Here is a 72,089-nt window from a genome sequence, read left to right as displayed (position 1 = left end):
TGGTCTCCATCGTTAGAGTTATTCTCTCATGCTTTTGATTTGATTTCTCTACTATCTCTTGTATTCTAGAGAGAGAGAGAAAGAGCTAAAATTAAGGAGTAGGTGAGAAGAGCATAGAGGGAGAGAGGGAGAGAGAGAAGAGGACAAATGGAGACTAAAGAAGGTGGCTAAAAGGTGAAGTAATTGAGTAGTGTATACAAGGAGAGATTCGCATTTTTGATATATATATATATATGAAAGTAAAGTATTTACGCAGTAAATTGAAATTATATATATATAGTGGATTCGAACATTTTAGGGGGATTGTGTAGTAAACGTTTCAGATTGTATCAGCACTGGATTAGGATGTAATGCTTGCAAATCTTTTATACTGTCCTTGTTAAATGCTACTTATGACAGATAACCGATTATTTAATTTATATAATAACTATCATCTCCTCATATAGTCTCATATATTATCACAATGTTGTCCCTATCATATTTATTACCTTTTTGTATACTATATTCTTACTCTTGGCACATATACTTAGTAGCATTCCTATTTTATTTTCAGGTCAACTAATATAGATTTTTGCATGATTAGTACTAACTTAATCTAATATTTTCATCTTAACATTTCTTTTTTATTCAATATATAAGTATGGTATATTAATTCTAACAATAATTGATGGTCATTTAGGCAAAGTAGGGAAACAAATGAATAGAAAGACCCCACAATTAAAGTGAAGCTACCTGATCAATAGTGTGGTGATAACAAATGGCTCAAAAGATTTCAATTGTCTGAATGAGTAATGTTAAGGCTTGCAGACACTTCACCTAACACTAACTAGGAGAAAAAAAAGAATAAAGATTTATTTCTAAGCTAAAGATCTTAAGGTAATTAGTCTCGCTAAGAGATAGAAAAAGCTTAGCGTTTTGTATGGTGATGTGTTGCTTGTGATTGCCCACAAGGTATCTAAGCACATGGTGCAGGAGGACTTCCACGGGAGTCTTTTGGTTGGGATATTAATCACAATGAAGAGAGCACACAGAATCAAGAAAGAGGTAACAAATTTATATGATATGTTTTAGGCTCTGACATTTGCTAAGAGTATTATAAAAATTATCCTAAGTCTCATTATTAGGCTAGGGTTAGCAACCGTCGTTATAAGTGAACTCGTTTCTAGTTAGGTTTAGTGTGCAAGCTCGGTTACTTTTCAATAAATAGAAAATTTTAAATTGAGTAAAACCACGCACCTAGAAGTAAACTTGTAGTTTATCTTTCTTCTATTAGGTTTTACGTTAACTAATTGTTTTATATAGTTTGGTAGTGAGGGTGGTGAGTGAATTATGAATTCTTTTGGTCATTGTTATTATTTAATTATTCACCATTAAAACAAACATTAGGTACTAGGAATTGGGATTGAGACCGCGGAACACATGAGATTTTTAATAATACCTAATTAAATGCCTCATTAGACATTAAACATGTTGACTTTCTTCGGATTAGAAGATTTAAACATCTCTCAAATACATTAATCATATATAGGAATACCAGATTAAAACTAGGTACTCTATTAGACTTATAACTTTGAGAAAAAGAAAGTGAACTATTTTGAATCCTAAGTCTTTTTTTAAAACATATTGCTAATTGTATAAAAATTTACAATGTAAGTTCTTAATAATTGATGATAAAATAAACGTCATTTACTAGCCACATAGAAACCAAAGATTTTCCAAATCTCTTACCTTTGTAGAAGCAAAAAGAATATATTTATTTTTCACACTTTGATAACTCATCCAAAAATTAATTAAATCTTTTTCCAAGCCATGAACATGCTAAATATTAATCAGTTGGGTTCTCTCAAACTCTTTTATGCATCCTGCATGATGCCGTCTTTTGTCATTCTTTATAGTAGAAATTATTTAGTGGTACACATATGAAAAGAACAACTTGGATTGAATATCCATTAACTCGGATATATATTGAAAATTCTAATAAATTTTAGGAGATCAAATCTATCACACCTTTGCTTAATATAATGAAAAGAAATGATCTTAGACGCATGGATTTTTATGTTAAAAAATCTCAAAAGCTTAGTAAAATATATTACGGATATTATGTTAATTGTTACGTTTCAGTAACTCTTGAGGTTGAACTTACATTTCAGTACGTAATTTTTAAAATAAAATCCTTTGAGATCTAAATTGGATTGAATATGTAAAAAAATAACTTGTTCAGCTCGTTCCATATCAGAGAACTCGCTGAAGTTGTGATATGATCTCCAAAATTTTCAAATAATAATCAAAGATATACACTTGAGTTAGGTTAAAACCCTCTTAAATACCTCTGTCAAATAAAGTTCAAAAAATCCCTCAAACTTATCCATGAAAGAAGCTGAACCATTAAGTGCATTAGAACCTCGAACCTTAAAGTCATATTTTTCTTAATTTTCATTCTAAAAGTGGTTAGAACCGATCTTCATTTCTCTCGAATTTCTTTATAAATCATCATAAGATTTGTGATAGCTTTTAGAATTGTTTACATATTTCAAATATATTGCTAATTGTATAAAAAAAATTTGCAATCTCTAGTTTTGACAATTAGTGACAAATAATAAACTTCACCTATAATACAATGTCTAACCACATTCATTATAACTTCGTAAGAGAATATATCACAAGTGATATGTGCTTCAAATAATCTTGTAAGACCCACAAACAAATATACCTAGTGAAAAGCAGGTATGGTAAAGAAATAAAATATACATACCTTGCTACTCATGTCAAAAGCACACATAGCTGTATCAACATACATACATCAAAAGTGACCAAACACATGCACATCAATAATAATGAACACTAAGTACAATGAACACAGATACTAAATAAAGAGATAGCGTAGTTAACGAGTTCTAGATGTTCACAATGGCCAATAAAAACTAGGGACTAAACTCCCAAACTCTGATAGGCTTTTGGTAATTTGCCTGACAAGGCTAGTGCTAGTTTTATGTTAAGAAGCATTTTGTAGAATAACTTGTAGTCATATTAAATATAGGAAAGTTAAAACTAAGTTGTACTTTGAATACAGGTAATAATTCTGGGTTCCTCATTCTTGATCTAACTATCATCCTCTCTCAAGAGAGGTCGAGGTGCCTCGTCCAGAGAGCTTTGTGATAGCCTATGTGCTATCTTCTATCAAAAAGAAACAAAATCTCTCCCAAATCATTTCCCCCTTTGTTATTGTAGATTGTCATGGAAGGTTAAAAACTCATATTTCTCCTCACTCCCATAATCCTTAGTTTTGAATACTGTATTTAATTGGAAATTAAATAGTATACATGGTCCCCCTCACCATGCATGTCTCTGCCGATGAGTGCGCACCAGAGAGCTGTTGGGATCAAGGCCCCCAGTTATTAAAAATTGCTTGTGTAATTTGAATAAAATAGTTTCTGAGTGTATTCCTCACCCCCACAATTTGGCTTGTAGAGAGAGTTTTGTGATAGTTTATTCTCTATCTTCTAAGTCTCTCCCAAATAACTTTCCCTCTGATATCATAAATTTAAATCCATGTGATCAAAAATATATTACAAGCCAGATCTGGAGCGATCTAGATGTAAAAAAAATTATAAGAATTTTTGTAGTTGTAGTCTCACAAGTTACGGATCTAGTGGTTTTAGTTTGCTATAAATCAGATGTCAAGATGAAAAGATAAACATAAAATAGTACACATAGGTCAAAAAGGGATTAGATAGGTAAATACTCCTAGAAAGATAATAGGAATCGGGTTAAATCGAATCGCATTATAAGGACATTGGGCTCGATGGATCGAGTCTATTTATCTTTTATTAATTCATATATATCTCTTATGTAAGCAGCAAGTTTTATTAAGTCATACAAACTACTAAGACACGTTCAATTAAGTTACGTAAGTTATTAACACAAGTTTAATTAAGTCATGTAAGTTTCTAAGACAAGTCTTAGTTTAAGTTATATAAGTCTTTAGGGCTAAATCCGAGTATAACTCATTGCACCCGACTTCTATATATAGAGAAGCTAGGCTTCTTTGTTTAATCATTGAAGTATTCAATAAAGAATTAAGAATTATGTTTTAGTCTTATACTATCCTAGGAGTAAGAGTGAGTAAATCCGAGTTGATTATTTTCCTAGGAGTAGATTTAAGTTAGAAATTCTAATTTCACATCTAATTCATAGTCACCGTCACCTTCATGAGCCACCCTACCTTACGGTCGTCCACCACCACTCTTGGCCATCCGTCACCCTCCAACGACCACCGCAATATCAGATATTTACTATTCTGCCCCATTTTGACCTTGCTCTAATTTTAAAAATATTTTAGGTATAAAATGGAAAACATATCTAAAGTCTGTCGGTTAATCAAATTTGAATTTCCTACTACAAAATTTACTTTTCAATACTAAAAATGTACTTATTTGGAAATAAAGGAGTATATGAAAGTATTCTTTATTTGGACGTGGGGCCGAAAACAGTTTAAATTTAGGTGCTATGGAGTGAGTGTTAAGATCGAACCAACAAGATCAAAAACCCCATCCTTCCCAAATCCCTTCAAATTTATCATTTACATTTACATTTTAATTTTCTTTGACATTTTTATCAAATGAAACCATTCTTCTGTATGATTTGAACCAAGAAGTAAGCTAAAAAAGTAGATCTCCTACTTAATTCAGCTATTAAATAAGATGAATGACTACATTGCCTTTAAGGTATTACTTTAGGCGAGGCACAACCACATCAGTAGTGACCCTAAGCCCGGCCTAGCCTTCGACCGAGTTCGCTTGCGAATCGGGTTTGGGTTCAAAGGGTGAGCAAAGTGATGAGGTTCTGACACTACGGTGAGTGGGAAAACCTTTAGAGGGGGCGTCAGCAGCTATTCTTACCCTAGACGGCGAAATCGAAGAGGCATTCACTCTGCGAGATAGACTCCAACGAAGTGGGATCTACGATTCGGGAGAAAAGGGGAGTGTAGCTATCCTCTATACAAAGGTAATTTATTAGGGGTTGGCAAGAAAATCAAGAACAAGTCAGCTAAGGCGTTTCTGTCTAGGGTTCCACCATCTAAAGAGAAGGATCGACGATGGTGGTTGTTTTCGGTATGGTTAAGATCACTAAGCGGTGAGTTGTCAAGATAGTATCTTGTGCTATAAGTGTGGTAATGCGAGATGGGTATCTGATGGTGATGCTTAGAGCATCAAAAGAGATGAGACAAAATGAGTTTTAACTGAAGCTAAGCATGGTGGCGATGATTAAGCATGGCTGAATTTTGGTAAATAATTTTGAATTTGTGATGGATGCCATGCGGTCCTCGGGCTATGTGTGGCGAGCTCAGACAATCTTGGGAGAGGAGTATTTAGTGGACTTCCCTTCCACACAACTCATAATGGGGGTAAACCACCTGGGTGATATCGACCATGGAGTAGCCATCATCAACTTTGCGCCATTAGAGAAGGTTTTAAGGATGATGTCTAGAAGAGTGTCTAAATTTGCATAACTAGTATTCTGTTACAATACTAAAATTATATTCATTTCCTGAAGATTATTTAATCATTTAGTTTCTTAACAATGGCGGACAAAAGACTACCAAAAAGATAAATAATGAAATGTGCTTAGGTGAGGGTGGTGATCAAAGACATTAGTGATATCCTAGTGACAATAATGATCTTGATAGAAGATATGATTTTTAAGGTAGCTTGTGAGGGGTACATGCAAGTGGGAAGAGGAAAAATGTATATCACTGAGTTCGTAGAGGCTCTTTGCATGGCTCAACTATGAGCAGTAATAAGAGTTGGGTTAGCTGGGGAGAAGTGACTGAACCTATCTTAACAAATGTTCAGCTAGGATAGAAAGTGGAAAATAAGGTGGGACACAAAGTGTTCAACAAAATGTGGCAAATGAATAGGCCAGTGTACTAGTAAAAATGAAAAATCTATGGATAAAGGAAAACAAATTGATAGTGATGCTGTCAAAGCTGAGACTATCTTAGTGAATTCACTGAAGGTAAATAAAAATACTAATAACCCACAAATAATGACTATGATGAGAAAGGAGGATAACCCTGTAGTGATCATATTGATTGAAAATGAGACATGAAAGAAGATGGAGGTTGGGGCCTTATTACACTAAGAGGAAGAGCATTTTGAAGAAGATGGTCAATCTGATTAGTTAATGGCCAAAGAGGGGCAAGATTGGTAGATGGCAGTCTACTCTAAAGAAGATATTTTTGATATAGAACCAATACAAGTTATTAAGGCATAAGGATTGAGAAATTACACAAACAAGAAATTGAGCAAATTCCTTCAAGAGCCTATAAGGAGGAGGAGCATCCAAAATATATTAAAATTGGGTGAGCAAGAAAAGAACATTCAAGAGTGGATTATAGAAGTAGGCAAGAGAGAGACTCTGGAACAACCTAGCAAAAGAAGGATTAACTCAGGTAATGATCCTTTTACATGGTGTTTTTCTTTTTCCAAATTCTCTTCTAGTGTATTACTAAGTATTGCCCATACATATAGAATTAATTTGAGAGAAATTGTGGCTGAACAAGAGGAGAATCTACGGATTCTCATAGCCTTTGGGAGGAAAAAAAAAGTAGAAAAATATTGAAAAGCTATTAAAGAAAAGAATGTGGCCAAACTAAAGGAATTAAGTATGAGTACTAAATGAAGAGATTATTCTCGAGTATCAAAAGGCTAAGGCACAGTGAGAAAAAAAAAAAAAAGGATTCAAGAGATGATTTTGCAAAAGCAGTTGAGTTTCATCTTAATGCAAGAAAAACTAAAAAAGAATTTATGCATGACAAAATGTTGCGGGCTCTTGAAAATGGAAGAATAAAATGCTGGTCTTATATTCCATCTTCAGGGAGCTCCAGAGCCTTTTGATTGGTGTGAATGAGAATAATTTGAAAATTATAAACTAGAAGTTAAATCAGCATTTTGTGGCAATACATTTAAAGAGTAAAAAAAAGCAAACATTATTAGGTATTGACAAATGTTTATAGTCCTCAAACTTGAGATGAAAAAAAAAAGGTACTTTAGAGGAGATGAGGCAAATGAAATAGTGGCATAATATTGATTGGGTAATTGGTGATGACTTCAATGCCACAAGGTATTCATTTGATAGAAGAGGAGAGAGTGAAGGAATTAAGGAGAGAAGCAATTTCAATAAGGTGATAAATGACTTGGAGTTGATTGAGATCAAACATGCAAGGATTGACAGTTCAATTTTTGTGAACACTAACTAATAGTGTAGATTTCCCATGACAAAAGTAACTACCTTGCTTAGAATTTATTCTAATATTTGCCATTGTTGGTGGAATAGGATTAAAAGATGTGAAAAAGAAAACTTTTAAACTAGAGTATTTCTAGTTCTCCAAAGAGGATTTTGATGGTATGGTGAGGAAGTGGTGGAATTCTCCTATGAAAGGAATTTCAACAATGAATGTTTGGACAACAAAAATAATAAAGGTAGACAAGGACTGAGAGGGTAGAGTAAGAATAATAAAAAGATGGATCGAATTCGAAAGAAAACTTGGCTTGAGAGTATCGATGCTTTAGACTTGATTGAGGAGGAAAGAAACTTAAATGCTGAGGAGGTGGATACTAGGAGGTAAACTTACTCCACTATATAAAGAGGAGGAGATACTGTGGTGCCACAGAGATCACGACAATAGTGGCTAATGCAAGACGGGTTGAGTACTTTCTATTTTCAACTTAGCTAATGGAAGAAAGAGACGAAATACCATTAGCTCCTTAATGCTTGCAAGGGAGCAGATTAAGGAGATTATGACATTAAAAATCATCATGAGTTATTATCATGGTTTATTTGGTGTTGTCATGGAATGGAGATCGCATATGACCAAAGAAAGTCTGGGGCACCTTAAATTAGGGGATGATCAGACTTACTTGCTGAGTGGGTCTTTCCCTGAGGAGAAAATTTATCAGACTATCTATGAGATAGAAGAAAATTAAGCACCTAACGCTGATGGCTTCAACGTGCAATTTTATCATCAGTTCTGGGATATGCTAAAACAAGAGTTTATCAATACTTTTCAGGAGTTGTAAGAAGGGATAGAATCTTTATACAGATTAAACTATGCAATACTAGTACTAATACCCAAAAAATTAGGAGCTAAGAGACTAGAGGACTTTAGACCAATCGACTTGCTAAATTGTAGTTGTAAGATTATTATGAAAGTCCTTAACAGTAGACTTTGCAAAGTGTCTGAAAATTTAACTATTGATTATCAAAGTGATTTTATTAAAAATAAATATACTCTAAACAGCATAGTGTGTGCCCATGAGATAATTTTTGCGGTTTAGAAAAAGAAAGAAGAAGGGATCCTATTGAAGCTTGATTTTTTTAAAAAAAAACTTATGATAATGAGATGGAATTTCTTATAAAATGTGTTAAAGTGGAGAGTTTTTCCTGACAATTGGAATAAGTGGGTTCTCCAATCAATTTTGACTAGCTTCTTTGCAAACTTGGTAAAAAATTATCCCCTTATTTATATCTTCTTGTAGCTGATATCTTAAATCAAATGATAGAACGAGCAAAAGTTAATGAGTTTTTAAGTGGGCAGGGGGATGATATAAGAGAGCAAGGTATTATTAATCTGTAATATATAGATGATACACTAATTTTCCTCGAAACTGATAAGAAAGAAGTTGGGATTCTAAAGTTTTACACTATTTTGAAGCATTTTCAGGATTGAAGATTAATTTTGAGAAAAACTCTCTGATGTATCTAAGTTCATATCTAGAAAAAGGAAAGATATTAGCTCATATTCTAAACTGTCAGGTGAAAAAACTCCCTATTATGTATTTGGGCTTACCATTATGTGACAGTAAGCTCAGAAAAAATAATTAGATGTCAATTATTAATAAGATTGAAAAGAGGCTTCCTGAGTGGAAAAAACGAAGTTGCCTCTTTGGAGGGAACACCAATTAATTCAATTTTTTTTTCTTTTTTAAATCTACATATGAGTGACAAATAAGATTGATAAGCTAAAGAAGAGTTTCCTTTAGAGAGGTTTTGTCGAGAATAAGAAAGACTATTCTTTAATGAATTGACGAATAATTTGTATGAGGAAAGAGTTTGGGAGGTTAGGAGTTACTGATCTCACAGATATGAATAGGACCCTCATGGCTAAATGATGGTCGAGGATGCATAATCCTGATAAGTACTTTTGGGTAGAGATAGTTAGACGGAGATACTATAGAAGGGCAAAGGCTGGCCTTTCAACTTGGGAACTTGGATTGAAGGATCTCTTGCAAACAAGATTTTTAAAACTGGGATGAGATGGAAGGTGAGAAGTTGGACCAAAGTAAAATTTTGCACTAATACTTGGCTGGGAGAATGCAGTTTAGCCACTCAGTTTCGTAACCTGTATGAAATTATGTGGGATGCTACTGTTACACTAACAGATATCTGTGATATCCAGTCATTCAGATACTCTACAGTAACATCTTAATAGCAGTGATATGTTCATCATGAGATCTTTATGCAAATTCCTGAACAACGGAGGAGTCATGCCTGGAAGTCTTCCTATGATTTAGAAGTTCAAGATTACTCTGAAAGGGCATTTATGTGGCTGATGAGTAAGAACAAAATTTTGACTAGAGATAACCTACTAAAGATAGGCTAGACTGGTAGTGTTAGGTGTGTCTTTTGTTCTGAGAAAGAAAAGATGAATCATATGTTTTTAAAGTGTCATTATGTGTAAAAGCTGTTAAATAAGATTAGATGAGATTAGGCTGACTTACAGGCTCACAAGATTTTCTAAACAAGTGAAACATTGGTTTGTGGAGAGGGCAGGAGAGCTGCAGGAGAAAGCTACTACTAATTTGTTATTAATTTCAATGTTTGAATCAAAAGAAATGATAGAATCTCTGGCAAAGTCTGAAATATTTTACGTCATAAAATAATGGCTTTATTCTTAAACTAGGCCAGCAGTTAAAAGAGAGAAAGCTGCAAAGAAGGCCAAAAAGTTTGCTACTGAGAGGTGGTGAACATGATAAAGAGAATGAAGATCAGATGGCTAGGATCATTGGCTAGATGATGCTTCTACTTATCATTTGTTCTGTTGGTGCTGTGAATATTATCATTACTCTGATGAAGTAAATTTATTTTACTTGTGGTTGGTGACTTGTTGGTATTTCATTGTGTTGTTTTGTTTGTACTCACCTCTCTAGAATTGAACTACTTAGTTGTCTTTAGTTGTTAACTAGGTGACATACTATGGTTGGAGTTTAATGGTTTTCTCCATTGAATTCAAGGCTATCCAAAAAAAAAAAAAAAAAAAAATAGTATTACTTTAAGCAGATCTTCTTGAGTTTTACCTTGTCTACTGTGTGACTAATTTGCATGACCTACTCTTAAGAAATGTAACAAAGGATCAAAGCATGGGAATCTCTGCAAATAAGATAAGAGTTTTGAGGGGCTATAGGTGCAAATACAAACTTTGGGTATATAAATAATTTAGTTTTTATAAGGAATACATGTAAGAGTTTGTAATTAGTAATGGGTTTTGCACCTCGAGCTTGTTTTTTTTTTTTTTGCATATACACCCTTTTAAAAACCTTTTATTTATATGTACATTCTCTGAAGTTGATACTTGGATCTACATCCCTAAAAAGATTTGATATTATAATTTTGAAACTTGAATTACTAAAAACATATATCTTACCATCAGCAGAACCTCGAGCTCAAATTAATTAAACAACAAAAACACTGATCTGAAGTGATTGAGCTGCTGAGGTCAAGACTGGAAACTAAATCCATATTTTTCTCGTTCCAATTTGTATTACAAAATTATCTCTCTGTACATAATTGAAGAACAGTTGGAACTACTAGAATTAACAGTAAAGCAACCAAGTATCTTGTTGCAATTTTAGATTTGATAGGGAATAGAGCTTATACCTTATGAAAAGTTTACTCTGTACATTCTTTAAATTCACCATACACTTGCAAAATAGAGAGATTATGATAGGAAGGGCTTCTCGATATCATCCGTGGACGACGACGGCAACGACGATGTTGAAATGTCATCGGATTCCAGAAGATCAAAATTTTCCTTCTTCTTTGCCCATAAAACAATATAAAGGCCAGAGAACATGAGGACTATTCCTGCTAAGCTGCAAAACAACAACAATGATGAACTATAGAGAGTTAAGTCATAGCAACATTTATCCATCTCAATAGTAATTCATGTATAAAAATACTAGATTAAAATTAGATAGTCTTGCTGGACTTTAACAGGAAGTGAATAATTTAAATCCCATGGTAGCTTAGACGCATACTGAAACATGTTGGCATATATGTAGATCAAATGTATTGTTTTAATTTCAGATATCCAACTTGACATTCATTGCAAATTCTTAGAAAAATAGTAGAAAGCTCCGACTTGATGTAACGCGTTAAAAGACATGATATAAATTGTTGGTCTATCATCTAATGGCTTAAATTTTTTTGTCGATCCACATACCTTCCTAAACCAATCATTTGCTTGAAAATTACAGTTGAAATGAATGCCGAGCAGACAGTTTGGATGGGACTAAAGATTGATACAAACACTGGCCCCTTTTTTCCAAGACACCATGTCTGAAATGCAACACAAGTGCCCATCACTACTCCAACCTGCATTCAAAACAACAAAGGAAGCATCAACATTGAATCAAGTAGAACATTTTTAAAACTACATCAGATAGATATATCACTGAAAACATTTCAGAATTCAGTACCAAAACAATGATTTCTACAACTTCTGCAGCTCTCATGTTGGTCGATCCGACATGCAATTTTCCATCCACTACTATTTGCAAGATTGCAGTGAATAATGAACCCATCAACGACGTTATGACGCACAAAGACAGCGGCGCAGGAAAGCTGACAAGTGCTATAGCCTAAAAAGTCAACTCATATATATCAATTAAGCTCAAAGGAAAGGCACTTCACAGAATGCTTGAGATGGTAGCTAATTACCTGCAAAACTGCGTTGCAAGAGAAAACAACCACCCCCGCAAAGAGATAGAAGCAGCCAAGGATCCATTCATAGTAACTGTTGTTATTTCTCAGTTGTTCTTGTACAAGAGAAGTTGACTTGGTTGAACTGGGAGAGCTCTTTAAGAAGCTTATGGCAATTGCTCCACTCAAACACACGAAAGTCCCCAAAATCTTGGCTCTGGTATACTTGCACTTTCTCTTAAATTTCTCTAAACTACAAGGGAGATTTAAAAGTCTACATGAGGTACTGTAACCGATGAACTTTTTCTTGCTCCTTCATTACTTCATAAATAACCATCTAGCACCATGAAATCCCAATTATGATGATTAAGCTTAAGACCCCCCATATAAAGACAAATGAATGCAAATTTTGAGTTGATATAGACTTCATCAATATTTAATATTATCTTGAGTTGATCTGGACAAAATGATGTACATGATATTATCTTTATAAGAAGGTACAAGATAAACCACCTCAGGCAAGCTGCAATAATGAATATTAGTCCAGGAGCTAAATTAGGCATAGCAGAGGCGATAGCAGGTGAAGTCTTCCTGATTCCCAACATCATAAGTGCTTGAAATATCGCAACCCTGAAAATAAGAATGCAAACTAAAAATAATAACAAGATCACATTAATATGATCTCGAACATCTAGTCGAGTTCAGCTAAAATTTAGAATAGAAATTGTGTTCCCTTTGCAATAATTGTAAGCTACTTAACATATTAGTCATCATCTAGTTTGAAGTAGGAGTACCTCGATCTAAGTTTTTCTTCTTCTTTTTTTCCCTTCTTCTACTATAAATTTAATATACAAATTACTCTCTTCCTAAATAATGAAATAAAAAAAGAAGAAAAAAAAAGGAGGAGAACAATTAAGTTATGAGGTAGATGAGCGATGTTCTTACCCTCCCAAACCTATCATCACAATCTGAATCACCAAGCAGGGGCTCAACTTTCTCGGCCATTTCTTCCTGCGTCCACGCATGCATGAGCGCGATTATCAAAGCACGCCACCCTTTATATATAATTTTTTGCTTTGCATACACAGTATAATAATACGCATACATACTTCTCGAATGCGACGGCGAAGGGGAGGAGGACGGCGGCGGAGGCCAAGCCAGCGAAGATTACGATGAAGAGCGAGTCGACGCCGAGGGCGAGGACGCGGTCCAAGAACACCATGTAGAAGCCATAGAGGCATTGGACGCCGAAGAGGCCGGAGACGATGAGGATCTCCTCCAAGAGCTTCCCTGATCTACTACTACAACTACCACCTCGGCCCGACATAGATAGAGAGAGAGAGAGAGAGAGAGAGAGAGAGAGAGAGAGAGAGAGAGACACACACACACACAAGTACACAAACTCTTCTCTTACACTTTTGATGACGTTAAGATTATCATTTATAGCTAACGGCTAAGTGTATATGGTTGAGGAGTTGTTCGTGTCCAAGTATTATGTCGGAAGTTCGATTCTGGATGTTATCGAGAGAGAGGGAGAGAGAGAGAGGGAGAGAGAGGGGAAGGCTAGTTTAGAAAAGCTCGGTGGTTGCTGACGACGGGCGTGAGGTTGCCGCTTGGCAGATACGTGGCGCCGGGACAAGTGATGCTGGATGAATTCTGACAGTGATTGTCTGTGATCGGAGTTATAGGGGCTCGTTGGTTCTAGGAAAGAGAGTTTTTTTACTAAATTATACCATATTAGCCCCCCGAACCTCAAACTTAATACCGAAATAGATCTACTTTATTATAACTATGAACTTATCAACAATTTTCTTTTATTAAAGACTAAACCATTCAACATCTTACCTTTCAAACAATATTAAATAGTTCAACATTTTATTAACAAAAACCTAGTTTGAATGATTTCCTTTTTATCCAAGAAAAATCAATTGACACAGATTTTTACACTCTGATGTTTAAGAAAGATGGTACTTTTTTGTTATTTACATACATTTGTTAACTTCAACACCCACATAGAAATATTTTATTAATATTTCTTCAAATATTAATCATAATGGTTCTGCGAGTCGAGATTTAGATGGTAGTTGGATAAGTTCAGTTACGTAAATTAGCAAAAATTCTGTTTTTGTTCATCAACTTCTGCGGAGAAAACAAACAAATAAAGAAACAAAATTAGATCTAAGGAAGGTCGGAGTTTAAACATTCAATGTTCCATAAGAAGTAACAGTCAATGCATCCATGATATTATTACCTTCACTCTTTTTCTTGTTACCCCCATTGCATGAGACAAAGATAGGGCTGCAAACACTTCATTACAACAAGATTGCTATAAAGAAATGAGGCTTTATACAAATACAAAATTGCCTAAAATATGGCGAATAGTAAGGACTGCTGTACATCTAGACATTTTGTAGACGATATACAGAGAGAGCACAGAATTCTACTGCATGCTTGCGATGCTTATATAACATCATATTCTTCTTCGGTTGTCCACCCTGGATTTCTTCGCGGCTACTTGTACTTCTGAATTCCCAGAAGAAGATTGTATCTGGTATTTCCAAATCAGGTTTTAGGAAGAAGCATACATTTCAGCTACAAAAGGAAAGGTGGAACAGGGAGCATCTCTCACCTTGTCAAGCTTCTCTCTGACCAATCTTACAGTCTCATTCATTGATGGTAATGGAAAATAATCCTGCATTTCATACAAGAAATGAGATGCTGTTATCAATTCCCAAGACATTACGATTCTGTTATTTGAAGGGTCAATATACGAATACTATGATTTCATATCATTCAACCAATCATTTCCCATCCTAAATGCAGAAAAGATAATTTACCTTATTGGAGGACACATGCCTGGTAAAAGATTGATCAACATGACTTCGGCTTGCCATGACATAGTCCCTGGAGAGAAGAGGAGACATCATTGACAAATTATGATGAGTAAATATTCAAAAGGATATGAACATAGACAGCAAAAATCTACCAAGTGTTGACTACCTATAAGCGCCAGTCATGGTGCCTCCTTATAAATTTATAATGACAGTCTAGTATAAGTGCAAAACTACATACAATCCCCTCCTTGACATACTCTCCAGTAATTTTATAAGTTTACCTCTTCATGGAGCTTATATGGACATCTGGACCTCCCTGTGATGAAACCTGAGGTGACCACTGCTGAGACGTTGACCCTTCTTTTCTTCCAACTGCAGCTGACAAAATATAAGTATAGGATTAAACCCAAGACATCCAAGAAGTTAAAAGAGCACTCCTTGGATTTTAAGTTATTAAAAAGATGCTACACCCTCGTATGGAAGTTGATCAGGTGATATTAATAAAGGAACCAAGAACTAATAACAAAGTATACACTCACATTTTATTCGGCAGAGTACTTCTTTTCTCCTAGCCTCTAATTTCTCCTTTGTATCCGAAAGACTCTCGAACTGAAGTGCATATGATACCTGAAGACGGTTACCGAGAAATACAGACTCATCCAGTTTTCTCTTTGCAAACCTACAGCAGAAAGGTGACGATGTTCAAACTATCTTTACTTGGAAATAGGGAATACCAAAGGAAATATAATGTAGGACCATATAGCTTTGGCACAAAAATCATCTAATTTCAGTTCCAATATGAGTTTTGATCAAGTTCAAGAATTTTCAGCAATTCATTCAGTGTTAATGAGGTCTAGGTGTTCTGATAGGGTAGTTCTATCTTTATCACAAAGATTGGATAGCTCTATGATTCAATTTGACGGGGAACAGGGCTTAAGTTTGAAACCCTAAACCCTAAACTTTAAGTTAGGGTTAAGTCAGGGTTTGGTTTAGATAATAGCAGGGCTCAAGGATTAAGGTTTAGGCTTAAAGTTTGATGCTTATCTTTAGGTTTTAGAGCCAAAAAGGAGATCAGATGATTGCTTCTACAAAAAACAGGGCTGTAGGAAAAAAAAAGGGATAATTCCACTTAAATCTTGTGAACTATTATTATTTTCTGTAGACAGCTTCCTGAAATATTTTTTTCCACTGTATATACCACATGATCCAAAAAGTTTTTTGATTTAGAGGTCTGTATAGTTACTTTTTTTTCTTAATTCAGAAGAGTATTTATAGATATTTTTCTTAGTTTAGAAAATATATGTGAATAATAAAAAAGTTCAGAGAGTGCATGTGTAAAACAATAATAGTTCAGAAGATTTAAGTGGAATTATCCCAAAAAAAATAAGATAGTAAAAATGAGTAAAGAGAGAAAAATCAAACTCACTCTGATTCATTAGAATCAGTGGAGATCGGTTTTTCACCAATATATGCTTCAAATGGAAAAGGGGAAAGCTATTCTATTTATTTATCCCTTGAAAACAAAATTATGAGTAGTATTATAACTACAAGAGATAGTCTATTTTTATGTTAGGTATGTGAGAACTCTTTAATGAGACCTCCCAGATGGGTACCCTTAACGTCTAACAAAATACTAAATTGTTGACTCAAAACATCTTAAATCGCAACTAAATCATGCTAGCATACAAAAGTGATCAATAGGCATGATCAAGGATGGATGTGCCGGCCAATGGTGGCACGGCACCTAGCTAGGGTGTGCTAGTGGCATACCCCCGTGCTGAGTCATATCAACGAGCATGGGTGTGTACCGGTCAACATGGCTATGTGCCAGGCCAGTCCGGAATGGGTGCGTGTTGACCTGTGTCAATGTGGAGCCTTTTTTTCATAACTTTTTCTTATTTTCATTGATCATCATCAAATAGTTTTAACGTTATTCTTGTGTCGGCAAATAGAATCATCATCATCAATAAAATTGAAGATTATCAATACTTCAATAGATAGTATTTAATGCAACATTATTGTATTATTCTTGTGCCAGCAAATAAAATTTTTAATCCTCCCTGTTATTCTATGTTCAACTAGATATTAGTTTTAAATATTAAATTATTTATCAATTAATATTATGTATTGAATGCAATTATGTACTCAATTATATTATACAGTGTTCAATCATTAATATATTATAAATGAATATATTCAATCATATTATGTGTTAAATAATATTTATATTTGACTATTGTTATATCTTTAATAAAATAAGTCATTTACAAAAATAATTTAAAGATAAAAGGCTCTAATGTAGGTTTTAATACATATATTCAAAAGAATGATTTGAAAAGCTAAAGCAAAAATCATTAAATTAAGTTCATTGGATTAAACAAATAAGGGAGTTCAAGTGTTCTTTTTAGAGCAGATTTTTTTGCATGTCACCACCTAGCTTCTAATCTTATTACTAAAAGCCTCCTATTTTTAGCCTTTTATTAATCCTTTTTGTTTGGTTATTACTACGTTTACAAAGAAAAGACATTATTTGTCATAAAGTTGTTTAGTAAAAGTGGAATTTATTAGCAAATATGTAGAAAAAAAATTCTTTCAAAATTTGACATGCCAAAGACCCAAAAACACTTTTAAATATTCTAAATATTTTATTAAAAATATGTTAAATACATGCTAGTGACGCAAGGCCATGCCACTGGCATGTAAGTTCACGTCGATGGTGATAAGGCTATTGTTGGACACGATTACATAAAAGAGGTCAAACTACTGTTGCAATATAGGAAAAAGCTCAAATGATGTAATTTTAAGTAGATTTCTCTTAAGTCCCATGTATGTGCTTATATAATTTAGTCAAAGTCCTGGTAGATTAAAATTTATTTAACTAGCTAAATCTAATACTGCATAGTTTCTAAAAAATATTCAAAAGATATTCATTTGACGTCCAATATTATGAAACTAGGTGAAGAAGATTGATAGCATCGTGATCTAAAACTTTTGTATTCTAGTAAAATAAAGAATTAATTTGAGAAAGTTAAGGAGACTATTTAGTTAAGTTATATAAGCCCTTAAGGCAAGTTCTAGTAAAATCAAGTAAGTTTTTGAAACAAGTTCTAGTTAAGTCAAGTAAGCTCTTAAAGCAAATACTAGTACGAATCAGTTTAGGATTAGCCTCTATATATTTATATGTGGAGTGCAGCCCTAATTGAGTTATGTATTCATTAAGAATTATTTGGCTCAAGCCTTGTTGCCTTCTACTCTCTCCTATCTTCAACTTAGTCGTCGGCCTCAACATATCCCTCCACTCTCTTATCAACCACTGCTACCTCTCCTATCGAAACAATCTCCTCTTGCTTATAATATCCGTCATCAGCCGCACCAGCCTTATCCCTAAGGGCTAGCTTCTTCTCCCTCATCTTCTGTTTCTCTCGGTTATCCTTCAATTCGCATTACTGCCCAAAACACATCTTCGACCTTCAGCCATTGATTAACTTATATCTCTAGATCTAATTACAAAAACCTTGATATCTTAAATTTGTTGAAGAGCTCTCTTCAAGTGCAACAATATATCCAAATTTCAAAAGAATCCAACGAGTGGATTTGACGGAACCCTCAAGAGGTCCATCATTAAATCTATCCAGAAACTATTTTGACCTAATTACTACGAGAACCATGATAGTGCAACAAATCAAAGAATCATCTCAACTATTGGAGTCACCAACAGAGATGAGTCAACCTGTAGTATCAAAGACTCAATCTCCACCTCGTCCGCGAGATCCATTAGAAAACCATGCGAAGCTATCGCAATTCATGGCGAGTATGACATACATGATGGCAATGCTACATGCAACCATGATGGAAGTGTTGTGTTGACTTCCTGTGGCCCCACTTGAACCCATTATCGACTAGTCAACCCACCTTAATGCCACGCTGACCCGACCAAGTGGCATCATTGACCCAGATCAAGCCATTTTCCCAATGGCAAATCCTGTGTTGGCTGTGGCCCGTGGAATGCCACCACCCTTGCTACCTTTCCAGACTAGCATGCACCACCACCAATCAACTAGCCACAGGCCAAAGAGTGGCCACCACTAGCCGAATCGGCCAATTATGAGCCATTCCTAACCACACCAGTAATCCACCACTTTGAGGAGAGCGATCCATGGGAGGAATATCTACTCGCACCTTGGGAAAGAACCACATCACCGATTGCAACCTGAGCCGCCAATCATTGAAGATTTGAAAGACTTCAAGGATTTGATGCTTCAACGGCTCCTATGGTTATGACTGCCTACCAAGGTCTTCCTCGATCTAATCACTCGCCTCCTTTGATCCCTAATGTGCCAAAGCCCCAACCAGCTAGCCTGCACGCGTGGCCTGGGCCAAACTCGAGTCTATCTTGGAGTGCGGGTGCGTTTGGTCCAAACTTTGGACTTGGTGATTGAGCACCAACCAAAACGGGATATGTTTATGAAAGTTGATCTCACTCAATTCAGAAGGGGAACTAAGCTGTAGGAGATGATGTCCCCTTAGATTTTTCAAATAGGGGAACCAAGCTCTCACATTCTTGCTTCAATTGATAGTCCATTTATACCGGACATTCGACTGAAGTTTTCCATCCTCATCTTTTATGCTTGCAACTTTAATTGGTGAAAGTTTTAGATCGCTCATCTTATCTTTGCTATTTAAAGATCCAACTTCATTTACTTGTCAGATTTTCTTATTCTATGTCAAATATTAAAGTTTACAGAAAGTAATATACTTTGTTTATCTAGCTTATCTACCAAATCAATCTGATCTCTAGTTCAGGACCCCATTTGCTAGCTTCATAAATAATTTCAGTATCATCACGAGCAAGATCACATAGTTCATTATAAGCTTGTTCACATGCTTCTAAAGCCACATGATCAAGTGCATTTTTCCTCAAAGGTGTTAAAAATTAAGTGTTTTTCATTTCTCTATCATTATAGAAAAAAGACCCAATAGATTATATTAATTACGGAATTCAAACCCAAACATGATTTCTGATTAATTATTTTGATCTCACTGCCCGTTGTTCTTTATTGTTTTTCTATTCATATAGATTTTTGTCCTCATACCCTTTGTCAATATATTATGTCCAACAATAGCCGTACCGACCGGCACTTACTGTGTTGACAGTGTACTAGCACGTGGCACAAGGGATACCGCACGGCATCCTTCCTAATAGCTTCGTCACTTGCCATCGATCTCATTGTTGAACTTGCTGTGGCCACTCGCCATCACTGTTTGCTGCCACTCGCACCCACATTGGATGCCCTATTCTAAGGAGGAAGAAAGGGGTTCCGCAATTTAAGTTTTTAATCAACTGACCCAACCCAACCCACCTATCTCTCCCGTTCTTCCTCCTCAGGCTAAGGCACCCGACACAAGTGTGAGCAGCGACAAGCAATGATGGTGAGCACCAAGTAGTGATGGTGAGCTGTGAAGGGTAAAAATGACTAGTCTCCTTTATCTTTTTCTCTCCCTCTCTTGCGGAGCCGGTAGTCGACTCGATCCATGCCTATGGTACAACCATTCTTGATTATGCTTATTCTCATATCTTGGATTTACATATGGACTTATATTGTAATAATGAAATTTGGCACATCAAATTTATTTATCATGAACATTAGTAAGCTTGCCCCACTTACAATCTAAAATGATCGTAATAAAATATTTGGACCAGATAAAGATCATGGAATGCTCCAATTAGAACTCAATAAGAATCTATAGGCAAGTACGCTAAGTTTGAGTTGAACACAACTCCATTACACAGCCACTTGAAGTAAAAGCACCAAGCTACATGAATGAAATTCAGCAACTTCTGGACAATGGTCATACATTCTTCACTGCAAAGCTCTAATGCCTAAAGAGACGGAAAAAGAATAGAAGTGAAAAAGGAGCAGAAAAGAATCACATGAAATTATCAAAGTAAACGTTAATAGTGAGAGAGATTAAATGCATCACCACATCAGACAAGTAGGAGACAATATAAGGAAAAAAGGGCTCCCCTTCCCATCCGAATAGCTTCCAAATACTCCTTGATAATACAGAAAGAAGTTTACAAGACCTCGTAAAGGGTTTTACAGTTATTTTCTTCTTTTATTGCTACAGATGGAAGACATACTCAAAAAAGGAGATTCCGATGGGTTTAAACAAAACTTATAATGACTTATAGAAGTTTAGTCATCTATGATCAATTTATTCCATAGTGATTGATCTGGGCACCTGGGTTCCAGTAGATGAAGATCTGATCCCTAAGTACCACAATGAATATCATTCAGAAGAGGAACCTTATGAAGATCGTATCTATTGTATCAGAAAATGAACGGTTACAAGCTGTTCAAACAGGCATCCAACATTGGTATTGAACAGATTCTAAACTTCCAGAATGTTTTCCCTTCCTTTCCAGGTTTTCACTCTATATTCATTTCAGCAGTTGACAAGCAAGTGCAAAAAACAAACCTGATCTAAACTAGTGAAATTTCTGATTTTGGCATGAAGCAAAATCAGTTCACATACTGATTTCTTAGAACCGGATCTCAGCATATTGCCACATGATGAGTAATAAACAAGAAACAAAAGAATTATGCAAATTGATGCCTTTCACAGCATTTATTAAACTAATCACCTTGCATTGCTGACCTGTGAAAATTTGATAAAGAAAACATCAGTGTAAGGCTCGCATTCCTCCGCATCCATGGGTTTGCACCTGGAAAAGTGCATGTGAGTAAAAAAGAGGAAGTTATAGAGCTGAACAATAAAAAGAGAATTAAGTGATTTATTCCATGAACTGACATCAAAGTACATCAACTAGTAAGGTCTATGACTTCGAAGGGTTTTCTATCATATCTAAAAAATCAATAATTTGGCCAATCTGTATCTTTTTTTGTTTAAGATCCGATTCATATTTGATCTATATCCGTTTAATATTCATATCTGAATCCGTACCTACCCAATCTATATCTATATTTGATATGTATTCGTTTAATATGGATCCTGATGTAAGTTGAGCATTATCCAATCCTTATTCATTTTGTTTTCACCCATACCGTAGCATGTCCACTTCTCCCACTAGGTGGCAATTGAACAAGACCCGACTTTTTCTCCTCCTTGAAAGCATCACCGCGCCACCAAGGTTCCAAAAATCAGTATCGAGATCGAAATCGGCCGTCCGGAAAAACGATGCGCATCGGTTGTATCGACCACCTTATCAGATCAGACTATTTTAATTAAATAAAATTCTAAATATTATTTAAAAATATTGAGAAATTTCTAAAAATTTAGAAAAAAATTATTAAAAAAATAAGAAATAATAGTTATTCACATATAAAGCCTAAAAAGTAAAAATCTCTCTTTATCCCTCTTTTCTTTCATATCCTTCTAACTGTTAGTCTAACCAATCCCACTCTCTCCCTCACTCTCTTTCTTTTTATCTTTTCCTTTCTCTTTCCTTCACTCACACACGCTCTCTCTCTCCCTGACTCTCTCTTCCTCTTTACCTCAAATGTTGTCAGCAGCAATAGCTATTGTCAGGCCTAGCCAATCCCGATCCGTTTCAGCCGATCCCACTCGGGATCTACCGAAAATGGAAACTATGGTTGCCACTCTTGTTACCCCTCCTCATCATTAACCAAAACCCATATGAATCTAAAGAGGATGCCTTCCAGATCCCGTATGTTTGGGCCAACAACCTCAAGTTCGAGTTCGACCTGATTTGGTCCGTTATCAACCAGCTCCCCTTTGCTGCCATGGACACTAAATACCTCAATGTTGTCTTCTGCCCTAAGAAGCACTCATTTCTCCTCTCCTTGTTCGATCGCTACAACCTCCTCAAGTCCAATGTCAATGCCCTCAAGCTTATCTAGATCAAGCTCACACTTTTCGATGCTGACATTGACCTTTGCTACATCTGCAATTTCAATTTCCACGAGTTGACTCGTTGTGACTGCCACAAGCTCAACTCGATTGAGCTCCTCAAGTCCATCGGCGACTTCGACTTCCACAAGATCCAAGCCATAGGGTTTGACTCCCGCCGGTTCATCAAGTTGACGATGCCGTTAAGAGAGAATGCCCAAGGCCTTTGAACTCCCTATTGCCACCAAACAACACCTTGATCCATTACACTCGACGGAAGCCCCACCCCACCCCGATATTTCATAGGCTAGTGGACAATAATAGGATAGAATATTCCAACCTGATCCGGCCTTCCCAATGATCACCTCTATGTATTGACATAAATATATACATATATGAACTATGTATCCTAAACGTATTGTATACTTGTTTGTAAAATTTGCTGTATCAGCAAATCTGTATCATATTATTATCCTGTAATTATATGCATGCTTCATTGACGCCAACCATCCATCCAATTAACCATTTGAACCTTGTTCATGGATGGCAATAATCATAAGTTAGGGATTACCTTTGGATTCCTAAATTATTAAACTGTGTATTACCAGTCCATGTTGGCAGTCATGCTAACAATAGTGGAAAAGTATATTTGAAATTAGCTGTTACAATAAAGTTTCTCATGTATACAGGTGGATCTACCACCTGATGGATGAAGAAAACTGGTGTTTCAGATCTGTCTTTGCTATTTTCTTATTATCTATTGCCATTTTATATTTTTGCCCATTGTGTAGCTCATTCAGACTAGTGGTTGTTGGCATGCATACTATTATGCAAGCCATATGGAAAGTACTGTGCTAATTCTGTTGAGGCCAATTACGGAATTAAGTGCTTCATTGATCGATGCAAATAAAATTTGCTTCAAAGAAACTTCAAGTTACTAGGAGATGAAAGAAAGATTAAATCTCTTAATTCAACAAGGAGAAGTGGTATAATATAAAAATAACTGCTGTTTTAATAGAAAGCCACCAATAGATCAACCTATTGTAAAGTGGAAACCTTAATTCTAAGTGCCCTTAAAAGAAGGAGAATCTACCTAGCTACGGGGACAAAAAGAGAAGACTGAATAAAAATAAGGTCCGATTGGCTTCAAATATAACCAAATACGAATATGAACCAAATCTTTATTAAAAAGTATAATGCTCAGGAAGTAAAGGACTATTTAAACAGATACGAATACGAACCAAATCGTTTAATGTAGTTTTCATATAAGTGCTTCAATCATGGAATGCAAGATGATATCAAAAGAAAATTTATATATATCAGTTACAGCAACTACTAGACATAACGCTACAGAGGTCCAAAATACTGAAAGTTTGATTATCAATAAATACATCTGCACTAATTAAGCTGGTCACAATAACATATCAATACAAATTTGCCAACTTAATCATATTTTAGAGAATTTGTATGTGTGTCTCAATCATATTTTTGTGAAGCAACCTATCTGCTCATGGAAGGGAAATATGATGCCTAGGTGTGAAAATCCAAGGTTCAAAAAATTAAGATCAAGATTGGTCTTCCAAAAGACTGACACATATCAGCCGGATCGGCCATATCAATTGTATCTGTCGCCTGAATCGAATCAAACTTTTCTTAATTACGTAATTCTAGATATTATTAAAAAATGTAGAAAATTTTCTAAAAATTAAGATAAAATGAAAAAAATAAAGAAAATAAAGAAAGAGAATGAATGGAAGAGAACTAAACAAAAGAAAGAAAAACCATAGTGCAATGAAGAAGAAGAAAAAAGAAAAAAAGACGATAGAGAGTGAAAGAAATGAAAACACTAAGAGAGAAATAAAGAAATAAAATTAAAAATTACATACCGGAGTTCGTCCGAGTTAGATCTGTATCGCGAGAGTTCGCCGGAGCTAGATTTCTCCGTAAGAAAAAAAATGGCCATGGTAAAGAGAGAAAAAGAAAAAGAAAGAGTTCGGATCGGGCCTAGATCAAGATCGGCCGATCTGACGAACCATGGAAGAATCTATCGAAGGTTGGAAACAACTTTGAGATTCATTCACAGCAAAATTAAAAGCAAGAACATAACATTTATATACATGCCTACATTATTAGCAAATAATGAGTGCAAAAGGCAAAAATGCACATTTAAGATTATATGGAGCAATCATCTAACTAGACACACAACAGGGAAAAGAAACAAAATACTCCACAAACTAGCCATATTTCTTTTGACTATAGTTACCAAACTTCCAACTAAGCATTTCTCCCAATCATAAGTTAGTAAATTCATGGTTTTTTCAACATGAATTTAAAAATTAGAAGTTGCATTAGACATGGTTTCTTCAACAGGTTTGTAAATTCATGGACATGACGAAACCCAAATGGTTATAAACCAAGGTTCGAAAATTTGGGATTGGCATCAAGATCGGTCTTTCAAAAAACGATACATATCGACCGAATCGGCCCTATTGGTTGCTTGAATCAGATCGAACTTTTTTAAATTACGTAAATTCTAAATATTATTTAAAAATGCAAAAAAAATTCGAAATATTTAGAAACAAAAAAATTAAAAAATAAAGAAAGAGAAACTATGATGCAATGAACTGAAAAGAAGAAGATTAGAGAGAGAGTCAGTGGAAGAAAACCAAACAAAAGAAAGAAAAAATATGGTGCAGTGAAGAAGAAGAAGAAGAAAAGGGAAGAAAAGAAGATAGAGAGTGGAAGAAATTAAAAAAAAATGAGAGAGAAATAAAGAAATAAAATTAAAAAATCAGAGTTCGCCGAAATTAAATCTGCGTCGCCGGAAGAAAAACAATGACTATATAGTAAGGAGAGAAAAAGATAAAGAAAGAGTGAAAGAGAGAGAAAGAGTGAAAAAGAAATTGAGAGAGTTTAGATCGGATCTAGATCGGGATCGGCCAATCCTGTGAACCATGGTATAGACGTAAAATGGAATTCTCACAATCAATGCAAAAAAATAAAATAAATAAATGGATATCAAAGTCCTAAATACCTTCTTTAAGCAAACTCATGATAGAAATTCGTCAAATGAGTAGCAAAGATTAGCAATGAAGAGAGAAAAGAGAACTTGCCTTGGTGAGCGAGGAGATGATCTCCTTGGAGAAGGCAAATGCCTTCACCTCGCAATAGGAGTTGGACGTGGAGAAGAGCGCGACAAGGGATAGAATTGGCGTGATTGAAGATAGCAGAAGAGGAGGCGGAGGAGGAGACTGCTCGAGTTGGGATTTGGAAGTGGCTTTGCGGAAAGGAGGCGGTCTAGTCACCACCGTAGCTTGAAATGCCATCACCGTTACCAATTATTTAATGGGTCGAGTAGGGTTTATTATTTACTAAGTTATATTATAGTATGCAGGTAGATAAATATTTGCTATTTGTATTCATATTTGGAAAGGTAGAGAAATATTTGCTACCTGTATCTATATCCATATTTGGTTTTTTTATTTCAAAACACTACCTATATGTCAAGTACGTTTTCTTTAAAAACACTATCCAATACATATCCAAAAATATGCAAAGAGTATTGTACTCGACACAAATACATCAAGAGGATGGAAGAATCTGGAAGAATCTGTGTTCCCTATATTGGCGTAATGTGAAGTTTCATTTTCAATTTAAGTAAGTTTCAATGTCAATCCCTTCAAAACCTAAAATGTTTGAGTATAATGCTTTTCACAAAAGAACGACCCAGAACCAAGGTTGAAACTAGAAAACTTACTAGTTTTGACCTTGAAGAGCTAAGCTCATTTTCTTCCTCAGATAGTCCTTCCCCAGTAACGTAGTCCTTCATCCAATTAGAATCTTGTGCAGCCCTTCTTCCTCTTATATCGGCTCCTTCTTCATTTACCTGACTTGCTGTTGAATTCTCTGTTGCTTGGTTTTCTTCATTTACTGATCACTCTAGTTCCCCACTGCTTTCACTATTTATTTCCTCCCTTTCTTCTACTTCTGCCTCACGTGTTTCATTCTCATCATCACCCCATTCAAGATCAGCTATATTTGCTCTTCTAGCTGGTACCCCAATCCCATTTTCTGTTTTCTTCAAACACTACATCTCTGCTGGTAAGCACCTTCTTAGACAATGGATCATACAACCGAGATGTTCTAACCCGCATCGATTAGTTCCTCCTACTCTGTATTATCAAAGAAGACTAGTAATAGACCTAATTCAAATCCAAATTCACCATGTGTCCTCAGTTCTAAACAGCTTACTAAGGGACAGGCTTATACCTTAAAACTTACCTATTTAGATATAAAAATCTTGGTCAGTTTGATTGGATAATTAAAGTATTGTTCATATTTATGCTTGAAGATTTCTCACCCTTCTCTTGGCAATCATTTCGAACTCAACAATCTAAAACTTTGAATTTGAAAAAGAAGCAAACAAATAAGTGAAAGCCAACTGGAGAAAAACTCCTATTAGCCTGTCACTAGAACTTAGAAGTTAGAACTGCACATTTAAGCAGGAGATCAATTGCAATGTGCCCATTGCAAGGACGTTAGAAACTCTTTTCAACATTGGTCTTGCAGATAACAGAGGATCCTATGCTATTGGATTTGAACTTTTGAGCTCTCTCCAATATCTACCTCAAATTTTCTCCCTAATGTCACATACTTCCTGTCTATTCCTTGTTTCCTTGATCATGACTTTTATTTTTTATTCAAATTTACCAAAGAGATACAGTTCATTCTCGTTCTCGACATAGTGTGACACTGCTAGGTTGGACCTTGGATCCTTGGAGGTACAGTGACAGTCATGTTTTCATGAGACCATGTCTTAGGACAGACTATATTTCTGAAAAGCCCCTTTTTCATCTCCATGTGATATTTTGAAGTTAGAATTCACTGTTTCACAATGGGCAAATTAAAGTGTCCATATAATATTAATTAGAAACTAACCAACAATAATTACAGACTTTGATCATTGACTATATTATTTAGCACGATCAACCAAAGCGACTATAAGCAAGATTACATTTCAATACTTTATCAAACAAAGATCATACACTAATATTATAAACAGAGATGCTCAATAGCTACTTACTCTTCGACAGGTCCATAAGATCCGAACAACTTCATGAGCTCGTCGCCGCATCCCAATGAGGGCACGTTTCTCACGATCAAATACCTGCAACAGAAAACAACAAAAGAAATAAATTGTTTCCATCAACCATCGAGAATCAAATAAAAGAAATAAACGAGTAATTTTTACAGCACATCAGAGCTCCGTTTCTTCTCTTCGACCGAAGGAAAGGGATTTTAAGACTCGACTTACTTGGATTCGTCGCATACAGTGTAGACGCGGACGGCGGCAGGCTCGTCTCTGTCTCGCGGCATCGAGAGGTGGCGACGAGGTAGGGGAGAGGAGGGACAACGGGTTGTATGTCGGCCAGCTACCGGAGAGAATGGGAGCTGTGGCCGGCAACTCGGCCTGGAGGGATTTTGGAGCGGATACCAAGAGGATAGAGATTAAGCCAACAAGAAGAGCGAGGGATGTAGGGGAAGGCAGTCAGGGGAAGAAACACAACTTAGTATATATATATTCCCACCGTTAGATGAATATCCTACGGTTGATACCTATTACAAGTCATATCAAGCCGAACTTGATAGAGCTGGACCACAATCAATCTCGACTCTGAAATTAATTCTGGAGCCGGATGTAAAGAGATCTCATTAACATTTAGATTTGAGCCAAGCCTGAGCCGAGCCGAGCTCAAGTCTAACTATTTTGAAGGCCCTAGAATGGATCCCAAAGTGCTACCACCCGATCGAACCCGAATCTGAATTCGTGATGAATTAATATTCAAAGGAAGCGCACTAGAGTAAGATTTGGGTGTGTATGGAATGGGGCGATGGAGTTAGAAAAGTGTATGTTGTATCTAAAAAGATTGCACTGTTCATACCTAATATTAAGTGTTAAAATTTTATCTTAAGACTCAAATCATACTTAATTATATGCAAGCATATTAATTATAGTTATACTCTACTATACACAAGAGTATATAATCAGCAATCCAGACTAGTGTACTACTGTAGCTGATAGAAATAACATCCGCTACATATGCCTTAGCAAATTATATATATGAATGTAAATTACGCAACTCCTTGTTAGGAACTGGAGAATGGGTTCTAGCTCTAGATCTGGATTCCCTTATGGAGATTTTGGCCTAGAAAGATTCAGGGAAGAAAAGATGAAAACTAGTAAACCTCTATACAAGGACATCTTATTAGGGCTTGGAAAAATTGATGCAAAAGAAGATAAAGAGGGTAGGGTTCCATTGAAACCTGATTGGAGATCTAGCTAGTGTTTTTGCTACGATGGTCGAGACCATTAGGCCGCATACTGTCTGAATAGCATTGTGTTACAAATGTGGGAGATTTGGTCATAGAGCAAGTTTGTGTAGCATAGGAAGGAGAGTTAAAATTACAAAATTACACTAGAGATGGATCGCCGGTGGTGATGTTGTGAGCTTCAGAGGAGATGCGTCAAAAAGAGTTTCAATCTAAAGTTGTGTATGGTGGTGAATATTACACAAGGTTGGATCTCGGCTAATAATTTAGAGTTAGCCATATTTGCGATGTGGTCAAGGGGACATATTTGGAGGGCAAGAGTATTAGTAAACTTCCCATCTGTGCAACAAATGGAGGAGGTATCAAGATTGGGGTTGATTGATCTTGGGATTGCTCAACAGAAATTCTTAGTATAGCGAAAGGATATAAAGATGATAGGAGAAGAGAGCCAATTTGGATAAAAATATTACCTATTCCTTTACATTGCTGGAACTACATACACTTTCTTAAAATTGGTGAATCATTTGGGTTTCAAGTGATGGTGGATGAACAAACCAACAAAAAGATTAATCTAAAATATGCAAGATTAGAAGTGATCGTAAATGATATTGTGGATATCCCAATCCAATTAGTGGTGATTATTAAGGGGATGGTCTTTATAATATCTTGCGAGATTGAAGAACTAGAGAAAAAGAAATAATTAGAAACTGTTTATAAGTGGATCAGGAAGGGACCTAATCAAAGTTAAGACCAAAGCAATAATAAATCTTGGGAAAGTTAGGGGGGAAATCTTAAATTTATCCCAAAAAATATTTTACTAGAAAAAAGAGGGCATACCAAGTGTTTGTTGAAATGTCTCAATGGAAGAGAAAACTATATACTTGTCAGAACCTATAGCTACTAAGGTAGTTGATGAAGAAGTTAGCACTAAGGAACCCTAGATGAAAAAATCAATGAAACTAGAGGATAAAGAAAAAAAAGGAAATTAATAGAAGATGAGTGTGTGAATTCAGTAGAGAAAATTTTTTCTTTTCATATGGCTAAGGCTCTGATAGAAGATACGAACAAATCTATTAGTAAAAGAATGTGGAAAGGGAAAGAAAAATTTTGGTGGAAAAAGAAATATGGAGGAAAATGTCTAGTCTTGAAAAATCTGCAGAATGGAAAGATGGTTTGAGTGAAAATGAAGAAATACAAGAACATGAGGAAAATGATGAAGGGGAGTAGAATTGTAACAACCTATTGTAAAAGAAAAAAAATCATGGCATGATGCAGCCAACCACACTGTGGCCGGTCTTGTGCCAAGAAAGAATAGGCGCTAGTCAACATTAATGATTAATGGGAAGTTAGGCAAATACTTTTAGTGTAGGAAAGGGTTGTGATAAGGGGTTCATTATCGCTTTATCTATTTGTGCCAATAGCAGATGATTTATATAGAATAATGGAGTAGGCAAAACAAGCGAGTTTGCTAACAGGTTTGGGTGAGGATGTGAAAGCCAATGGATTATAAACTTGTAGTATGCGGATGACACTTTAATCTTCCAATGGCAAATAAGCAAGAAGTTGGGGTGTGAAAATTTATATTACACTGTTTTGAAGCTGTGTCACGATTAAAGAAAAAAATTTATAAAATACCTTTATTATAAGGTGGAGAAGCTACTAATTAAATATTTGGAGCTCCCCTTTATATGATAGTAAGCTAAGAAAAAGTGACTGGATCTCTGTTATTGATAAAATTAGAGAAAAGGCTTGTAGGCTAGAAATGAAAAAATGTTATCACTTGGAGAGATAATTATTCTTATCAATTTGGTATTGAGTTCGATTCCCTTATATTATCTGTCTATTTCTAATATCTCTGTGTGGGTGAAAATAAGAATTAATAAGTTAAAAAGAGTCTTTATGTGGAAAAGTACGGAGGATGTAAAAAGAATTATTTACTAATTCATTGGAAGAAAGTATGTAAGAAGGAATTCAGAGGTATGGAGATAACAGATCTTTCAGATATGAATAGGGCTTTGCTTGCTAAATGGCGATGGAGACTTCTAAACTTTGAGAATCAGATGCGGGTTAAGATTGTAATGCAAATGTATTATAAAAAGCTAAAAGTGATAGAGTTTAATCTAAGTAATTCTACAAGGGATTCTCCAATTTGGAGAGAGGTGCTGCAGACAAGCAAGATCTTTCGACTAGGCGTGAGCTTGTATATTCAAAATGGACAAACTGCTAAATTTTGGAAAGATATATAGAGTGGGGAGTGCAGTATGGCTACTAGGTTTACTAAACTCTTTGAATTGACTTGGGATGAAAAGATTACTATACAAGAGGTTTGGGATGGGTCTAATTGGAATCTAAAGTATAAAAGAAATCTTATAAAGCAACAAAAGAAGGAGAAACTTGATATGAGGGCTCTAGTAGAGAGTAGTAGTATTAGACTCAAACAAGGAAGAGATAAAATAAAATGGAGGCTTGCGAGCAATGGGGTTTATATGATGAAATCTTTGTATCAGTTTCTAGATAATAGAGGTATCATCTTACACTCTACAGAAAATTTGGAAACTAAAAATTCTTTTAAAGGTTAAAGCTTTCTTGTGGCTAATATGTCAAAACAAGATCTTAACAAGGGACAACTATACAAGCGAGGATGGAGTGGTAATACAGTTTGTCTCCTTTGTTTTAGAGAGGAGTCGCGGACCATCTCTTTATAAGATGTAAATTTGTGCAGAAGTTTATTGGTAAAATGGTCGTGGACACTAGAATGACAAGCACCCCAAAGCATGCTAGAGATTGGTTTTTTGATACCCATTGGAAGAAAATGGGCTAAAAAATTGGATTCTTATTTGGGTTATAGCCCTAATGTGAAACCTTTGGCTAGAAAGAAACAATAGATAGTCTACTAGTAAATCAAAATCTTGTGAAGAGCTACAACATCAGATAACCTCTCTGTTCTTTTGCTGGGAAGGCCTACAAGGAGAAGAGGCGGTTAAAAAGCTTAAAAGATGATTCAAATTGTAGACATCAGGGACTAATAAAGTGGGACCTATCATTAGAGGAGCTACATCTTCTGCTTTTTGTAGTGTTTTTCGGCATTTCGGTCTTATTATGTAGAAAATTGTTCAAGAATCGATGTTGATGTTTACATTTTATGTTAGTTCTAATTTCACTAAATATGCATTGTGTTTCGTGGTAGTGGTAAACTCTATGTTAAGATCTTAGTTTTAAACTAGGGTAGTTTATAGCGGTGGTATATTGTGATGGACTCTAACAGCGTTGTATATTGATTGTAGTAATTGGTAGTGATAGCCTTTGTCAAGGAATTGGTTTGCCCCTTGGTAGTTGTGGTTGTGGTAATTTTGTAAGAGATTTATGATGTTTGTTGTTATGTTGCCCTCAGACTAATAGGTCCAAGTTGATACAAACTAAGTGTTTTTTTTTTGTTTTTAATGAAATAGGGCAACACTACCTTTTGTCAACAAAAAAAAAAAGAATGTATATTACGCATCAAACTACTGACTTCGAACATGAGCCACAGAATCGCATATTAGCAATTATAACTACCTATAGGCATCATAACTTTAACGCTTACTTAGGTATCTCCATATTTTCTATCAACTACCCTATTAATGTGATTTTAGGGTTTCCTTTAAAATGTGTAGATCACGTATCACACATTTCAAGAATTTAAGTAGTAGAAGAGTCAACGAAAATATTATGTCATGCACTTTCTAATCGTGACAATAAAATGCTAATCATCTCTCTCTATAAATATATTATATAATCATGTTGAAGGCTAAAAGATACATATATATAATGATTACATAATATACCTAATTTGGGAAAGGTGTAGAATTGGCTAAAGTATGATCATAGAATACTTAGTAACTACTTTTCACGTCAATCAAATGTCTTTTTCTTACTGGCGGGGTCTCGAAAAAGAGGTATAAATTTGAAATCATTTATGTAATATAGAGTTAGGCTTTCATCTATCTAACATCAATTCAAATAAAAATATTACTCTTTTTAGTTACTCTTTTTACTCTTGCAAAGTGATTAGGTTTATATTTTCTTTATTTTTATCATACTAGTAATATTACTTTTACTAACATAGACAATAATGATTATTTCCTACTTGTATAAGAGTATGATTGTAAGAGTCTACAATTTCCTTTTTGTTATAAAAGTATATAATAGATAAGCTTATATAATTGTAAATATATGTTTAATGACCCAAGTTAGTAAAAAAACAAATTATATAGCTGGGCATAACGCGACCGGCCACGTTATGGCCAGCCTTATGCCAGTATGCTATACATGTAGTGGCCATAGTGGAGGTGCCCTATTTGGCGTCACTGCAACTCGTGGAGGTGTGATTGAGCCCACCGGCCACTCTGCTGTCACCACGCGACCACCCCGGCCTCTCTCTCTCTTTCTCTTTCTCTCTCTCTCTATTCTCTTGGTCTTTTCCTCTCTCTAGCTCTCTCTCTCTCTCTCACTCTTTAGCTCTCTTCCTCTCTCATGGCTTTCTCTTGAAGCCGCCGGCGAGAGGCCGAGCACTGAGTTGCCACCAGTGACTGTTCCCCTCCCCTACAACCCAATCCCCCTTACCCTTTCTTCTTCTTCTTCTTCTTCTTCTTCTTCTTTTCTCTCGAGCAAAACCTTGACTGTAGTGGTGCTGGGCTTGGCACCCTACAGTGCGTGGGTGGGCCTAGGTGCTAGGCTCGGCCTAGCACCTTGAGGCAATGAGGTGCTAAGCTGAGCCCAACATTGTGTAACAACAAACTTTTATTTTTTTAAAATTGTTTAAATTATGTTATTAGTTAATTAATTATTGTAGATAATCTAAAATATTAATTTCTATGAATTAAATCTAATTATACCATGATTAGTAAATAAATCTAATTATATCATGATTAGCAAAATACATGTAATATAAATACTATATTTATCCTCGATAGGTATAATAATTATTAGAGTGATGTTCATATACACGTATGTAGGTACTTGCATTAATTTATTTTATTTCATATCTTCTTAATTATCAACAAAAATAAAAGGTTGATGATTATGTCTTCAATAAATTATTGTATAATATAATTATGGTTTATAAATAACAAAACAAATATAGGAATTAATAATATGTGATTACAACGAGAAATTATTTTTTAGTTAGGTTAATTTTAATTAGTAGAAATACTGATATTATATGTTATAAATAATTTTACATCCCGGCTGCTCTATTCAAGACCTCGTAGACCTTTCTAACAAGGATTGATCATTGTTATAGCAAACTTGAAAGAGTGATTACTTGCTAATTATGGTTGCTTGAGTAGTCTTATCTCCTAAACGCATTTTTTAAACTATAATATATTATATAATTATATATATGCATGTTTTGGCCTCCAACATGATTATATGAACTTATTTAGAAATGATTTCAGTTAAGTATATTTTATCATTCATTTGATTAGACTGATTTAGGATATGAGTATGTTGATGATATACGGAGATGATATCTAGCATGAGGATGCATGTGATAGATTAGTATAGATATGCATGTGTCAAATACATGGTTGAAGACTGTATTGTATCATTTTTCTCTCGGCCTCTTTACCATTTAAATTCTTAATATGCATAATTTGTTATAGTACTAGATATATGCATTGATCTATCATATATAATGAAATTATGAAAATGCATATATGTGATGTGATGGCTAGATTGATATCTACTCCGAACTAGTACTGGACATATTCTTAGTATATGACAGAGTATCGTAATGGCTAATGGTTGTACTCTTAGCATATGACAGGATACAACTATCATTAATATACTCTTAGCGTATAATAGAGTATGATTATTACTAAAATACTCTTAGCGTATGGTAGGGTACGATTATCTTAAGAGATACCCCTAGCGTGTGGCAAGATATAATTATCTTCAGAGATACCCTTAGCGCATGGCAGGATATGATTTGAGCTTATAGCATGATAGATATCAAGTTTGGGGCCGGGTATCACAGTCCAGTATATTGTATAATATTTAGAGTTAAGACAGATGACTGTGATAGTGAGAGATATGTGAATAATATTTAACTCTAACATATATGATATCGAGTGATTGGCATGCATCATGCATACTGATGTGACTAGTATCATTGGATCCTGATTATTATACTTTATAAGTTGTTAAATTGGGTGATATTATATTATAATTTCATCATGAGATATATTTTTAGTTGAGGATATAATACGCTCATTCATAAGATATTGATTACACACACACACACACATATATATATATATATGCTCATATATGACATCATACTTATTTCTGTTTCGTATTATCTTAGTACATAATTTACTCTTTATTTGACATTACCGATTTGGGATAAGGTATATTCACTGAGCTTTTAGCTTATGACTCTTTTTTTTTTCTTCTTTCCAGAAACTCAAATAAATAAGTGGAGTATGATACTCCCTTAAAGGTCTTGCCAACAATTGAGGAGTAGACTGCGGTTAGTGTTGTATGCTAGTATGAGTTATGTTATATGATGTATCAGTTAACTTTTAGAGTGATGTCTTTATCTTTGTCATTTTTATTAGTAAGTGACTTTGTACTTGATGTGTTATATATATACTATTATTGTGAATATGTAATAGTGAGATGCTCTTGATGACATGTTGGATCCTATGTGGGGCCTTATTAGGATTATCAGTGTATTGTTGATATTTACATAGTTATTCTTAATTTAGATATTATGGATAAAATTATAGTGTTAATACAAATTTACTTGATTGTCGGCAACTAACCAAGTTGCCAGGTGCCTTGCAGGTGCTGTGCGGCTTGTGCCATACGCGTATTTAGTGTTCGGGTGTTACAATTTGACTAGCTATATATAATTAATAATTATAGGCATTATACATGAATAATTTTGGTAATATATATATATATATATATATATATATACACGTTCGAACACCTTAAGCTTTTTTCCATTCTAGATTTCATAAGCTATTTGTTTTGTTTTAGGTCTAAAATAAACTTTATTAATCATATGGGCAATAGTATTCACAACCTCAACTTAGCATCTTTGAGGAATATTCTTTATACGCATCATAACACGAGCCATGTCTTACACAATATAATATTTTTCTCTCAACTACATTATTTTGCTTTATGCCATAAGAATCATAAAACAAGGTATATTATTCCTTCTCAAATTCACTACCATTTTTTAACCGATAAAATCTTATAATCTCTTTCATTTTGAAGTCACAAACATAAGAATTTAAAATCATCAAAGATATCATTCTTTTTCTCTTAAGAAAGCTATCTATGTTAATCTAAAAAAATCATCTACCAAAAGAGATAATATATGTGTGTGTGTTCACTAATACTTTTAGTTTTAGTTGGACCCATGAGATCAATTTATATCAATTTCAAAGGTCTTTTGGTAGAAAAAGAATCAATCTTTTTATGAGAAAACTTAATCTGTTTGCCCATGTACATTTTGTTTTTTGACATTCAAATTTGATATACCTTGATATATTCAAATTTTAATAGCTTTGATTAATCATTAAAGTTCACAGCTTAATCTTTGAAATCGTAATTCAAAATAATCCAAAGATGTAGAATTAAATTTTAAGACAGCATTCAAGCAAACACCATATTAATTATCTATAGTTTGAACACCATATACCACAGTTTTATATTTCTAGTCTATAATCACACACTGATTTAAAAAAATGTACTTCATGAAGATTGTCACGTATTTAACTATTACTCAAAAGATTTGCCTTTAAAGCCTCGATATATAAAATATTTTATAATCTTAGTAATCAAGGAGGAATCACAACACCTCTTTCTATAACTTTAGTAGTGTTATCATCACCAAAGATCGCAGTACCACCCTCAAAATTTTATAGAGACTGAAACAAAATTTTATCATCAGACATATGTCTAGAACAATCACTATTTAAATATTACGTGTTAGAATATAAAGTTTAAAGGCAATATGCATAACCTATCACTTAAAATCACTTTTTTTTTATTCACACATGTTTTATTTTCAAACTAATTTTTATCAATCTTTTCATTATTCAAATCATAATAGTTTGGTCCTATATAGGCGAAAACACCACAATTATAATAAATAAGTATAAATTTTGATTTTCTTACTTGACTGTTGTTTCTAAAACTCAAATCAAATGTACCTTATTTTAATTTACTTGAGGTGTAGGTTTAGTTTTTTTTTTGGATATGATGGAACACCACGAGTGATAGGTACATATTTTTAGTTGTACGCTCACCTAGTACTTACAGAAATAAAAATAATTTTAATATTACTTAGGATTTTTTACATAACCGAGGCCATACTTGGTTCATGCATTCTGAATCTTGTCTATCTTAGTTTTTCTTATTTCAGTTTAATTTCTCAAGAAGATCCTTAAGCTTCTTTTTATTTTTATTTTTTTAAACTTTTTCAGTCTTCTAAATTAATTCTAAGAGAATTTAACTTGCCGAAATCTTATGCCTTTCAAATTTATATAACTTTTGGTATAGTTCATCGTATGCCTTTCAAATATTCATCTTTTCATCGTTGTCTTTCTGCTCATATGTGCTTAAATTCTCACAAGAATTGTTAGATGATAAAATAGATCCAGTAAATGCTAAAAGATTTCTTGTTTAATTTAGAATCGCTATAATCCGACTTATTTGAATCATTCCAAATGACTTCCATTGCTTTTCCTTTTATTTTCAATTAGTTTTGACATTCTTGTACAAATTGTTTGAAACCTTGTCATTCATAACATTATATATCCCCACTAGTACTGTGACATTTAGGTCTTTTGTTATTGTCAAGAGGTTTAGACTTATTATTATTACCCAAAACATTCTTCAATTAGAAAAAATCTAATTGTTTTAACAAAAAGAATCATTAGCTCATGATCAAAATCACTATCATCATTGCTACCATTCTTAGTCTTTTAAATAGAATTTAGAGCAAACCCCTTTAGATTTTCTATGCTGATGAAGAGTAGCTTCAAAAGTTTGAAAGTTCTTGACTAATTGTTCAACTCTCATATTATCAATGCCCTTGCTATTTTATATAGTAGTAATCGTAGATTAAAATCTCTTAGAAAAAGATCTAAGAATTTTTCTAACAATTCTATTTTTAAAAAACTTTTCTCCCTCGGTTTTGAGTTGAAACATCACTTAGTTAGACATAAAAGTTATCAAAAGACTCGTTATCCTCTATACAAAGAGTTTCAAACTTAGTAGTAAACATTTGAAGCTCAAATAAGTTAATAGTAGGAGTATCCTCATGTATAGTCTTGATGATATCTTAAGCATCTTTAGCAACTTTACATATACAGAAACCCATCATAAAAAACACCACTTAAAAATTATATTAATGATTTTACTATTCCAACCACATAATTCATACTTTGATTTATCCCATTTGTCTATGGGTTTTACTATTTCTTTTAATCAATTATCATAGTTGGAGATGTCCAACCATGAACAACAGATATCCAAACCCGTTTACCAATAAACTTTACAAATGCTCACGTTTTGGATTTCTAGTACGGATAGTTAGATTTATCAAGCAAATTAGGTTTAGCCATAGATTGTCCTTATCTAGGAAAATCCATTTTCTAAAAGATCTCTCTCTAAAGTAAGAGAACCCTACTCTAATATCAATTGAAAAGAAATTTAGCCAAACGGACATACTAATCTAGAGTTTCTGACCAAAGTATCGTTACACTCTAAATTATTTCCTATATATCACAGTTTAACTGTTTCCCAAACTACTACAACAGAAAAATTACTTTCTCTGACAACAATTTTAGTGGATTAATTAATCTTTTAATACACTAAAAAACCGTTAGAAAAATCGTTATCTTAGACAACGATTTTTTTTTAACGATTTTTTTTTTTTGACCATTGTAGCTATATAAAACGCTTTCACAGAATTTGATAAAATTTGAAGGAGCTATGGTCTTTTTTTTCTTTTCTGCAATTCTAAGCATAGTTGGCCGGGGAGAATGACTATACCATTCTAACTTGTAAATCTTTTTTATATTTTCACAACAACATATTTTATGACTAAAATAGATAATTCAGTACAAAGTTACGATAATCTAAACTTTTTCCATATATTCTAGTCTATACCTTTCTCATTAGATGTCTAATTAAACTCGGATTAGAATCATTATATTCATTCGTTTTAATCTTCACAAGCTGCACAGACTTTTAGTTTCAAAGTTAAGCTGTTCCAAAGAATAATTTAACAAGTAAATTATTTTATTAAGTTAAAATATACGAATTATAAATCGTTTTCTAGGAGAGGAGATTGATTTATTATTTACTTTTACTAGTAATTAATTTTAAAATTTATCAGAAAACTGATTAATTTATTAATAACCGTTAATTTAATGTTTTACTGTAGCACTTTGGTTAAAAAAAAAGCTCTACTAAACCATCTCAATACTTCCAAAACTCCGCAATTCGTTCTCCGTCCTCTCCGCGGTCTCCGATCTTAGCAACATGGCCGAAGACGGCTCCGACCGCCGGGAGTCGTGGATCGACCGATTTCACGACATCATTGAGCAACACACCTCAATCCGAACCCGCGATTTCCCAACCTACCTCGCCGACGCCCCGCACGCCGCGTCCGCCATCTCTGCCGCCACATCCGCCGTATCCGACGCCACATCAGCCGCATCCGACGCAGTCTTCGCTGCCGCATCCTCTTCCTTAGAGCTTATCGATGACGCCAAGGTACGCCCCCCAACATCTCGCGGCTTGCTTTCTTTGATTACTTCTTTCTCTCGTCTTGATGTATTAGGTGGGGTTTTGTAGGAAAAGTTGGAATGGGTTAAGGCCCAGTATGAATTTCATGAAGATATGGCTTTTTCAAAGATTAAAGGTGCGATCTTTTCTCTTGTCGATCTTATCTTGGCGGCGTTTATGTCACTACCCTTGTGTGCATTGTTAGAAAAGGTTGCATTTTGATTGGTTTGCAGAGGGCGTTATTGTTGCAGCGTCGCATCCGGGCCTCTCTTCTGCGGTTGCTGCTGGCGTCGGGCTCGTCGTGCTTAAGGGTATCGTTCTTCCCTGCTATTGCTCTGCTTGCATTAATTGTATATTTCGATTAATATCCGCTTCTTCTTCTCTTTTGGTCATTAGCAAAAACCGTTGTTCTATCTTTCCATTCTGCCACTTTTCTTGTTTTTCCGCTTTGCTTATACCCCCGATAGCATTAGCATGATGGTTTACTGATTGGGCTGTGAAGAATTTTAGTCCTTATTCACTAATACATCCAGCTTGCACTTGAAGTGGATATTATTCCTTGTAGAAGCACTAAAGTAACTTATATTTGTGACACAGTAAAATAGGCCACACATGTAGGAGGTCATGCTGTAGAACAGCTACAAATGTGCTAGTGTTTTTTCTTGGCATTATTTACTCTTCATTTTTAAGAAATAAGTCGAATAACATGACTTTAAATTCTAACAGCACTTGTTCCTTCAATCTTCAGGACCGAGAAACTTTTTTATCCAAAATGTGAGACGTCTCTTTGTTAGCAAGGAGGTGGGCACAAGCAGTACTTACTCATCAGCTTTGTTGGCAGTCGAATTACTTTTTTATTCTTTCTATTCATAATATTGTTTTAGATCTACTATCTCATTTGAACATTTGTTGATCGCCTTTTTTTGTGATCCTTTTTGAAATTCTGATATACATTAGAAATGGATCTAGCATTTTAGAGAAGAAATCAAAGTTATATATGAGTGCAGAAGATATAAAATTTCTAGGAAATTAAGTTCTGGTTTCCATGTTTTGATTTCTGCAACTATGAAAGGAAAAAAAAAAGTAACAAGTTGCAATTTCATTGGAAGTCAAAATCTTTATATTGTTAATTGTTACTTTGAGTTGTGTAGGCCATACTATGCATTCTAATGAAATATAGATTAGAGTATAGATGCTTTTCTAACTTGTTAAGTGCCTTATAAATCTTAATGATAATTTGTGGAATATTGGCTAACTTCGATAACACTTTCTTCGTGAGGTTTAAGATTTATCTGCTCATATTCTCTTTGTATAAATGATGAAAGCATGAAAAATATTAACTGGATTATTATTTGTGAGTCATGACATTTGTTTAGTTTAGGGTTGTCCTAAAGGACTTCAATTTTCCAACTTGAATGATAGAAGTGCTAAATTTTATATGATGTCGACCTATTGCAGTGACCTAAAGGAAATACATATTCTAATAATCTATAGTAAAGGTTTCAGGACATCCACGTGATCCTCAATAGGCCTCTAGCATGTGGATTTTAGGGATAGATCTCATTACATTTTATGGTGCTACCATGTTTAGACTCTTTCATTTTCTCTTGTGGGTACCAATTTAGACTGAGTCAGCCCAGGAATCCTTCAAGATGGCAAAAGCAATATTTTGTAATAGTGGCTGCAGGAAAGAAAGGGAATAGAGGAGAGGAGAATAAAAGAGATCACTCTTACTAGGAAGAAGACTAGAAGGGAGGGCAAAGAATCTGTAGAACATCTTTTATGGGCTGTACAGTTGGTATAAGTGAGACAAAATGGGGAGGGAGAAAAGGTGATAGGGGTTGCCCATATGTTTTCTTGATCTAAAAGTTGATCTCAATTTAATCAATATGAGCAACCCATATTTGTAGGCTAATTAAAATTAAATTGTTGGCTGATTCAATTTGATCAAATCAGATTAATAATTGCCTAGATCGTTGATCTTACTTTGGACTACTTGGTTTATTCCATGCTCCACCAAGTCTGAAAAATCCATGAAATATTCAGGGTTTTAATAGTCACAAGCTATGAAGCATGGGCAGTTCAAATAGCATATTGTGTCCATGCCCGACACTTGTTGGGCACCGACACTCATTGGACACGTGTCGAACACTTTTATAATGTACCCAGTATTTAAAAAATTATATAATAAATTCGGATGCTCCTTGCACACTTTTAGACACTGAGACACTTTTTTTGGACATAAGATTTATCATATGAAAATTTATAATAGCAATTATCTACTGTAGGAATTTTCTACATATGTTATAGAAATATAATGCAACAATCACAAGTTATTGCATCCAAGAAAATTAGTATTAATGTAAATTATTGTAAAATCACATATTTGTCAATGCCGTCCACTGTAGTTTAATAATGGTAGTTATTTATTCTCATAATATTTTATTGTATAGTCATGTATTAGTATCATCATTTTTGACTTTGTGGTAGTGTATATTTTGTTTCTTTCTCATGAATAATTTATGCATGCTTATGTATTTATATTATAAGTTTAGAAAAATATAATTTTTTAAATGTATCAACAATATATGTAAAATTTTAATTTATTTATTTTGCCATGTCCTAAATATATCATGTCTTATTTTTTTAAGATTTATCGTATTCTCATGTCCGTATTGTATCATATCGTATCGTGTCATATCTATTTCTTTTGTCAGCGTTCGTGCTTCTTGGGTCACAAGTAAGTTTGTCTTTAGATCAATTGTTCCCCTGATGACTCTATCCACTCAATGCTCATGAAAAATTTATTTAAGTTGATCTTTGGCATTAGGCTACCCTATGAATTAGATATGCAACCTTTTTATATCTTCTATTAGGCAATAAGTCAAGAGTCTAAATAGGAATTGGTTTGACTTACAAAGGAAGCAAGTCAAGCAACTAGAACTCAATTGGAAACAATTTGAAGTCCAACAAGAAATATACTCTTCTAGTTTACTATTACCTGATCGAATGATTGGTCTAATTGACTTAATTTAGGAAGTCTATCACTCTACCTAAACCCTCCCAATCAAGAAAAATCAAGTAGTTGGTTGATCTAACTTATTAGGAGATAAGGACCCATTATTGAAAGGAATAGTTGCCACCTACATTCTGGGCAGTGTATTGAGTAACCTCTTTCTATATTTAATTAGTCTTTTATGTATTGACTAGCCATTCCTCTAATCCTCTTCTTTTGCATGCTTTTCACAGAGTTTGAACCAAGGATTTTAGTATTGCTAGCACTAGTTGGTCAGCAGCCCTCTGGAACTACATGTGCTAGGCAGCACTGTTAGTGTAGCCTGAGATATAGACTCTGCTGGAGAGAGAGAGAGAGAGAGAGAGAGGGGCAGAGATGAGAGTAGAAAGAGCAGAGGAAAGATGTTATTAGAGAGGAAGGGGAAGACGATGCCCGTCGTTTTTGTTGCCACTGCAATTATTGCATCTCTTAACCCTATCTAACAAATATAGGGAAGCAGAAGAAGACTAGACGCCGATTCATTAACATATCATCTTTTTGAGTGACAATTTAACTGTATCATGATTTAAGAAGATGATCCATTACCAGATCATGACCTAAAAAGGAGGACCCAACAACATATCCTCTTTTGCAAAATCAATCCAATTGTTTCTTTGACCCTTCATCTTATGCTCTATAGTGTTTTCAGGGTGTAGGGGGCACTGATGATGTTCTTACAGAGTGCATATGCTGCCTCTTTTTCATCAAAATATTCTTAATGATTTTCATGTTCACTATTTTCTTCTTGAGTATTCTTATTTTTCTTGCTGATTTAGAACATGTAATAGCACATCATGTAAGTAGGTGGTGATGCTCCTTTAACCTTTACAACTACTTCCTAGTTCCTATAACACCTCTGGGCTCACTTCCCTTTTCATGCTACCTAGCCGGTGTTAGATTCTCTTGTTCTTCCCTCCATAGTTTAATTGGTGTTTTTCATTTCAAATTAGATGAATCAAACATAATTAAATATTATGTGATTTCATCTTGTTTTCTAAGTTCTCATGACCAGTATATGGTTCCTGTTTTATAATTCAAATTTTATCTGAATAAATTGGATGGAATGTGATAGTTACTGAGTATCTTTTGTTCATAGACCCTGCTTTCCAATGCTCAAACTGAAGTTGTTGGGTTGCGACAATCTGTCAATCTTGTGAATAACGAAGCTAGAAAGTTGACGGTAAGTCTCTTCATTCAAGGAAAATTGTTTTGGTACATAATTTGTAGTTTTCCATTATCCTACTGTACATGAATTAGGTTGACTCTCAATCTCATTTCTTTCTTGGCATTTTTTTATCTGGATACTTTTGAAGGAGTCTTGTTGATACTATGTGATACTCTTGAATTCTGTTTTTTCTGGAGTCTGTTTCTTGTATGCTTTTTGCTTGCTCATTTGATGGATTTTGTCAAATAGAATATGCTGATTGATGTTCATATGATGCATTTTTTCTCCCTGGAAAGTGAAATTAGTATGATTGCCACTAAATTTGAATTGGAGAGATATTCCAAAATATGATTATATGAATCATGCTTGTCATTTCTACACTGCAGTCATATTTCTCATTCTGGTTAAAGCTCTTGATTGCATCTCTACCCAAGTTGTAGTGGAAGTTGGACAGTTGGACCTCTTCTAGAAATGGGCAACCTTGGCCAATGGGGGATGTACAGAGGGAAAATGTACTCAATATTGTCCTGACAATTTTCACTCTGGTTTTGGTTGTTCCACTTTTGGTCTTTTCTTGATACATTAAAAAAAAAAAATCGATGAATCTCAGAAAAATAGGAAAACTAGCTGAAATTCAAAGAGAGAATGAAAAAAAGTATGAATTTTTTTTTTATAATTTTCCAAAAATTTCAATGAAAAAAATATATATACTAAGTTAGCATAATAAAATATCCCTGAAACCAAATAAAGTTTCCTGTCTCTGTGTGCTATGAAAATTTTGGCTCTTCCTGTCATGCAAGCAAGGTCAGTGACTAAGATCCTTCTATAGGCACATGAAGAAACCCAAGAAAGAAATTATTGGTAATTAAATTGAACATACTTGGAGTTGACATCTTTTTGATTTTACTGTTTTCTAGCCAACTTTTAGTCATTTTAATGTTATTCTCCTTTTTTTTCTAATCCAATTCCAACTATGTAATAAAAAACTGGAATATCAGCAATATCATTTTATAGTTTTATTTTTGGTTAGATTTGGGTGTCAAAGTTCCAAATCTGATTCAATAACCTAATTAAGGACTTCAAATTTTGGATTTATCTATTCTTAGCCCTTAGTTTCTACCAAAACCAGCAGCCAATCCATGTCTGAAATCATTGAAACTAACCATTGGAAACCAGCTGAAATCTGACCTAATGTGCTGAAGTTTAACAGTTTCGTGATTGGTTTCAGACTGATCATGGTGAAAACTGGTTTGTTTTGGTCAAAATGGGTTGGTCTGTGTTGAAAATCAACCATGACTTGAATGGGCTCTCATGGGCTGTTTCGTTAGGCTATCTTAGTAAAACAAACATTCCTAAAATTACTGTGAATTAAATTACTTATTCGGATAACAAAACACATTTTTGTAATCTATCGCAATAGAAAAATAATTCACTTCCTGTTTCTGGACAGCATGATTATTACATTAATAATGAAATTCTAGAAAATGGGACTTCCACCTTCATCCCCCTCTACTTGTTCTTACAGTTCCATCCAGACACCATGTGGATGGTCTGGTTTGCTCCATATCAAATGTTACCATGACTTTGAAAGGAGGCAGGAAATAACCAAGCAACTTATAGTGCAAGCATAATTTTAAAAGTAATGGAAAAACATGTTACTATAAAACATTATTTTTAATACTTAATTAAATGTTACGCAATCCATGCAACCCTCAACTTGTAGTTTATTCTGGAACTTGTAAGGCCATCAAATAGATGTTATGCATTCTAAGAATATATTGTTTTTCCATTATAAAGCAAAGTGGTATGGAATAGTCGCCCTTCATTGGTCATTTGTCCTTCACATTTCTTCCTGAAACTATCATTTGGACTACTATCAACTCTAAAGATTCTAAACTTTTACATTGATCCAGGAAAGGGCATTGAATGCAGAGAAGGAATTTCAGAAAGGCCGGGCAGATCTTATGTTTGTCATCCCTTGCTCAACCTCTGTTGTTTTTGTACCTTGATTTTCTGTTTGTTTCTTAAAAGTTGTATCTATATGATTGCAGACGAGAAGGGCGTGCCATTGAAAAGGAATTGCGGACTGTAAGGAAAATTGAAAAACAAGCAATGGGTATGTAACAATTCCTATGTCAATCATAATCTAACATCAGTGGATTTTTTGCCCCAAAATTTGGGAATAAGCTGGGTTTTGGACTGTCAGGTCTGAAAGTCATTCTTGGTGAACTTCCCAAAACACAAGCAGCTTCACTTCGTACAGAGGTTAGCATGGCACGTATATACTTTTGAATGAAACAAAAATGGTTCTCAATTTTTTCTGGTTTCTATTGATGACTGGGTATTTTAACTTTTTAAGTTTCATGGTTGAACAACCCACTCTGTGCTCATAATTTAGTCAGTCATCAATATTCTTATCGGACTTGAATTTTCCTGGTGATTTGACAAGCTCATTAATGATGCCAAGGGTGGACGTACCAGTTTTTGGTTTCAATTAAGATTCCAAAAGGGCGAAAAAGTTGCAAAGTTTGGTTGGCCGTCCAATTTATTCTTGTATTTTCTGTACTGAAAGCAGGAAAAAGAGCAGAAAATTCACAATTCTAGTAGAAGAATAGCAGAATAGCATGAAAAATTATACTAATCACTTTACACAAATATCATTTACACCCGAATAAGATTCTTGTTAGATCATGTAAACATTGGTAGTTAGATGTGCTACCAACAGCGAGATATAAAGATAGTCACATAAAGGAAAAAAAAGTGAAGATTATTTATAAATGTGAAGAAGTGAATTCTTATGTAATTTCTAGTTCTGAACTGTATAATTTTAATTGGTAATTCAATGTTGATTTCTTGTAGGCTGCTTCTCTGGTTTCTGGGGTCAAGAAAGAGAAAGAAGCTCTTAATGGTGCCCTCTCGAAGATTATCAATCACGGGGTGCCTATATGATTTTCTACTCCATTTGTCTTTCTTTTCACTCTCCTTGGAATTTGCCACATCAAGTAGAGTGTGATTCTAATCTGTAGTTGTCTGGAAAACTACAGAAGCATATCAAAGGCAAAGTTTTTTGGTTGTGAAACAAGGGAAGAAGAAGAAAGAAGAAAAGCTAATTCTTTCAACTCTTCATCTTAATTATATAACAACAAACGGTAGATAAATTTCTCATTTGATTTCAGTAGGTGCAAATCCATATTGTTGGGAAAAAGGCTTGGATAAATTTCTCATAAATAATTTAATCTAGTTTTTTAGAAGCACGCCCAGGTGCTTCATTTCTTCTTTCTTTTTTTCCTGTACTGTTTTGGATTAGGGTGGAAGTCGACGGAGGGACGTTTACATCTAGGGGTTGAAATGAAAGATTTATTTCCAACCAATCGGCGGCGGCGGCGGCGGTAGAAGGCTGGAAGCACTGGGGCAGGCTAGAGCCTAAAATCTGATCTGAGCCAATTCAAGTCTTGAATGAGCAGGGCCTACAAAGGAGAGACATGAACCATTGAATCAAAATCTTAGAGATTTGATGGCAATCTTTGGCTCAGGCTCATCTCGTATTTTTTTCTTATAGAATTACCATGAAAAGTTTAAAACATCACAGTTGCCACTACAATCTTTTATCCCAGGGAATATATTTGACAATTATTGAACATAGGAGGGGCCAATTTGGAGAGGCTAAAAAAGAAAAAAAAAATAACAATCTCGGCATTTAAAAAGTACCACCTTTTGGAATTCTAGAAATATTTTGAGAGAGGGAGAGAGAGGGGCTGGGCATTCATAGCTCAAGAAACAGAGGGATGGGAGGAAATATTCTCCAAAATTTCTAAGGTGAGAGCAAGCTTTAATTATACGTAGAAGTTACAAGATTTTCTCGGTAAAATTGAGCGTCGTTTCCAATTCTCCTTTCAATTATGGGTTTGTCAAACACACCAAACTGTTAGAGAAAGCAAGCTGGGGTAGAAAATGCCCCACAGACTACAGATAACTTTCTTATTTTCAAAAGTACACGCAAAGGAAAAGAAAAAAGAAAACAGGCAGCAAAGAGTTCCACAGCCTGGAACATCACTAGTACTTAGAAAAAGAAAAAATCAGTAGTACCATTTAGGTCTCTTCTCTTGCTCCATTTCTGACAAATCTTGATACTCATACCACTGCGCAGCAGCTTTACCTACTGGTAGAGGAGGCCGGACAAAGATCTCCACTGGCTTGGGCACATGAACGGCGAAATGCAGTTCGCCGGTTCCTTCTCTAAGATTGTTCGTATCAAAAGTCTCATGTTGCCCACCAAATGGTTCAACGGTTATCCATCCGAGACCAGAGATTGCAATGTCACAAGCAGGCCTGCACAAGAAGTTTAAACTGCTAAAAATCATGACTTTAAATCGCTGCTTGAGTTTTCGTAATTTCTTTCTATATTTTCCAATTTTCTGATTAATAGATCACTTTTTTTGTACCAAAAATAAGATATAGATCTCATTTCCAGTGTTCCAAATGATCAAGAACATACTGTGTAACCGTGAACAGTAACCAAGACAAAAAAAATTAAGCATGAAATTTTTTTTCCCACTTTTTGCTGTCAAAAGTTTCAGGGCTTCAAGCAGTAAAAGATATTCTGAAAGTCTCAAGAGTTCAGGCCACAAACCAATACCTGTTCTGGTCCTCATATTTTATCTGCAACGTGCGCACAGCTTGAAGTCCTGGCCAGATTTCTGATCTGTCTTTACCAGTTGGGGGTGTCAAAGTAGTTCCAAGTTCTTTCTGGAAAAATTCAGCAAGAAAGATGGTATTTTGGGATTGAAATGAAACAAAGTCAAATTATATTTCATGCAGGAAGGATGAATCATAAACTAGATTTAACATATTATAACACAAGGTCTGGCGAGGTCACTTAGTTCCTATAAAGTATGCCACCAACAGTAATGATCAACAATTATGGAGTTCCCATAAAGTCCTTGTATCTATTTATTGACCAAGTCATCCATTAAGGATATGGGTGCCTAGCTGTCTAGTTAATAATAACACAGCCGGACTTGATTTCTCCATCTTTCACACAGCATGGGGTCTTCTCTGTCACATTATGTAGAATTTTGCATGTCATTACCATGTAGAGTGGTGGTATGTGCCTGAGTGACACGGTCTGCAGTTAAATCTTTTTGCACTTCTCTGTAGATTACTATTTGAACTGTTAATTTATTGTATATTACTAGCAATTGAACAACTTTAAAAGAAAAACTTACAGGACAGGTAATATTACAGGAGCTAGAAGATCATCAGAAAAAAAAAAAAACTAATACTATGTACTTTTGACAAACTAGATGACACAAGAAGCACATATTGAAAGCTGTGCATGAGAGAAATAACATATGAATGAAGGTAAAGAAAGTTTGCAGGGCATGTAAATAATGCAAAGTTTAACAGAGAAGACAGAAATGAATATGGAACAAGCTACTAAGAAGTACGAATTGCTTTAGAAAATTTACTGCCAACATACTTGATAAAACTCGTCTGCTTCAACAGTTGGAACCGCATGAATCTGTAACTTTTTGGGTCCATAGAATGTCAGACGTGTCTCAGGACGAACCTGCATAACCCATTAATAAGCAGCAATTACAGATTCATGGAATTTGACGAAATAATTTGAGTACTTCAAAATCCAAGCCAATTATTTGAATACCTTAATAACATCGATGCGAACTAGCCCACCCCAAAATAGTGAAGTCCCATTCAATGCAGCATCATTTGTATATGTCACTGGAACCTTAACTGTAGAAGCCTGAATATAACAATTTAATCTGGAAAATAAGATTAGCATATGGTACTATGGATGATGCAGAACATCTTATGGAATGAAAAGTCAACGTACAGGGAAAGATTGTCCCCTCAAACGACTCTGAGGCGCAAGAAAAGGCAGGTCGTCAGAATGAACAACTGCTGCTTGCCTATGGTGAAGATGCACTCCAGGTGTGTCGTATAAGCTCTGTCATACATAATAATGCCAATATTCACACTTCAATTGGAAATGCAAACTTTCACTAGCATTACTACAAAAGGTATTATAGGAAATACCAATTTGGAAAACCAGAAAATAAGGCAGACTAACATTTTCTACTTTCATACTGTTAAAGAAACAAAATGGAGGAATCAACTGACTGTCATATCTTCATTGCAGGTGAGTTTTTCTATCAGTTTTGGACCCTTAAAGAAACAAAATGATACCAAACTTTGGCCACTTTCTGCAATTTGAACTATGAATTTGGTGTTGTCAAAATTTTTGAATATTTTATATACAGAAAAATCAAAATTAATTCAGATAATAAGAAACAAATGATAGAAGATTTCAGAAAATAGGATAAATCAGGAAAGTTTATGTCACCTTAGCGAATGAAATCTCTCAAAAACAAATAAAACTCAGGGGTGGATTATGCAAATGCTAAGGGCAACTGCCACTACATGCAATTGTGGTAAGCATGACAGTCGTCTTCGATGGCAAGAGCTCTCTATTATCACACAAGTCCAGAAAAACATAATTGTAGTTAAAGAATTTTACACACCATCACACCTCCTTAGTTTTAATCAAGTGCTATTACAAATTAGGCTACAGATTGCGAGGAAAGAGATAAGGTGCTATAATTTTGATCAATAAGTAGGACAGATAGAAAAGCGAGACGAAAATATGTTTCTTGGGTTGATATTGGTTGGCTGCAAATGGAAAAATACTGAAATCTCACCAATAACTTAAAGTTGAATCTGGAATTACCTATATAGCCAGCTTTGCCAATTTCAGATAAATTGCCCAACAACTGAAACCGACAAATAAAATGTTCAAAGGAGATAGCCAGAACCACAAACTGAACTCTACTGACTAAGACCGATCTTTCTCTATTGGATCTATAAACTATTGGATGAGGAACAGACTACAAAAGGATGAACACTGCAAGCAATTTAGAAAACTGATTTGCATCAGAAAATTACATTGAGGAGATGAATATTTGGCAACAAATGGCTATTTGCATGCCAATACGAGTAGACAAGTATAAAGTAATATATTTGACTGTTAGTATCTTGATGTATTTAAAAAGTTCAGGATTATAAATGTCAAAGCTGGTAACTACTTTGAGATGACTAGAGCATTTCTTTTGCATGACAATTTACACATTTATAGAAGTACCAACACATAATAATGATATTTATAAGCATACAATAGAAGCAATTCTCTAACTTACCCCTCCTCCTTGAAAGGCTTCAATTTGAATAGGGCCTAATGTAGTTCCAGGAACAGCAGATTGCATTGGCTTATACTTCTGAGCTGCTGCAGCCACTGGATCCTTTTGTGCCATCATCCCTACAGTAACAGGAAGTATTGTCAACTTTCAAGCACAATGAAAAACCAATTGCGAGCTTATATCAGTACTCTTTGTATATGACACTGAAAAAAGAATTATTTTCCAGAGTTCCTCTAAAATTCCAATATCTTGCATTGCTATACTAGTAAAAGCTCCAAATCTACAATATGTTGCATCCTGAAGTTGTTGGCTCCTACCTATTTGCACATTTTGCTGAGGAACATATACTATATTTAGTACCAAATATTCGACTGATTATGACATTAATTATAATGATCTAGAAACTTATCAACAGATCATACAATGAGTCAATCAAACAAGAAGGTGATGAGTATTAACAGTGTAAGTGCGAATATATATACTAGACAATTATAATGACAAAGCTTAATGCTTGATAATGGTTATGACTAGAAAGGGCACCCTAGTGCATGAGGCTCCCACCTATGCTGGGTTTTAAGAGGGCATATATACATAGCCTTGCCTGAATTCCTAAAGAGGTTGTTTCTAAGACTCGAATCCATGTCTCTTAAATGTAAGGAGCAAATTTTACTGTCACACCACAAGACACCCTCTAGATCGTTAATGAATAAATGGTCCAAAAAAATTGGAAAATTATAATTTAGCATCTTATTACATAGTACGAACAAATGATTTATGTGTTGACCGGCAATTGGCAGTGCTGAGTGGCATATCTCATGCCGACCCATGCCATATGACACACCTAAGCTGGTGGCAAGTAAATACTACGACCTTAATCAAATGATAATGAGGAGAAACTTACAATTCATTAATCAAAAAGGATAAAGAACATGTTATCAGTTTTCTCACAAATTACTGACACGTGACAGGATGACAATGAATAATTGAGGAGACACAATGATAACAGGATTCAATGCTATGCATTTGAATCCCTAGTAAATCATGTTGACAGAAGCAGTTGAATCATTTAAACCAAACTAGATACTCGCACGCATAACTTTTTGGTACACTTATAATTGTGTATCGGTGCTGCACATTGCTTTAAAACCAGATCATCAACCCTCATAGGCTGCCAGATATGCACTTATGGTCCCTATGTTACCACACAAAGGGCTAACCTGATTAGCATGCCCATATAATTTATTGAAGCAATAGTATACAATTTTTTTGACCAAATTGCCTTTCTCATCCCCAGAAATAATGACCTAGTACCACATTACATCCCTGAAAATTAAAAGCACATATCTTCTCCCTAAACTATCTAAAATATAACAATCTACACTAGTGGATTAACATGGTAGTGAAGATTGGTAGTTTCCATCGTAAAAGGTACCCTAATATTAGAGAGGTCAGGTAGTCACTTGTTGCAACTCTCCTCTGCCCAAATAAATGCCCATTTAAGCCACAACTGATTATCTGAAAAGCAGTAGCAGTATGCAGACTATCAAGGTGCCTAATAGTCACAGTGCACATACAGTAGATAGGCAAAAATATGCAAGAGGATGCACATGTTCATATAAAAAGATATTTCCATCAGAACAATGAAATATGATAAGAAAGCTAATTATACAACACATAAATATGGAAGACAGGATATTGCATCAATATGGAAACCTATACTAGCTAAAATTCTCAGCTGAATAAATGGTATCATTAAGGCCTCAACATGCCTACTTATGGGGTCAATAGTTTGTTGGTCCTTTACACATACTCCACATTTAGGTTTCCTTCAAATCTATAAATTGTTCCCCAGAAAGTAACATATTATCTTAACAATTATTGTAATAGAATCCTTCCGAGATCTAACCTAACAGGATATGAGAGATAGTAGCGCCTCTTTCAATTTGGTTTTTTTTTTTCCTACGACTCTAGAAATTATTCAATAAGTATTGGAGACACATGACAATAATATTTTACCTTAAGAAATTGGATAGTTAAGTAACAATTTATTAATTTAACTACTAACTTCATTTAGTTTTCCATAGATCATAATTTTTTGTAAAAATAAAAACGTTTTGTCAGTAATCAATTTTGTTGTAGATGGCCATCTCTCTCTCAAGGAATAGTGCAGATCCTTCATTAGTAAATTATAAAAGTCAAGACAAAAAATGAGTTTCTGTTAAGAACCTCTCACATTTCAACTATTTTATCAACCTTTCAGTTGGAAATGGATGATAAAAGAAATTACAGAACATAAACTCATCTAATATATATAATAATGTAAGTTGGTGTTGTGTTAAGACATACTAAGCACAGCACTGATGAATGCAGATTTCCCAACATTTGCTGATCCCTGTAACAATGGTGGAAACAATGCAATTTTACATATAAGCAGATATCAAACTGCACACATGAAACATTACTTGTATAAAATGGAAACTGATCATGTCGATTGATTGCAAGAAACAAGATTTTCGCATTTAAAAATAAAATAAAAGAAAGAATTTGTCATAAGCATATTTGCCTGCCAACAGAAACCATAGAAAGTGCTGGGAAAAGATACAATAACAAAGAACCACAACAAAAGAAATCCATGCTAGCAAAAGTCTAAGGTGATTGATACACCTCAATTTTCTGAACTTACTTACCAAGTAACCAAGTTTATCACAACTAACGAATATAAGATGAGAACGCGAAAGCTAATTGAGTTATTCATAACAATTTCAGACATTACCAGATTTCTATATGGTAATTTATATTTTGTTTATTTCCCACAATCTTGATAGACAACCCTTCCCCCCTCTAGATCATCTTTGTAAGTTATTTTGTCATTTACAAGAACATAACTCTTCATAACTTTGATCACAGTCATCATTGTCAGATTATGCCTTACTAAGAAAAACACGATGAATCAATAGTCAATGACAATTCAAACATCTCAACTAATTGAAATTATCTCAAGGAAAGAAACATCTCTGATTGTTGTCTGGTACATCTTCTGGTAAGATCTCAAAATACCAGTCCTGATTTCTTACTTGAATTTGAAGAGGAATCTCCATTGAATTGATCAACTGATAATAATAGGGTAACCATATGGTACTAAATTCATACAATAGGACAACAAGAAATTGCTAGTTCCAACTATCTGTGGTCAGCAACATGGATCCTTTTCTTCCATTTAGCTCTATCAAATATAAGGGTTCTTTGCAAAATGAAGTGTCACTACTTCAACGTCAGTTTTGGCCTTCCATTCTCTCTTAAGGAAACTTTTAGCTCAACAAATCACTCTTTTAATACTAGTGCATCATGTGTCTTCATTGAAGACGTCCTAACCACCTCAAATGATTCTCCTATAACTTATCATTGATAGGTGCTGCTATGTAACTTGTGTCAGGGCTCAACTGAGCTCACTTCTTATTCTTCTTGTTCTAGTTATTCCATATACTGCATTTCTGCATAGTACATCCTCATCTTTGTTGCACTCACCTTTGCTATCTTATTTCTTAGCTGCACAACATTCTCTTCCATAATTCGATCTTATAGCCATTTTATAGAAATTGTCCATGCTATAGCAAAAGTCTAAGGTGATTACTACACATTGTCAATTAACAAAATTTATCACAACATACTAATAGAAGATGAGAACTTGAAAAACTAATTGAGTTATTTATAATGATTTCAGAAATTACCAAATTCTATCTAGTAATTCAATGACTCCAAACATTTCAAATGAATGAAACTATGTCAAGGAAAGAAAAATCACTTACATCTTCTAGTAAGATCTCAAAATCAACAATGGCCATGCCGACCACCGGCCGGCACGGCACGGCACGGCAAGACACATAAGAGAAGGAGAGAAAAAGACAAGGAATACTCACCTTCGCCTTTGCAATCACTGTTGCCATCGCTCACCGCTTGCGGTCGCCGTCGCTTCGTCGAGTGCCCTAGCCCGAGAGAGAAGAGAGATCGAGAGAGAGAGAGAAAGGGGGGTTTTAAAACTTAAGATGCGGATCCGAATCCAAATCCGGCAACGGCACCCTAGCCCGAGAGAGAAGAGAGATTGAGAGAGAGAGAGAGAGAGGAGGGGTTAAAAACTTAAGTTGCAGATCCGGATCAGGGCACTCGACGAAGCGACGGTGAGTGGTGATCAGCGAGTGGCGAGCGACGATTGTTGACGGGTAACTTGACGACGAGGTCGATGATGAGCGGCAAAGCTATTAGGAGGGGTGCCGTGCAGTACCCCTCGTGTCACATGCTGGTACGCCGTCGGCACAGCCATCCATACTCAAAATATTAGTCCTGATTTCCTGATTTACTTGATTTTGAAGAGAAATCTCCATACCATTGATCAATTGAGAATATTAAGTTAACCAAATGGTACTAAATTCATACAATACAACAATATATTGTTAGTTCCAAATATTTGTGGTTGGCAACATGGATACTTTTCTTCCATTTGGCTCTATCGAATATAAGGGTTCTTTGCAAAATGAAGTGTTACTACTTGCTCCAATGACAGTTTGGCCTTCCATTCTCTCTTAAGGAAACTTCTAGATCAATAAAATCACTCTCTGTACCAGTGCACCATGTGTCTCCATTGGAAACATCCTAACCACGATTCTCCTATTATTTACCGTTATAGTTGCTACTATGTAACTTGTGTCAGGGCTTAACTAAACTCATTTCTTATTCTTCTTGTTTTAGTGATTCCACTTATCACATTTCTACATAGTACATCTACAGTTCTGCACTCAACTTTTGCATATCTTATTCATAGTTGCTTTTCTTTAAAGAGCTACATGATGATCAAAAAACATACCAAAGAGACTCCTCTATTCTAACCATCTAGCTCTAATTGTATGGTCTCATTTACACATTGATAGAGTTCTACGCTACCAAAAGATAGGCTCCGATACCAATGATAGGCTACAGAATAATTCCTTCAAGATCTGGATTTATTTTGGAAAGTAGTCCGCGCAACCGAGGGAAAATATTTACCAAATATTCTCTCGTAGTTAGAAAATTACAAAACCAAGTGGAATCGATTCGTAACTCCCTGATCTACGTTTTTCGTATTTACATTCTTCGCAGATCCGAACTGCAACTGGGACGAAAACACGATATATTGCGGATGATGGTGGTGGTGATAGGTGGAGTGAATGTTAGAGTTATAGTTGTTAATGGAGATGAGGGTGGTTTGTCGATGTGGTTTACGGGATAAAGACGAAGGGGAAGAAGTGGTTAAGATTCCAAAGAAAGATGGAGAACTTGACAAACGAGAGAGATTAGAAGTTATGAGAGACTTTACCAATGGTAGAGGTGATAGGTTGGTAAAGAGGGAAGAGGGAGGTTAGGGTAGAGAGAAGATAGAGAGGCAAGAAACCAATAATCCAATAGCATAATGATTTTGGCTACCATCCATACCTTTATAGAGGCTAGCCAACAAGCCAAAATACAATTATTAACCCTAATTCTAGAAGATTCCCGCCTATCGCGTTCAAACGCACAAAAGACGTTCTCTGTCGATGCGAACGTGATGCAGATGTTTAAACACGTCCGACCGCGTTCGAACGCACATTTCGTGTTCTCTGTATTTACGAACCTGATGCAGGTGTTCACAAATGCATTCGAACCGCCCCAAACACGTTCGAACACGATCTACAGAAAATTTATATTAATGAAAACTAATAACTAATGCAATAAGAAAGGACCCTAACTAAATATATCAAACATCTTAATATTATAGATCCAAGATAACAAAATACTCCTAGATACTTCTTGCCCATTAAGAAAAAATCTTTCCATCTGAATGCCTCAATTCATTAGAAATGCATTCCATAGTACTTAATTCATATAAATGGCAAAAATCCGAAAGTAGTAATAAAAATAATTGTATAATGAGTTGCAAAATATTGTACATGAAAGGCTCAGAAAACCAGAACAAGCAGACAAGAAAATATTAGACTGTAGACTTAAAGTCATAAAAAGCATTGAATAAGATACAAAAGATAGCAACATATTCTTCAAGAGGAAAGTCATGTTCTCTTCTTTCTGTAGCTTCCCTGTCTGATGATAATCATTTTAATCTAGATTTTTTTTTTAAATTCGAGGATAATAAAAGAATTTCTAGAGCCACTACAATTTGGATATTTTAGCTTACGAAGATGCATAGAAGAAAGCAAATGTGATGCGGACATCAATGACATATTACACAGGCACGTGTATCAGTGCAGTTCTTCCTTCAGGAAATTAGTCTTAAGTCAAGTATTTTTATTATACATTTGCTATTTATGGTGTTTAGGGTTATATTTACTTTTTCGCAATTGTTTAGGGTGTTATTTACTTATTATCATTTGTAAGATCTATAAATAGACCAACTGTTTACTCAATCGAGGTTAACGAAGAAATGAAATATTTTTGAGATCTCCAATGTGAGTTTTGGGTGTGAAACCTCATTCTTTTTCTCTTTCTTTCACCATTATTGCTCCTAGAATCCTAACGATCCATTTGTTTCACATCAAAACGTCATAGTGAATGCCTGTGAATTTGGCAAACAATGGACAAAGTACATTATTAAGTCAAACAAGACCTGTACTTGATAATTGATATAATAGCGTGAGAGAGTGCGTAAAACCAGCATTGTGGAAAAACTCCAGGAGAAGCTCTTTAAATGCTATTCTTATCAAACATCAAAGAGCGACAATCAACTCCTCAAATATCATACTTCATAAATAGCTTATTATCAAGAGTAGATATGTTAAGTAATATCACTTTGATGCTTCAGGAAGATGACAAAATAACAAAGGTCACATAATATAAATGTTGCCGAGATACCATTTCAACAATATTTCTTGCAGAAATTAATATTCCAACTATATACTAAACGAATTGCTTACCAGAATGTAGACATCCCGGCCCTGCACCAAAGGAATGAATCACCATGAGTAGACATTATTTCCAAACAAGCTAAGAGTTAAATATAAGTAGATGAGAAAAGAACTTTGCAAGCAACTCTTCTTGTCCCTAAAACCATGTTGAGAAAAAAAAAGGAAAGGAAAAATAACAAACTACAGAGAATTATGGCTACCCAATTGTAGCCTTGCTCATCACAATTTGTAATGACATAAGGAAACATTACATATACAGATATAACCATACTTTCACATATCAACATCAAATTGACTAAGTTAATTAAGTTCCAAGACCTGCCTTTATTTGAGCTATGATTATAAAATTTTGTAGAGATGAATATCCACAAGGTTTTAGTATATGAATTCAAAATAATTGATGGAGTCAAAAATTGTTGGATTCAAGTACCGGAAATATCATGACTTGGGAGGTGCTACCCAGTTGAGAAGCATACTGCCAACACATTTTGGCAGACTGGCAAGTAAAGATATAGAGCCTGCTATAAGGGATAGATATAGTTTACCAGCACCACAGTGATGGAAAAAAATGTGCCATGGACCTAAATGAAAGATCTTCAACTCTTATAGCATAAAATAAAAAATGAAAATGGAAAGTCTCCTTGAGATTATTCTAGATGAACTTCCTTGACGATAGATACCCCACCATAAGATAACCCAAGTTATAACCTATATAAAATAACTTTAATAAGGGGAGCAACCACAGAAAGCCTAACTATGTACTAACTTTCAACATTTGTAACAGCATAGCTCAGTTTAACATGACATTTTGACCTCTTAACCCTAATGTTAGAACTAAATGACCATGATAAGACCAAGACCATTAAGGTACACAATTTTGCATTATCCAACAGAGAACACAGCAAATTATGCATTCCATAAGGGATCATACATGACACTCACTTGAAGTTGAAATATGACTATGTAATACAAAAGATATATTGACGATGCAAAGGTATTGATAGATATATAGGAAACACAAAAGGCATTGTCATGAAGGCTTTTTGGATGCCATCAGTCATGAATCAGAAATTTAGATCGAAAGCGTTGTCTAGGTCATGCAGAGTTGGCTCAATCTTAACAACCTATATGGTGAAGAGCTACTAGAATACAGTATCATGAGTAATGTAATTCAGCACGTATGCCACTGTAACAATGTACCCCTACAATCCTGAAGAAACTTTCCATTTAAGAGCATCTTCAATCAAACATTTTCTTTCCTTTTTTGAGAATGTAGGAAAGTAAGGACCAAATTGAATTAACATTATCATATTGATGCCTTACTTTGACAATGTTAAAGGAGTATTCTTGCATAGTACCTAGTCGAGTTCAAAAGTTGCACTGTCACTGACTGAAGGCCAACATTATTGCTCAGTTAATTCTTTCCCAAGGATGATGAACTTTCTTTGGTGTACATGTTTTCAAGATTTTCCAGACCATTGTTGGGAGGTAGCAGATATAGGCACATAGCCTAACATCACTATAAGGGAAATAGTTACAGTTGGAGAAGGATAGGAGTGCACATTTAAAGTAGCCCAATGCCCTCCAGCGATGATGTTGTCCTAGAATGTTGTGGTAGGATCATTGGATGCCAACTTGTTATTGACTGATTTTGTCGCAGGTGTTTATCATTCATCTTCATTGCTTTATCGTAAGGTGATTAAGAGAGCAAAGAAACTCTCTAAGAAAAATCAGGATCCTCTGGTCAAACTCATAGGTTGGACTCAGATGGCAGCAGCATGGCAGAGCTATGCATAGCCAAGGGGGTTTCGGACCTGCCCCTACATGGGAGAGTATTTTCTTAGCATTTGCCCATGATCTTTCACTGGCGCAGCTACTGTTATTACAAAGGAAGTTCTCCTAGTCCACTCAGCAAGGATTTTCTTGTTGCAGACCATGATAACTTTTATCCTTTTATGCCCAAGATAAGTAACCACTAACAAGTTTCTATAAAATGGCATAGCCAAAAACATAGAATGTATATTTCTTGTAAATTGATGGAAACCAATGACAAAATAATCAAAGGTAATTTTCGCACATTGCAAAACCGAGTCAATTTATAAATTGTTGAACAAGAAACGATCTTTTACAATAACAAAGGCAGGTAGCAATTTGGAAATAATCATGTTGAATCAAGTGCTTTTGCTAACAATATAAGGTCGACTAGAGCACAACACAAATATGTGAGGCTCCAAAAGGACAGTTATGTTATGACTATATCAACATGAAAAGTATCGGGATAAAGATCGACCGCCCAAAAATATGATTAGTATCAATAGTATTGGACTACTTTTTAATTATGTAAAAAATTCTAAACTTTATTTTATATTTTTATGAGTGCAAGAAAAATTCTAAAATTAATAAAACAAAAAAGTAGGAAAATACAAATTACTCACAGACGAAATCTAAATATTAAAAAAACTAATTTCTTAGTTTCTCTACATCTCTCCCTCTCTGACAAATAAAAAAAAAATCCCTTCTCATCCACTCTCTCCTCTCTTTCTCCCTATTTGCCACATCTCTCTCATGCGCACGCGTATTTGCATGCTCTCTATTCTATAGCAGAGATGGAGACAAAGGAGAGAGAGAATCTCGCTGGAGAGAGACAAGGTGAAGTTGCAAAAGAGAGGAGAAACGAAAAAAACTATAAAAGAAGGCAAAAAGAAAGAACAAAGATTTACCTACGATTGTCAAGAGTACGGTGTCGCCAGATCCGTCAAAGAAGGAGCTCGCCAAACATCTACTTCAATAGATCTAGGTCAGAGGACTTTGCTTGGGTGGAGTATGGAAGAGAGAGAAGGTAGATGCTAGCTTAGCAACAAACACAAATAGGGTTTGTTGTGGCCTTTCGGCTGGATCCCACCCATTTCACTAACCCATATTAGGTGGTTTCGACCGATCTAGTCAAAATGTGACTGAAATGGGATTGACCAAAACCAGCCAACAACAGGTTTTGGGGTGGGATCGAGATCAGTTGAAACTGGGAAACAAGACATGAACCTTCTAGAAATTGGCTTTAAACTCATGTTTGAAGAAAAATCAAATGACATGGCTATTTTTAAAATATCCACTTTGATCTTATTTATAAAAAAATCTTTTACTTACTTTAATGGAACACTTTATCATCTGTCAATATTCTTGTCTAACTAAAAGTTTACTACTGGACAGCAAACAAGGCAAAAAGAAGGAAAATAGTTCCTTTAGGAGAATTGGTAGGACATCGCACAAAGCAAGCCTTTTGAAACTAAAAAGGTTAATGCCAGTTTTGAGGTATAATATGTGAGGGAATGAAAAACCAGTAAAACTAAACAGAAATTTATAAAATTTGAGCTTGAAGAGAAAAAAAAAATGATGTAAAAGGATGCATAGATTAATAAAATATCATAGACAAGAAGTAATTAAACAATGGACCTTTTTCTCCTTTTGAATCTCTGATATAACTCCAGCAATTCCAACCAAGGACTTTGAACTAGTCAAATGGACACTGAGGACGCTGCAATTATAAGGCATATTAAATGAGAGTCTCTTTGATAATTCCATTAATTTACCAAGAATAGCTCATTGATAGGAAATTATCATCTCACCTTGAGGCAAATTAAAACTACTATTGAAAAAGTAGATGCACAGAAGAAACAAAATAGGAGTTCTAATAGTTATTTAACAAACTAAAATTTGTAAAATTATGTGAAATCCATGCTACATGACAAAATTACAAATTTAAGAGACAGCAAAGGATAAAACTTTTTGTTCTATCTCAAATTTATCCCACAAGTCAAAAAAATTAGTCTTGTATGTCCTATTTGAGTCAATCCTAGTTAGGAGTTAGGATTTGGCTTATTTATGTTTACTTCTTTAAATTTTTCCTTTAAAACTTGAGTCATTTCCATATACTTCCTTAGCTTTACTATTTGGGACTAATTTAGTCTTTGAATTAAGGCATTTTGGATCAAGTAGTTATAAGCTGGTTAGGTTTTTATGATACTGATCTGGATGAGATCCTTTTGACTATCAAAACTAGAGATTTTGTTTTTCTTAAGGAATCATCTTCCACCCCACAAGGAACAGGATGGAGGTACTTGTTGTTTCTTTCTTTCAAGATATAAAGAAAAAGAGGAGTTCTCTTCTTTTCCTTCGTATGTGTGTGTGTCACGTGTCTACAAGCAGTAGGATATTCAAAGTTTGGAAGTCCAAACAATACTTATCTCTTCCTATTCCCTTCTTGTGTTCTTGCACATGGACTGATTAGTGTGAGGCCAAAAAATACCATATGCTTCTCCATGATGAGTTTGATAGTTATAGTTTCACTTATTTTTCTACAATGCTTCTAACTCTTTTTTTTTTCTTTCTTTCTTTGTTCTTTTCTCCTTCTTCCATTGTTTCTTGAGACTTTTATGGTTCCTTTCCTACTGCGCTAAAATATTCTACAACACAAATATTGCCACAAACATCACGGAATACCTCTTTGACATGGCAAGCAAAAGAGGGTGAAAAAAGCACATGCACGTGCGATATTTGTGGTATATAATTACAATGCCAAGGCAAATGACCACATTGTGGTGAATTAAATTAATGGTGTGAAATATAACCACTAGGATAACAACGCAACATGTGAAAAGCACAATTATTTCACTTTATATGATTAAGTTAAAAGTAAATCCAACTTCAGACTCTTCAAGCAAGGAGAAAACAAGTTCTTTGTTCTTGCTTGATGGATAGACAAGTCTTTCAAATTCAAGATATGGTCATGGGTGGATTCTTATCTTTATCATTAGATATGTAAATCAACATGCAGGCAATCCATACAAATGAAGCATCCTAATAGCCTAAAAAATCAACTCTGGGATCCAGAATGATGAAGGCAACAATTTAAGGGACAATTTAAGGGACAATTTATTGTACCTGACCATGCTCCAATAAAAACTTCAAGTGCATAGATAAAAGGATGAACAATTACGTTTCTGATTCACTAACCAGTCCAATGTGAAAACATATAATAGATTTCAAGAAGATGAGGAATAAGAATATAATGTTATATGATCAAGTACATCTACAAAATGTAAATTCTTACTTAAGCTTCTTCTTGATGACGGTTTCAACAACCCAGTCACCAACACAATTAAAATCTGTCTCTCTGGGAAGAAGATCAACCTGGGGGGTGGGGGAGGAGGAGGGAGGTGTTGTTATAATTGCCTGATGACAATGGATGACACTAGAGGGGTAAACATTTGAAGGAAAGTTACCTTTGTTATAACTAGTATAATAGGGTTGGCACCAGCAAGATCACGTATACGCGCCAAAAAGCTGCCATTGAAGTCAACAATGTCAACCTACAGATTATCGCCAAAAGAAGAGGAAAACAAAAGGAATCAGCTAGCGGGATACATAGGGGACATTGATACATCATATGACTATTTAAAAGCTTCACAAATATTAAAGGACATATTTATCTATAAAACCACCCAAGGATCAAACTTTAAAATATCCTCTTACTTTTCCCACTTATTTCCCTCTAGAACTTCCAGACTCACTCCCAACAATATTATACTAAGTTTTCATTTTTCAAGTTATACTAAGATAGCATTTTAACATTCTAACATTTCAGAATAGTTGCCAATCTGACTGAAAAGGAAGGCCATTTGGCTGCACTCTAGATCAAAATGCCCATCAAGCTTACAAGTAAATCACAAGCATATGCTCAAACAAATATGTCAGCTAATGCACTGACTGTTTTATCAGAATATATCTATATGTACATCAATTTGTTTGCAAAGTTTGCTACACCAACAAGGTGTTAAAAGACTATAGGCAGTAGAGCGGAGAGCATGGGGCCACCTAATGCCTAGGTACTAGAATCCTGGTTGACACAAAGAAATTAGGCAATTCGATCAAACAAAATTAAAAGAAACAATAGTTAAACAAAATTTAAATTAATACATAAGGTTGATAAAATAAATTAATGTGTTTCTTCTAAGTATCATACTCATTACTGAGCCATTAAAATCTATAGAGCTAGCATCTACAATGAGTTTAAATGTTCAAGATCAATCCACATTCTAAAATATGATAAAAGATATCAAGGCAAGATGTGAGGGACCTAAGAGGAATCTAAGCATGCTCCATCTAAGTTGAGTGCTAGAAGAATACTCATACATTATCTATGCTCAACCTAGATCAATTATCTCAAGCAGAACTTCTATTGTGCTCACCAGAAGATCTAATGAACGAAACTGGAGGTTCATCTATTGATTCAAGAACTCTATGAATGACAACTAAAAGTGAATAAAAAGAGTCATATATATCCAGGTAATTCTTCTAAAAAATGATTGGCTATGAATTCAGCTATGTTTTGAAGGAGATGTTAACATATCAGTTAAATTTAATACTAAAAGCCAATAATCATAGGTGAGACTCTCTGCTAGCTACCCTTGCAGAACATTGAAGGTCAACAGAATGAAATGGAGCATAAAAAGAGCAGATCCAGTAATACTGAGGTACTGAGGTTCTACTTATAACACGACTAATGCTTGATTATTAAATATTAATTTTCAACAGAATATAAAATATGAAGTATTGAATAATCTGCATAAGAGGGCATCCTATAATCTTTTTGTTGATTAATACTTTAGGTTTTTATCCTAGGCAAATAGATTACCAGCTTAACTATTAACACTTTCTCATGCCGAAGGTGAGACAGTTTTTCCCGAAGCTCATCTGCTGAAACAAACTGTTTACCACCGGGATAGCCACCATGTCCACCAACAGCAGTTACCATGTTGCCATGTGATAACAGTCGACACCGCCCACAAAGAACAGTTTTCAATTGATGGTGCCTCTTCTTCTGCACACAAGACCAAAAAAGAAAAATGTAAACCAGTAAATCATTTCAAGATGTTGAAATTACTTAGCATTTAACCAGAAAGACACAGTAGAGATAAAAGCACGTAGAATTTGGTGAAATTCAAATATACATAAAGGTGACAAAGTAATCAAAGATGGATGTAGATGTTTTCTAGCAATTGGTAAGAAAAAAAGATGTGCCAAACAGAATTCAGCTCTGTATTTTAGTAAAATAGTGGTCTATCAAAAGATTCAAAACAGCATGAAAAATAATAAGAAACTAATAAGTTGAATATAGTTATATAGTGCCAAATTTCACAAGAATCATCAAGATAGATAAAATGAGATGAAGAGATGATCATAAATATGCAAGCATTACAAACGTAAGTACAATCAAAGTTTAATGAGTTAGCTTTGATTTTAGTGCTCCAACGAGTATCATCACTTGATCAAAAACAATCCTGCTTGAACCAAAACTGCAACGATCTTAGCTATCTGAAATGTGAGGAGCCCCTTGTCAAATTATATACAGAATTCCATCCTTCATAACAAATTATTTACTGCGGCCGCAACTCATGAATGATGCCATCCAGGAAAACTACGATGTACAAGAAATAACAAAACAATCATCGACCATCTCCGCCTCAAAGGACTGAGATTTCTCACATTATCCTAATCCATAACCACTTATTCCAATCAAAGTACCGTGAATCCGATATCCCATCCTTACCAACTCATAGGTATCGGAATCGACAAATCCTGGGGCGTCCAATTCAACAGTCTGGAGCGGAGCGCCGCATCCGTAGCAGCAAGCGACGTTCGAAGGGGCCTTCGCCTTGGAATTCTTCTTCTTCTTGGTTTTATCTTTGGTCTTGCTCTGTTTAAGGACTAGGGCGGCAGCGGACGTGGAGTAATGGCGCTCGAGGAAGATATCGCCACGGGTGGGAGCGGCGGCGCCGGTGCCTTCCGGCTCGGCTGCGGACGGCGGCGGCGGAGGAGGAGGAGGAGGGGCAGGAGATCGTGCAGCGCGGCATGAGAAGGGTGAGGGTCTGGGGTTGGCTAGGGTTTGAGGGAAGGAGGGGAAGAGACAAGGGTTTTGAGGGTTGGGGAAGAGGAAGAGTGCGTTGGGCGCCATTGCCGCTGCTTTACTGTGAGTGGAGCTCTATCTATCTACATGGACTCATGGAGTTCCTGGCCCTTCTTCAGGTTCTATTTGCATATTACTACCTGCATGTTATATATATTACAAAGTATTTTGGTAACTGAAATTATCTCAAAGCTAAAAAGACTAAAATTATCCTGTAAGAAATTAAGGGTATTTTGATAACTATAATTTCTCACTATTCTTCTCTCTAAAACATAAGGGTAAGTATGTCTCTTAGCTAACGGCATCATACAATTTGCATGTCACAATTTATTAATGGAAAAAATAATAAATACCTAACAGAAGATGTGTTTGAGATATTTTTTATAATTCAAGGAAGTTATATGTAGGTAAAAGAGTGTATCTTATAGTAACACTATATTTTATTTTCAAGAGTCTCTACCAAATATTATATTAACATTGTGTTCCGCTAATGTTAAGCATAAAGGTGATCATTGAGTAGTCCTAGGGGTGAAAACGGGTCGGATTAATTCCGACCCGACCCGCTATCCGACCCGACTCGGATCGGATTCGGATAAAAGAATTCTATCCGATTCGGATTCGGATTCGGATACGGATAGAATTTTTGAAAAAAATTCGGATACGGATTCGGATACGGGTCGGATAAATTTTTCGGATTCGGATACGGATATCGGATATCCGTTTATCCGCATATTTTTTTAAATGATTTACAGTTTTTAGTTTGCTTATTTAAATAGTAAGTATTAATATTATTACTAATAATACGTTATATATTATTTATATAGATTAATTTCTCTAATTTTATATATTTGACATACAAAAAAATTTTTTATTGTAAAACTCTTAATAATTTTGTGTTAATTATATTTAAATAAAATATTATAATTATTTTAAATTTAATTAATATCCGTTTAAGATCCGATCCTTTATCCGAAAATTATCCGTATCCGTTTAATTAGGATATGGTTTTAAATTTTGCTATCCATCTAATATCCGTATCCGAATCCGTATCCGAACTAAAAATACGGATCCGGATATGGGTTGAACACTATCCGATCCGTATCCAATCCGTTTTCACCCCTAAGTAGTCCATAATGGATTCCTCGTATCAGACTAAATTGGGACTCCTCTGTTCACCGACCGAACCACGAGTCACTTGATCTTTATCATTATTATGGTTTTTTTTGTAATATTAAATTGAGTTAAAGTCCATTAGGTTATTAGTGTTTTTATGATTTTTGGAAGAAAAAAAAACACTAGGCCATTACTATTACCAGGGTCTTTAAGCTCTGCCAAATTTATTTCTATACGTTTTTCTTTTATTTCCTCAATGGTTGTTAGAGATCTACAATGCGCTAAAGAATTTCTCATGACATATTAATAGCAAACAAATTCATAGTTTTCAGAAGATTTATTATACAAATATTTCCCTTTCTTTTTCTTCTTTTTTTTTGTTCATTAACATTCCACTTCTGAGACGTTCACATCCATGGCTATGCTCACATCAATAAGTAGAGATGATCATTAGGGTTGTCAAAATAATTGAGCCGAGCTTGATCTTAAAACTAGGCTTGAAATTAAATTCGAGCCAAGCTTAACCCCAAGCTCAATCGAGTTGACTCGATAATATATATATATATATATATATATATATATATATATATATATATATATTTAGTTGCTTATAGTTTTCTAATATAATTATTTTTGTTGCTTATATTTATATTTTGGTTACCTGTAGTTTTTTAACATAATTATCTTTATTACTTATAATTTATATTTTGGTAAATTTTATATCTTTATAGTTGAATTAAGTTTTATTTCAAGCATGATTCAAGCCTAAATCAATTTAAGCTTGCTTAGGTTTGAAAATGATTTGAATTGATAAGGCTTGAAATTGCTAAGTGAGCCACTCGTTTATACTTAAGCTCGGCTCAAGTTTGAAATAAACTCAAAATTGGCGATCATAGAGCCGGGCTCGAAATTAATTTCAATACAAGCTTGATTAGAGCTTGCCTCGATTAAGCTCGACTGGTTTATACCTCTAATGATCATTGAGCGGTCTATTCGAGTGGAACTATATAGGTTGGGCCTCTATTTTCCAGCCCGCCCAAGAGTTAGTTGGGCTGGGCTAAAATATTTCACCTTGCTAGTGCTTGTGACGTATCAGACTTGAGGTGAGTCTCAATTTCTAGAAAAAGAGGACAAAAATTGATGTGACATTAATTATTTTATTCAGATTTCATGTAACAAAGAGCAAAGTAGTACTGCAATAATTAAGTAAAAGGATTTTGAAAATAAAGAAGAAGAGGGATAGAATTTAAAAAATGGAAGAGGGCAAACTTTCTAAGCTAAGGTAGGTTAGATTAGCCGGGTGAATAAAGGTATAAACCTAATGTAGGCTTGGACCAAACTTAGCTCAGTTCAAGCCGAGTTTAGACGGATCGAGCCATTTGATCACCTCTATTTATAAGCATGAAATTCTCTATTAATATTAATCTTTCAATCGATTGCTTATCCCTTCTTCTTTTTTTGCCTTAGATAGCAAAATTGGGTCATTTTTAGTTGGAATTTGTTGCTTAAAATCAGTAGTATTTGGTGTGCCTCTTGTTTCAACAAGTTCTAGTCTCTAGGACTGTTAGCTGTTTTTTTGACTCATTCCTATTTTACTAAGTCACCTAGCATAGTTTTTGTTAACGTGTGCTAGTTTTGTGTTTCTATTAGAGTTGTAAATAATTATAAAACCATGGTTGTGTTTCAATAATAATTGAATGCCATTCTCTAGATTATTGCCAGTATTGTTTATCTTTGTAAGTTCAATATTTCCTAAAATCTGGTATTAAAGCCTCCTACTAGGGCTTGTAAAGAAAAGAATCGTAGCTCACGAGTGACTCATAAGCACAAGAGAAGAGAGATGAGTGAATAAAAGGGCTTCATGTAACCCTTCATACCATGCTTTGATGGCCACCGTGACCATTAGAGCATGCTAATGGAAAACCTCCTAAGATCAAAGTGTTATTAGAGCCTTGTTAAGACTAGTTTTCCATGACCATTAGAGCAACATTGAGTGAGGCACAACAGATGCAACTGGATGGTTTGAGTGTTAAAAACATCAAGGTGAGGAACTACTTGTTACTATCAATTGATAGGACGATTTCAGAGCAAATTCTAAAGAAAAGCATATCAAAACTGTTAATAATTGGCTCAAATTCAGTTTCAGTAAAAATTCAGCATGTATTTGTATTTCTGTGTCGCGCGTTCAAACAGACTCTTGGGGCGTTCGAACGCGGGCTCCAGACAGAGAGCAATATGTGATGTAGGCGTTCGAACGGCCCAGCTGCATTCGAACGCAAGCCAACCAAGAGCAGACTTTCTGCAGGCATTTGAACGACCCCAGCTGCGTTCGAACGCAGACCAACCCGAGAGCAGTTGTTTCTGTAGGCGTTTGAACGAGCCCCTCTACATTCGAACGCCCCTTTGGTTCTGCTGTATTGACATTGAGCACGTTCGAACACGCCCCCGAAGGCGTTAGAACGCGACATGAAAAATCCCCAAATTTGAACCTGACTATAAATACTAAAGAGGGTTTTTTAGGGTTAGTTGGAAGAACATTTATGAGGATTGAGCCACCATTGTAGTGAGAGTGATTAGAGTTGTTAAATTCTTTGTAAGTGAGGAATTTGCATAATAAAGAAGATTGCTCCGCCTATGAACGTAGGCACATCGCCGAACCACAACTAGCTTAGGACTTTTCTATCACCATTAATATCTCTTTGAAATTTTTCCAAGCATTGAATTGGTTTTTCTTTCACTATTCCTATTTGAGCTATTTGGGGTGAAGGACTTCTTCCGTTTTCTTTATCCATTTGAGTATTTTGCACAACAAAAACAATATGGGATTCCATGAGGAGAAAGTTTGAGGGTAAAGCTAAGGTTAAGTGATCTGCTCTACAAGCATTAATGAGGAATTTTGAGATCTTGGAGATGAAAGCTGGTGAGCACGTGTTATGAGTATTGCTAACAAGATGAGAAGTAACGGTGAGTAGATAAGGGATGCCGCAATCATGGAGAAATTCTTAGAATTCGAAGAATCTAAAATATTGATTCACTCACTCTTGGCGAACAGCATAACTCTCTTATTATGCATGAGCAGAAATTTTAGAGACATGGTCGAGAAGATCATGCATTGAAAGTAAGTCATGAAGAATGGTTTGGTGGAAGGGTCCGAGGCAGAGTCACACCTAGAGGAAAAGGAAAGGGCCAAGGGAGGGCATTCAACAAAGATATTGTTTAACACTCTAAATGCCAGAAGCTTGGGCATCTCAGGATGAGTGTCCAATATGGGACAAGAAAGCAAATTACGCCGAGCTTGGTGACAACGAGGAGATATTGCTGATGAGCTATATAGCGATACATGATGCTAGACGTGATGAGGCATGGTTTTTGGATTCAGGATGTTCAAACCACATGTGTGGAGATGCAACAGAGTCTAGTGAGTTCGATAAGAGTTTCAAGCAACATGTGAAACTAGAGAACAATATGAGCATGTGTGGGGGAAGGAAAGGGAAATATTTTGTAGGTAGCGTGGGATTAAAAGACAGCTTACCAATGCTTACACTCGACAATAAATTGGAGTGGCCGAGAGAAAGAATCGAACAGTAATGAACATGGTTCGTTCAATGCTCTTAGAAAAGAAGGTCCCTAAACCCTTTTGGCTTGAGGCAGTGAATTAGACTGTGTATGTCTTAATAGAAGCTGTACAGTTGAAATCAAGGATGTCACTCTAGAGGAATCATGGTCTAGTGTAAAGCCTTTAGTGGAGCACTTTGGGGTCTTCAGGTATGTGGCATACATCATGTACCAGATGCTAAGAGGACTAAGCTTGAGAACAAGAATTTTAGATGTGTACATCTCGGTGTTAGTGAAGAGTCAAAAGGGTAATAGTTGTATGATCCGTTGTCTAAGAAAGTTATTACCAACAGAAATGTAGTGTTCGAAGAAAACAAAAAATGAGAGTGGGATACCATCTATGAAGTGCAAATATAGCTGATCTTGAGTGGCGGTGATGATGAGAATGAAACACATGAAGATAATGAGGTACAAGTAGAAGAAAGTGAGGAAAAAATATTAAAAGCTGTGGGAAAGTTGAGGGAGCAATAAATGAAGAAAAACAAGTCGTAGAGAATTTAACACCGAGTCATGTGAATGAACGAGGAGCTGATACAAGAGAAAGAAGGCCTATCTTGTTATGGTCTGATGTGCGCTTTTTGATTTGGATCGATTGTAGGAAAGTAGTCTGCGTAGTAGAGGAAAAATATTCATCAGATATTCTACTATAATCGAAATATTACGAAACTAAGGGTGGTCAATCCATAACTTCTTGATCTATGTTTTTGGTATTTACATCCTTTGCAAATTCTAACTATAACTGGGGCAAAAATGCATAAATATGTGGTGATGGTGGAGGTGACGGTGGTGGTGAAAATAATGTTAGGAAAGATAATGGTGATGATGGTGGATGGTTTGAGGTGTTTAGGGGATAAGAATGAAGAGGAAGAAGGGGCCGAGATATCAAGGAGGAGGGAGGACTCGACATATGAGGGAAGTTAGAAGATCACCATCGTCGAGATGGCACACAACTAGGGCTTGAAAGAAGAAGGAAGATTAGGGTAGAGAGGATAGAAAAAAGATAAAACTCAACAATCAATCATCATAATATTTTTGGTTGTCATCCATACCTTAAGAGGCTAATCAAACAAGCAAAAAATGATAACTATTAACCCTAGAAATAGTGAATTCTCGCCGATTACGTTCGAATGGGGTCGAGCGCATTTGAACACGTATTTCACGTTCTTTGCCGATGTGAACGTATGCAGGCGTTCGCATGTGGGCATTTGAACGGGGGCTGCGCATTCGAACAC

At 35.0% G+C, this 72,089-nt stretch overlaps 5 protein-coding genes across 7 annotated transcripts in view; 1 reads left to right on the top strand and 4 right to left on the bottom strand.

Moving 5' to 3' along the window:
• The window catches only part of LOC140770799 (zinc finger protein ZAT9-like), a 1,108-nt gene extending 856 nt beyond the window's left edge, over positions 1 to 252 (bottom strand). The window contains exon 1 of the mRNA XM_073112075.1: positions 1 to 252. This exon is cut by the window's left edge and continues 856 nt beyond it. Within this exon, the coding sequence (XP_072968176.1) occupies positions 1 to 10 (10 nt within the window). The 5' untranslated portion in view covers positions 11 to 252.
• Positions 253 to 10,956: 10,704 nt separating this feature from the next.
• Positions 10,957 to 13,306, bottom strand: LOC140769890 (WAT1-related protein At5g47470-like). Its single transcript, XM_073110779.1, has 7 exons — positions 13,089 to 13,306; positions 12,925 to 12,990; positions 12,493 to 12,609; positions 11,998 to 12,232; positions 11,757 to 11,918; positions 11,501 to 11,652; positions 10,957 to 11,150 (listed from the first exon to the last, which is right to left on the bottom strand). The coding sequence occupies exons 1-7, from the start codon at positions 13,304 to 13,306 to the stop codon at positions 10,997 to 10,999; spliced, it is 1,104 nt and encodes a 367-aa protein (XP_072966880.1). The 3' UTR covers positions 10,957 to 10,996.
• Positions 13,307 to 14,214: 908 nt separating this feature from the next.
• Positions 14,215 to 28,218, bottom strand: LOC140771423 (uncharacterized). 3 transcript variants are annotated; one of them, XM_073112970.1, is made up of 9 exons: positions 28,000 to 28,218; positions 27,769 to 27,852; positions 21,881 to 22,037; positions 21,460 to 21,540; positions 15,353 to 15,492; positions 15,095 to 15,191; positions 14,817 to 14,883; positions 14,609 to 14,671; positions 14,215 to 14,527 (listed from the first exon to the last, which is right to left on the bottom strand). In XM_073112970.1, the coding sequence occupies exons 2-9, from the start codon at positions 27,782 to 27,784 to the stop codon at positions 14,450 to 14,452; spliced, it is 699 nt and encodes a 232-aa protein (XP_072969071.1). In that variant the 5' UTR covers positions 27,785 to 27,852; positions 28,000 to 28,218; the 3' UTR covers positions 14,215 to 14,449. The 3 variants fall into 3 exon arrangements, with proteins under 3 accessions (XP_072969071.1, XP_072969073.1, XP_072969074.1); XM_073112972.1 differs by having other exon boundaries at positions 15,095 to 15,185; XM_073112973.1 differs by lacking the exon at positions 21,881 to 22,037.
• An 11,286-nt stretch (positions 28,219 to 39,504) lies between these two features.
• On the top strand, positions 39,505 to 47,196 carry LOC140771513 (RGS1-HXK1-interacting protein 1). Its single transcript, XM_073113115.1, has 9 exons — positions 39,505 to 39,797; positions 39,879 to 39,945; positions 40,043 to 40,120; positions 40,558 to 40,610; positions 43,961 to 44,044; positions 45,943 to 45,995; positions 46,081 to 46,145; positions 46,236 to 46,294; positions 46,889 to 47,196. The coding sequence occupies exons 1-9, from the start codon at positions 39,564 to 39,566 to the stop codon at positions 46,976 to 46,978; spliced, it is 783 nt and encodes a 260-aa protein (XP_072969216.1). The 5' UTR covers positions 39,505 to 39,563; the 3' UTR covers positions 46,979 to 47,196.
• Positions 47,197 to 47,952: 756 nt separating this feature from the next.
• LOC140770064 (putative nitric oxide synthase) lies at positions 47,953 to 66,245 on the bottom strand. The gene is made up of 13 exons (XM_073111052.1): positions 65,773 to 66,245; positions 64,858 to 65,043; positions 63,446 to 63,532; positions 63,274 to 63,353; positions 61,617 to 61,698; positions 58,176 to 58,196; positions 53,587 to 53,632; positions 51,241 to 51,359; positions 49,881 to 49,994; positions 49,692 to 49,790; positions 49,509 to 49,598; positions 48,666 to 48,775; positions 47,953 to 48,358 (listed from the first exon to the last, which is right to left on the bottom strand). The coding sequence occupies exons 1-13, from the start codon at positions 66,175 to 66,177 to the stop codon at positions 48,106 to 48,108; spliced, it is 1,692 nt and encodes a 563-aa protein (XP_072967153.1). The 5' UTR covers positions 66,178 to 66,245; the 3' UTR covers positions 47,953 to 48,105.
• Positions 66,246 to 72,089: the final 5,844 nt, after the last annotated feature.

Source organism: Typha angustifolia, chromosome 11 (assembly GCF_048772165.1).
Source record: "Typha angustifolia cultivar Huaian chromosome 11, ASM4877216v1, whole genome shotgun sequence".
Lineage (NCBI taxonomy): Eukaryota > Viridiplantae > Streptophyta > Magnoliopsida > Poales > Typhaceae > Typha > Typha angustifolia.
Note: the sequence above shows the minus strand (reverse complement) of the source record. Positions and strands in the feature narration are given on the sequence as shown.

Excerpts from the sequence above, each read along its gene's own strand:
- LOC140771423 (XM_073112970.1), bottom strand. Across the intron at positions 14,672-14,816 it reads GGCATGTGTCCTCCAATAAG|GATTATTTTCCATTACCATC; the intron begins GTAAATTATCTT and ends TATGAAATGCAG. Across the intron at positions 14,528-14,608 it reads TCAGAGAGAAGCTTGACAAG|ATACAATCTTCTTCTGGGAA; the intron begins GTGAGAGATGCT and ends TGGAAATACCAG.
- LOC140771513 (XM_073113115.1), top strand. The coding sequence starts at position 39,564 with ATGGCCGAAGACGGCTCCGACCGCCGGGAGTCGTGGATCGACCGATTT. Across the intron at positions 40,611-43,960 it reads GTCTCTTTGTTAGCAAGGAG|ACCCTGCTTTCCAATGCTCA; the intron begins GTGGGCACAAGC and ends TTTTGTTCATAG. Across the intron at positions 45,996-46,080 it reads AAAGGCCGGGCAGATCTTAT|ACGAGAAGGGCGTGCCATTG; the intron begins GTTTGTCATCCC and ends ATATGATTGCAG.
- LOC140770064 (XM_073111052.1), bottom strand. The coding sequence starts at position 66,177 with ATGGCGCCCAACGCACTCTTCCTCTTCCCCAACCCTCAAAACCCTTGT. Across the intron at positions 63,533-64,857 it reads AAGTGTTAATAGTTAAGCTG|GTTGACATTGTTGACTTCAA; the intron begins GTAATCTATTTG and ends GATAATCTGTAG. Across the intron at positions 48,359-48,665 it reads AAATATGAGGACCAGAACAG|GCCTGCTTGTGACATTGCAA; the intron begins GTATTGGTTTGT and ends CTTCTTGTGCAG.
- LOC140769890 (XM_073110779.1), bottom strand. The coding sequence starts at position 13,306 with ATGTCGGGCCGAGGTGGTAGTTGTAGTAGTAGATCAGGGAAGCTCTTG. Across the intron at positions 12,991-13,088 it reads TTCGCCGTCGCATTCGAGAA|GAAGAAATGGCCGAGAAAGT; the intron begins GTATGTATGCGT and ends GCGTGGACGCAG. Across the intron at positions 12,610-12,924 it reads GTGATGATAGGTTTGGGAGG|GGTTGCGATATTTCAAGCAC; the intron begins GTAAGAACATCG and ends TCTTATTTTCAG.